General features: G+C 43.1%; 1 protein-coding gene across 2 annotated transcripts; it reads right to left on the reverse strand.

Annotated features, from left to right (window-relative positions):
- Positions 1-12,745: 12,745 nt before the first annotated feature.
- UBAC1 (UBA domain containing 1) lies at positions 12,746-38,064 on the reverse strand. 2 transcript variants are annotated; one of them, XM_067541806.1, is made up of 10 exons: positions 37,758-38,064; positions 28,955-29,075; positions 26,445-26,518; positions 25,080-25,187; positions 23,173-23,275; positions 21,525-21,633; positions 19,644-19,875; positions 16,470-16,556; positions 15,477-15,615; positions 12,746-12,948 (listed from the first exon to the last, which is right to left on the reverse strand). In XM_067541806.1, the coding sequence occupies exons 1-10, from the start codon at positions 37,893-37,895 to the stop codon at positions 12,833-12,835; spliced, it is 1,227 nt and encodes a 408-aa protein (XP_067397907.1). In that variant the 5' UTR covers positions 37,896-38,064; the 3' UTR covers positions 12,746-12,832. The 2 variants fall into 2 exon arrangements, with proteins under 2 accessions (XP_067397907.1, XP_067397908.1); XM_067541807.1 differs by lacking the exon at positions 15,477-15,615 and having other exon boundaries at positions 12,775-12,948.
- Positions 38,065-72,089: the final 34,025 nt, after the last annotated feature.

A 72,089-nucleotide genomic window follows, 5' to 3' on the forward strand; every position in this document is an offset into this window, starting at 1 on the left:
TGTATGAGAGGGACAAGGAGCTGCCATGTTATAATCTAAGCATACGGAGATGTAATAATTTTATGAACACTGTATGTGAGTTGGTCAGTGATGTGAAGTTATTGTATAGTAGGTAACAAGGCTTGCCCGTATGAATGCACTGATCTAGCTTACTAGATGGCTCTGGGAAGAACAAACAGGAAGGCAAGGAAATGGCTCCCCAGATGAGAACCACCCCAACACACACACTTGAAAGATAATGGCCCAATTCCAGGCTCCAGGCCAAAGTGACACAGCTGTTTTGCCAGCCTGGGAGACTGGAGATCAAAAGAACATGGAAGAGTTAAAAAGCCCTTCTCCGGACAAGTGGGGTCAATTGTCAGGGGCTGCCCAGGGAGAGACCAGCTGACACGGAGAGACTCTGGAGGAGTGGGAAAGCATTGGATCTTTCCCTAGAACTAGGGAATAGGAAGCTTTAGGGAAAGGCAGTCATGCAGGCAGCCTGGTTGATGGTTTTAAGGTCGGTTTTCTCTGAAATGCTTTAGTTCAAATAAATACTTTGCTCTAAGGTGTCTGTTTGGTGGTTACTGGATACCACTCTCACTGCTCCAGAGGGAGCAAAACTGCAGGGTCTGAACCAAAGTCAGACCTGCTGAAATAATCGCAGTTGATACACAGGGGCCTGCAACCCAGGGGCCATTCTGAGCATGAGAGGCTTGCATGATTCCACTGACTGCTAAAGGCCCAAGACCTGAGAGGGGTGTGTTTGAAGGGACCAGGAGCAGTCAGAGGTATAGTTAGTGCCGTAACCGGGACATATACGGTGGCAGCGGTGAGATGGGGACAGTGGTGATGTGACAATACTGAAAGGAAATACTGCAGAAGAAAAAAAGCCAAAGAGAAAAACAGCTCTATATTCTTTTCCAAGAAGAAAATAGAGAAAAGATGGACATGAAAGATGAATTATGAGCAACTTAAGTCAGCGGGTAGAGGTATGCAGACAGGCAGCTAAACTCTCAAGAGCTGACCAAGGCAGTGTCAGTTAATCTGCTGTACTCAGACAGTCAGGAAAAGAACCAACAACCAGCACTGGGTTAAGGTGGGAAGGACACAGACCAGAGATCTGAGGTGTTATAGCTTCCAGGGGTCAGGACACAACTGGGCCAAGTGCCCAAGGCTCAGGCAATGGCATGGAGCCATGGCAGGTGAGCATATTGCCAGCCAGGCCAGAGGAGGGCTGGGATGCTGGCCCTCCTGATTAGCCTGTGTCACTGGGAGGACATAGCCCCAGAGTGGTTGTACAATGTATGTGCAACTGAATTCGCACTTCAGCAGTCTGTGCACACACCTTGCTGTACCTGAGAGTAAAACACAGCCAGATCCCCAGTGGAAGCGGGAGGTGAGACTCCGTGGGTAGTCGTTTGCGGGGTGGCAGGGTGCTGGCACTGCTCACAGCCTAGTCAAACCCCATAAGGTGTATATGCAGCAGGTGCTGGTAGGTAAGCAGATGTGGACTCCACAGCCTCCATGGGAGGGGCAAACCCAAGGGGGTCAAGGGGCTAGTTCACTGCCTCCCCTCACGAGGGATCTGGGGTGTTGCCAAAGGGGACCCCAACCCTAAGCTGACTCAGGGAAGGGCAAAGGATGGAATTCAGCTCAAGAGAAGGTTTGAGGGTTCACACCTAGCAACAATTGGGGACCCCTTGTTTACAAATGGCATTGCTTAGCTGAGGCCTGTTCTGCAGGGGGACAAACCCCTCATGGCTGCCCCAACTGATCAGAAATACTGGAGTGACAAGAGCATATGGGGGGCACCCAAAGAGGAAGGGGACCTGGGGTGCAGTTAACCCTGTAACCATGACAGAATCATTTACTACCCTTGTATTATTTTCATTTTCCTTATGCAGCTTAATCAGCACCCAATCCCCTATCTTGTCCTGTTGATATCAGTACCTTGTATTAAGTGGCATTGTTACAGGACTACTTCCCCAGACACTTCATTAAATCCTTTATTTCATTGGCAAATCTGGGCTACTTTAAGGACTGGGTTTTTAAGGGCTTTGTTTTAAAATACCTAACAGAACCATTGTCATAGCACTGCTCGTTTTTCAGCCTGTGTACACAGAGAAACACATGCATGAAGGGATGCATTTGTTATGAGCTAGGGCTGAGGAATTAAATTCTATCATTTAATTCAGACCATTAGACATTTATACAGTCGAAAGACATTTGTCCTCTCTCGCTCCTGTTGGATTAGAGTAAACTTCCCTGTCCTCATGCATTTTGGATGATCACCCTGGCTAACTATGCATCACTTCCTAACCTCACTGCTCACCTTTGTTCCATTCATTGCCTAGCTCTCATTTCCTCTGCCAGCATTTAGCAGCCGGTCACTAGGCAGTATGTGTTATTTTGCCCTTGCAATGCTTTGCTTTCTTCTATCACATCTCCCCCTTCTGGGCAAATGCTATCAAGACACACCCAGTGTTTACATTTATTATCAAGATACATCCGGCTTTAAAGAGGACCTGCAAGAAGGAAGGGAAATTGGGTTTACATCCCTTGCTTATGCTGCTTTCGGACAGCTAAAGCACCCCACCCAATGGGATTTTTGTGAGAAATTCAGGTTTCATCAATCCTGAATGTCACGAATGAACGACAGTGAAACAAGGACATCACAAAAGCTAAGAGAAAGAGCACAAGGGCCGTGTAGTCAGACTGTTTAACACACTGGTTTGCTAATTTTTGTTCATGCTGGTTTTACTTCTAAAACCAACTTTTTGGAGAAAATACCTGTTAAAGAGGAAGCAGCCCCACCCCTCGGACATGCAAGAGCTCTTTGGATAGAAGCACTCTCTCTCTCGCTACCACGCCCCTCCCCAGGACAGCCTCCTGCAAAACAAGGGAAGAGCAGCCCTGAGCTGCCAGATATTTCTAAATCTACATCTACAAGAGGTTGGGGTGTGATGCCCCTGCTCCCATACTCGCACTCATGGAGCAAGCACAGATATAAATAGCATCGTAGCTGCCAGCAGCAGAGGCACAGGTTTCAGGTAGGTTTGTCCTTGATACAGCTCAGCCACGGCTCCAGTGCTGCTAGTTGTGCTACCATGGCTTCACTGCTATTTATACTCAGGCTAGTTGAATAAGAGCTAGCGCGAGTGTGCATACATGAGTAGGGGAATCACACCCCTGGTGCGGAGTGTCGACGTAGCCTGAAAGTATAAAAAACACCAAAAAATGTCCTCCCCTAAACAATACCGTCAAGCCTTTTTCAGACATCACCAAATACAAGGGCCCAGGCTCTATTTTTAAAAATCCTGGGCACGTCCCCTTTTAAAAAATAAGATTTACTCCTTGCTTAGGAAAGATGCCACATGCACCCGAAGCCTTGTCTTTGTCCCTGAAATACATACACTAGAGGGACCAGCAGACCACGTTCCCGCCCTGCCCCAGTCTGATCTGTGCTCTGGAGAGAGGAGGAAGAAGTTCAGTGTCCAGAGCATCTTTGCCAGTGCTCATTAGGATGGGGAAGTTATTTGTGATACCCTGCCTGCTAGCACCTGAAGTTAGACCACTCACTTGTTCCATGCAGGACGATGGACTAGTCAACAGATGGTTGCATCTTTTGGTCAGAGCTTAACAAAAAAAGTATCCTGGAAATGCAGACGTGGCCCAATGTTCCAGCACTTACGACTGCCACGTGCTTAGGGTGATTATATATCCATCGCTGGTTGGTTAAAGTGTGGCACCGGGAGCAGGACTCTCATGCTTCCGCTTCAGCTCCATCACTGACTCCTTGTCTGACCTTTGACAAACAACTGAATCCGTGCCTCACTTTAACCATCGAGGTACTTCACCGGCCTTACTGTGAAACCACATAAGGTACTTGAGCCCCAATCCTGAAGTCTGCTCTGCGGAGGTAGGAATCTTGCTCATGCAGGGTCCAGCTGCATGGACAAACTGGTAAGATCAGTTCCTAAGTTTGGAAACCCTAAGATCCTTGGCTAAAAGATGCTAGAGAACTATACACTCACACACACCTGCGACTCTAAAGCAAACATAGGAGCTCGCTTTACATTCACAAAGATTTTCAAAGTATCTGATGCAGTTCAAATAGATTTTGCTCATAGCAATGCTGTGAGTGCATTTCTTCTATAAGATCAGATAAACAAAACCAGAAATACTGAAGCTTCATTATCCGCAGGTCACAGGCTGTGTTTATTTGATCTCCTAGCCAGAGATGACAGCAATAAATATTTTTAGTAAGTAAAAATTCTGTACTAGGCTCCGCATGCAACGTAAAGCAATGGTAGGAAATTAGTTAGATACAGAGAAACTGACTTCCCCACCTAATCTAGAAATGAAGAAATATTGTAATTTCAACTGCTTTTATTTCTGAGAGCGCCATTTGCATGAGGAGTTACACACATGAATGACTTGTCCCTACAGCCTACATACATGGCTCCCCACTTCTCTGGTGGTTTTCCCTATGTACCTTTTCTTATGAAGCCAGGGGTCATGGAACAGAACACTGTTCAAGTACCATAAGCTTTTATTTTTAGAAAGGGAAGCTATATATAGACACAGTAGTAACTGATGGAAACCTGATAGACATATTAGCTCAGGAAATTTAATATTGATGAATGCAAGAGTTATAAAGGATCTCACTCTTGGGCCATTTCACCCAAGCCAGGGAGCATGGGAAGCAAAACTTTATACTTGATCCTGCTGAACAGAAGCACATGAGTCCAACAGCATGGAGGTAATTGTGAATCAGGACTTAAAATGACCTTCCGCTGTGTACTTCACTGGGCCTGCTTGCCTGCCTGCCTTCCTCCGTCCCCAAATATATGGGTGACCAGTTATTAAAAAAAACATCAACTAACTTTACTGGCATTTAGATGAGCTAAGATAATTCCAGTTATGTTCCCAGGTCTCAACTCCTCCTCCCTCTTATCCTTTGTCAGCCACTGTAGTGGGACACAGTTGGGAAGAAAAGCAACCTCCAGGACCAAGATGCTACAGTGTTTTCCATCACTTATGGTTTTCTACTGTAGTTTTAGAGCTCTGAACAGATACAGGACTGTATGGATAGCAGACTTCATAGAGCATTTTGCCCTTCTTGGGTGCTTGGTTGGTCGTTTGGGTTTCCTTCCTCCCAAAATGAGTTCAGAGTCCATACAGTTTTGTGATTTACAGAGCTAAATATGTTTGTAGATTATTTAAGAGAGAAGAGACCCTCGTTAAAACCCAGCAGTCACCAGGAGCAACCTAGCAACAAGCTTGTGTGTAGAAACTGATGTAACATGGCTGTTGTAAAGAAGAGTTGGCAACATGGAGCTTGGCAGTGTCCTTTTAAGGAGCAGGTCTGAACTAAGAAAATATTTCCCTTTTCTTCTGGGCATCTCAGCTAAATACCACATTTCCACACAAGGGCTGCATGGAGTTCAGTCCCATGGTTGTGAATTAGCAGCGAGCATTTTCTGGCTACCGCAATCTTAAAGCTGCCCCTTTCTGTATGGAGTAAGGGAATGCACAGAAAGGGGAGAAAAATAAAAACATCATGTAACCAAAGAATCCAGAAATTATGTCCTAATCTCTGCCCTTCCCCCCACCACATACACACACACGGCCTTTGGCAGAGCAAAAACAGGAGACCAAGTAAGTTCCACACTGGCATTATTCAGGTTAGTCAACTAATTAAAATAGCCTTTTCAGAAATGGTGCTATCCGCAATAAATAATTCACTACAAAAACCTGTGTGGGGTGGTGGCAAAGAGGAGCATATGAGACTTAAACCAAAACACTCTCAGAGGGAAGACACAAGTGCTTCACTCTTACTATGCACTTTTAAAATCCACAGTTCAGACATAACTCCATGGATTATGGCAATCACCTCGCGCATAGCAGAAGGAAATCTCTGATGAAATAACTTACTTTGGGACTAATCCAGCAGCCGCACTTGGATATTTACAGCAGAGATTTAAAGCTAAATACACACATTTAATGCAATTTAAATAGCATTTGCCAAGAATAAATCTTAAGTATGATCTGGGCATATGTTGGTTTCAGCAGTGCACACAGGCTGGCAAGTGATCAGAAGTGCAACCAGTTAAGCAAGCTCACAGCTTGACGTCCATGACTTTTTCAGACTAAATGAGAGTGAGCCCTTTGTGCAATCACTGATGTCATCTTCAGATTATTCAACTAGGTCTAATAAAACAGGTTAGAGAACTGGAATGCTTTGTCTAATCACAGCAGTGCTGCAGAGACAATTGAATAACTGATCTGGTTAACACTGTACCTGATTAACAATGCACATGACCAGGGCCTAATCCAGACTGCACAGAATCACAGGCCAACAATTGCAAAACTCAACTGCCTGAAGTTAAGCACCCTGTTCCATAATGAGGCATTGAAATAAGCAGCCAGGTTTGCCAGAGCGGACTACCCACAACTCCGGGATATCCATGGGAGCTGTGGGTGCACAGCACCTTTGAACATTAGGCCACTTAATTAGGCATCCACGTCTATTTTAGGCATCAAAGTTTAGAAGCTCAGGTTTGAAAACATTAGCCACCCGCCCCACATTCATGCGTATTCTGGTAGAGTACCATCTGGTCCTTTCCATGTCAAATAACAATTGCCTCTGGCCTGCTTATATAAAATGGCACAGGATTGTTAGTGGTACTAGATATGCAAGGGTTCGGCCAACTGGAGGCCATTCTCAGGTCTCACGGTACTTATTTGGCACTCCTTCCACCAGCTGAAAGCCACTTTCCAGGGCAAAGATATTTGAGCTACGGCCATGTTCAATCACGTTTAGAATCCTTCCGACATAGACTGCTCAAGAACCTGGATTTGTCAGCCCCATCAGACTTTTTGAAAGGTTCAGAAACAGCTTGTAATAAATCAAAAAAACTTTATTATTTGAAGATATGTTATAAATATACAACACACATTACCAGATCGTTATCAGAGTGCGCGTGTGTAGGTTCAAAGACTCAGCGTTCATTCTAGTCACGCTCATGGGTCCAACTCAGCCATACTATGGTAGGTAACAGTTACTAGCAAAAGCCACACCAAGCAAACATTCGTGATAGCCTCTCAGAATACATTTCTGCAGATAAAACACTGGCTGTTTAAAAGGAATCAGATTAGTAACAATGCTGAGTTGATTTTCTTTTGGTCGGACCTTTGTATTATAGCAAAAATGGGTGACAAATGTGTAGCATTAGCACAGTCATTGCTCAATCTTCCTGCAGATGTGTTGTAGATCACTGACCCATGCTAGCAAGTTTTAGAATGAACCCTGAATTCTATAGGTTTGTTGATATCCACCCAAGTTAAACTTCATAAAAGTAACATTACATCTTAAAAACAACTGTGCATGCCACACATCAGTGTCAATTCCATATAAAAACTAGGTACGGTACCTAATTATTTTATACACAGATGAAATGAAAAATGTTAAGTCAGAGTACCTTACAGTATAACTTCACTAGTGCTACTTCATGGTCAGTGCTGTATAGCAAATCACATTTTTGTACAGTTCATGAAACTATAACAAAAATAAACTTGCAAATTAAAAAAGGTCTACACGCCTTTTACCTGCTGCAACAAGACAATACGCATTTCATTTGGTAGGTTTTTAGTTTAAAATGTTAGCACAATTTTCCCCCCATCCAGAACATGATGTATTAAAAAAAACCCAAAAAAACCCTATAACCAAATTCAGTAAGAATTTAATGCCTTTACATTTATTAAAATTTGTATGCTTCCAACAGGAATTTGTATGTAAGTTCTTTAAGCCTACGGCAAAAGGTACACCACATGTTAAACACATGCCTTCTGTGCTGATAAAAGGTCAGGATGCAAATGAACATGAATTTTTAAACCATGTATTTGTAAACTTAATATGCACTGCTTGCTTTTCTTCCATAGGATTTGCCATCTTAGTGGCGGTGCTAGTCTGCCATCTAGTCTCACAATGGCCAGCACCAAATGCTTCAGAGGAATAATCTCCCCATAAATGAAGAGGATTTACATTCCTTTTAAATTATCTTATCTAATGTACCTGTGGATGTGAATATCCAGGTGTGGATGCAGTTATTCCATCAGCTCTTTATAAAAAGTCCTAGGAATAAATATCATCAACTGATAAAAATGCCACTCTAATTAACAGAAAAATGAGGTATTTCCTTTGGACAACACTCTCACTGTCCTGTACATACTACTTTGGAAACCCACCATTTGAAACTCGGACTACTGGGAACAACTGGCTGCTCGATAGGCAAGCTGAGCTGACGGTCACAGAATACAGTCATCGTTTGGTTTGTGTCGATTTGAACAGTTGCTTCCAATGCACTAATTCAAAGATTCTCAACCCATGGAGCACGATGCCAGAAGATTGCAACTCTGCTCCAACTAAAAAGCATTTGAATAAATACAACCATTTCTCAGATACCGAGGGCCACCCCCAGAAGTCAAGTTTGGCTCCATGCAAACAGAGTCAAAGGTTCTGGGGAACATCTGTGACAGGCTGCAAGTGGCCAAATGTGGGGCGATTGTCTGGAAACTTAAGAGCTCTTGCAGCAGTGTGTTCTTGCACTCATAGCAGAGTGCAGGTGCATTGGCTACTGTACTAGAATCTGCGTGAATTAGCTTTCCACTTCCAACAATGCACACAAAACAGAAGTGTCCTTGGAACTGTGTAAAGGTCAACAATGTGCAAAGCTGCTGTGTATTCTTGTGTGACCATTTCCACCATCGTCAACAGACCGAAGAGGGAAAAATGCTGAATTCTTTGGACCTGCCTATTATGGTAGGCTCATCGGAGTCTCATGCTAGCTCGGTCTCACAGGTAAAGACCAACCAATGTCTAAGATGCAAAGTGGCAACTGGCTTCCCCCCCCAAAATACATCCCTTTAAATGCATCGCCCTATAAAGATAGTATAAATATGAAGCCCTGAGAACAAACTTTTATATAGAACATTTCTATTAAAAATATCAAAGCTTTGTGATGACAAAATTATAAATTATATATATATATTTAAATAAATAGCTAGCTAGCTTTCAAGAGTCATACATTATATCAAAAGGTAAGAGATTGTCTATGTCAACTGATGGGGCAGGTATAGACCTAGCATAAGAACAATGATAAGCAGTCAATATTGCAGTACGTAATCCACCTACCTAGCCCAATTCCTCATTTTTCCTTGGTTTTAATCTATCTTCCACTTTTTCCCTTGATCTAGTTGTGATGATGCAAGGAGACACTGCAATGAAGCCAGCACCACCGCTAATCTCTTTGCTAGCTTTAATCAGGACTTTAGAGATGCAACCATACGGCTCAAACCTGCAAATTCTTATTCACACATGTAGTTCTTAGTCACACAAGTAAAACTCACTCGTGGGGTTGCATGTTGGATCCTGCAGTCCTTTCATCCTGATAGTACCTGGAGACTAGCCCCTACAAATGCTGAGTCCCAGCCTAACGGTCAATGCAGGGATTTTTAGGCTTTCAGAGTCCTAGCAAGCACAGGAGAATTGCCACGCTGCAACCACAATGGATTTAAAAAGCAATAGTAACCTTGTTGGAATAGCAACCCATCCAGCTCATAGCATGTGCCCCTGGACTTCCAGCTCCACAGTCACGGACAGCACACTGCATGTATTAGTGTCAGACATGCATATCAATGAGCTGAATCAATTGATTCCTTAAGTGGCATTCTAAGTTAAATTTGAATTGACATAGTTAAGTACATCTTTATTCACTCCTAAATCTTGCTGAAAAACATTAAATCCGTATAACCTTATACTAATCCCAGATATTGGCCACTGGAAACGTATGTTCTCAAAAGACAAGCAGCATTTAAAAAAAAATGCCATAGGACACTTTAATATGATAACCAGCCTCTCTCCTCCTACACAGACTGTACAAGTGTAAAGCTCTGAAATAACAGAGTCTAAAACTGCACATTCTCAAACTTTTTAGGTCTTTTAAAGATGCAGTATTCCTTTAATCATAAGGTTTTTAGTTGCCATATTTGTTTTATTATTAAAGCAGATAAGCAGGGCATTCCTGTCTGCATTTATTACACTAGTGCAGTCTCTCTACTGCAAGTATAGTCAAAGCTATTTTCAAAGATACATTGAACCTGTTCTGACATGCCAAGGGGTGCAGTTTTGATTTACTTGTGTCAACTAGATAAATCTGACAGAAATTAATACACCCTGTTCAGTAACAGACAGTGATGAAACTACACAATCTAACTCAAGTCCATTGCCATGGGGATAAGGCAGAGGTATACAGGCAGCAGACCTTACACCGTCTAAAAGTGACCCATTCTGCTCCTTGAAAGAGCAGACTGAAGCATGAAGGATATGTAGATAAAACCAGTACTATTACCTCTGTGTGGGATCTCTATTTATAAATTACTTTGAAGTGTCTGATCTTACAGCATAGAAGTCAGTGGGAGCTTGGACATGACTTAATGGGAACACGATCAGGCCTTATGTTCTTGCAGGACATGCTGCTGTCTCAACTTGTGTCCAATAAATTTAGAACTACAGCCTGGAACAATTCTTGTTCAGTAAAGAAATCAGAATAATCACATGATGGTGGTTCTGCCCAAAATTGTCCTCTAAAACCAAGCACAGAATATTTACAAGAACTCCGGTGGGAGAGAGACCACCACATATATCTGCCTCAAATGCTTAGAACTTCAAGTAATAGCATCCTCAGGTAGTATTTCAAGGAAACCATTGCAAAAGAAAAAGACTCTGATAGACCAAACAACTGAAATCCTTAAGGATCAGGAAACTTGTTTAAACATTATATTAGCTGAGTAGTTGCACTGAAATCAAAGAGGATTAATTTGAGTAATTATTGAGTTGAAGGATCCGGCTCCTAGTTTGTAAGACCAAAACTGCAATTAAGTTTAGATGATGCCAAAAACAGGTTGAAAGAAAAACAAGCCTCCTGAAAATGGTTACTTTTCAATTTGGAAATCTAAGCTCCTGATAGAAATCTGTTTAAGTGCAATAGACTGTTAATGGGATATTGCAAAAGCCAAAAATGAAACTGGGATAGTAAATAAAGATAAAATCTGAGTGACTGACTTCCCCACCCATGACATTAATTATGTGAAATTGGCAACTTCTGTCTCAGCTGCATAACATTACAGTTCAGATGCCAAGATCAGGCCAAAACTTGTTGTGTGGTTTAGGTCTGAATCTAGCTGCCCCCAGTAAGATCACTTTAAAAGGTGACCTGCAAAGTTATGCAGAATATCCTCCCATAAAACACATATTACACACCATAAAGGTGTGTAATGAAGGCTTAAAAGTTTATTTTCTCAGTATGCATTTTACATTAGAAATCCAGGTCCTGTCTTTCCTGGAAGACTCTATAGACTAGTGGAGGACTTGTTTATTACACTGCAGATACCAAGTGAAACTTGATTGAAAAGGGAAGTGATTTTTAGTCAGACTACTTAAAAAATTTGTAAATACCCGTTTAACTCAATTGCAACATGAACGGTTGGAAGAAGAGATCTGTGTGCGAGATCCAGCCCTTCAAACTCCTTTAGTTATCAGGCTGATAAATCTCACAATGCACATCCGAGATCTCCAACAAGGCTTCCAGTTAAAATGAGGGAAGACAAGATTTGACATTCCTGATATTTCTAAGATAAAAAACAAGCAGGGGAAAATTCCGTATCTGGAAGAGGATCATCATTTCAAGTGTATTTTATACAATATAAACAAGGACACAAACCTAAATATTTTTGTATGGATGTTTGTTTCATTTGCAGGCAACCTTTCAATTAAAACCCAGGCAAATTAGTAGCATTTGGCTTTGCAAGCAGAGTTTGAAAAGGAAGAGGCCTGCAACACAGAACTCCTCCTTTCCTAAAACATATGGAAATGGAAAACATATCACCTTTCAAACTAAGATACAGTAAAACAGGACAAACCTATGAAGGGTAGCACTTGAGAATCAAAGTGCTTGAATGGCAAGTTACATTTTTGCAAAAAGAGATACTGCATCTTTAATCTAGTTGAGTGACATCTCCTGCAAACACATGAGCCGTGCAGGACTGGAACAACACTAATGCAAAAAATAAATAGGAAAAAGTGATGCTATTTATTAAAGAAATTCCATCTATGAATTATTCTGTTTAAATTATAATGCAAGACAGACAAGTCTGGATAAAAACCATGTTCTCTCAACATTTGGACTTATTTTAAAAAACTAATTCCTAAGTGTCAATTTAAAAAGCATTTTATATTTTGCTATAGACATAAGTTAACACTGTCTAGAGATGAACAGTATGATTACTATCCTAGGAGAGTGGTCAGTGACCTTTTGTAAACACTAACCAGATGCTATAACCACTGGTTAGTAAAACTATTGTCACAGGCCTTTTGAGCAAGAAGATTGAAACGTGAGGCAATGTCATCATATTACTTTCTCCGCCAATCAGATGCTTAGTTGTTTTCACAAAACCTTTTCCTGCATTTGGATACACCTTTTATTTTCAACCTAACACCTGAAATAAAAAAAAAACCCAGAACAAGTCTTCAAACCTCTTCCACTAACACTAAATCCACAAGGCTATTAACTTCAGGATGCCCATACGACACACGCTCTTATTTGACAGGTGCCTATCCAAACAACAAAAAGCTATTTTGCTTCCTCTGCTCCCTTCTTCCCACAGTCCCCCTTTTTTTCCTCCACCCCCCCGTTCCCTCCCCCTCCCAAAAAAAATCTACATTCCCTCTTGTTCAGGAAACGTGAAGCTAGAGACAGCAAGAAGTGGCACAGTGGATCGGCATTCCCTTCTACGTGCGGTTCAGCGTCTGGAAGATTCGAGAGATCTGTAGCATGACAGGTCCCGTCTCTGGATCATTCATCCACTGAGTGCTGTTTAAGGGGTTTTCAAGCATATCTTCAAAGGCTGCCAAGAGAAAAAGATGGCAAAACTCAGCAATGATGTTTTATTTGACAAATATTGAGTATTTTGGATGTTTTACAAAATAAAAACGTTAGTTTACATTACAGTAGAAATTATGACTTGCTTTGATCACCACAACTCGGTCAGGACAGAGGGATCTCGGAAGGCCAGAACCACCCATGCAGAAACCTCCATCTCCCCTCACAAGTTCCCTGTCAACACAGTTGTAGTGGAGCAGCACTGCCAGCGACACTTCCTGGCCGTCGCTATTGGTGGTGATGGGAATGAGGTAGTATAAAAGCCAGCTGTGCTATGTCCTGTCTCGGTACTCCTATGGCACCCATCACCACAGTAACTCAACGCCACCAGCAATGAGTTCTCTCTCCCAACGCCCCGTGAAGGAAATCATCATCCCCATTTTACAGGTGGTGAAGCTAAGGACCAGAGGCATGCCCCTGCAGCGCCCAGGGAGCCTGCGGCAGAGCCAGGAAGTGAATTAGAATCTGCTGAGTCCCAGTTAAGTGCCTTGGCCACAAGACTATCATTCCTTCCTGGAAAAATTCTCTGGGGCTAAAAGGAAAATAACATGTTCTTCCACCAGTCAATGAGCTTCCTTCCTCCACCAGCCTCATTGCTGCCCTCTCACCCTAGACAGAAGTCAAGGGCATGCATACTGCCATGGAGACAGCAGACCCCAATTCCACGGTGTGTGTGCGCATGCGCGTAGGGGGAACGGTCCCCTACATTTGCAGATTTTGAAACGATGACCTAGGCCCAAATGCCTAAAAATAGTTCTCCTTCCCTGTGTCAGCAACCCTTCCATCCAAAGATTATTCCACTCATTTACTTGGGACTGTTTATGCTTGTTTATTTATTTTGCATTTCACTCAGCTTGGTTGATCAATGGACAAGTCAGTGCCACCATATGGTTCTCATGCACTAGCACATAGCTGCAAGATTTGGGTTGCAAACACGGCAGGAAACAAGAACATCCAATCCAGTAGTTTACAGATGCTCGGGACAGGGTGCCTGACAGACACTGAGTTTGACTCCTGAAATTTGGAACACTCACTCATCATGGGCCACACACACAAACCACAAGTCTGACCTTTTCAGAAGTCCCCCTAAAGGGCAGTGTAACCATTTACATAAGAGCCTGGCAAACTCTGGCATAGAGGTAAATGGTCCAATTTTCCAATGGCAATAAGCACCCACAGCTCCCAATAAAGTCAATGAGAGCTGTAGGTACTCAATCCCTTTCAAAGGCAGACTATAAATAATTCACCAAGGTCACCCAGCAGCTCCCTGGCAGAACTGAGAATAAAATATAGCTCTCATGCTTTCACTGCTTGACCATGCTTCCTCCTCTTTTGGGGAGGAGTGAGAGATTAAAAACTAAAGGAGGACGTTTGATCATATTTTTAATAACTAGGTATTTCTAATTAAATACAAATATTCATGTTAAAACACATGGCACTAGCAATAAGCAGCGGTCTCATCAGCAACAGTACGTGCTCTGATGGTCATCCAAGCTTTATACGTGTGTACAATGACATTTCATTTTCTATTTTTATACCCTGGGCTGCAGCATGGAACCCTCCCCTCTGAAACGAAGATGCCACCTGTTTAGAAAGGAGGGTGGGCGGATTCTGCTCCTGCATTATTTAAAACCCTCCAAACTTCACAGTAAGTGTACAAGTGTTCAAAAGATCCACTGTAAAGGAACTGGCATGCAATCTACTAAGCATGCCTTTAAATAAACCATCCAGGTACCATTGAGGCCAAAGATTAAGCACATTTATAAATTGCAGAAAGACCAAATTTTTACCACCACCTCCCTCCCTCTGTGGAGTTTCCTCAAAGTAACGCATCAACCACAGATTTACATTTCAGTCTCTTTCCGGCTCGTTAGTGGGGTGGCTTTCCCAGCCACAGATGCTTTTTGACCGAGAAAAAACAGATGCTCTACAGGGCAAAACTCCAAAAAGGGTGAAGCATGTGTCCATAGCTGTTACTTCAGCCTTGGCAGGACAGGCACAGAAGTCCTTAACTGGCAGCTTTCAGTTCAGTTAAACTCAGCCAGCCACTACCCACTGAGTAGATCTCCATCTACAGTGAGCTGTCCGGCAGCATGCATTCTCTTCCACACTTTCTGCAGCTAAGGACCCCCAGGATACCAAGCACAGATTTACATTTTCCCTGCCAAACTCTGGCCAAGTTGGGTGTGAAGCATCGCCTAGAGCCCTATGGAGACTCTAGCCAGCCAGCAGCCATTACATTCCAGGTTGGAATCATTGCCCTAGAGATTGTCATAACTACGATAGTCCCATGATTGTTCCAAAACCCATACTGCCCATATAGCATCATACACAGTATTAGAAAACAAGCCATCAGGTTGGCTAAAGAGGAAAACAAGGTGAAGAGCTGCACCCGCCCCATTTATTCACTTGGCTTTATTTAAATAGAGTATTTTCTGTTTGTCAGCAACTGTGGAGCAATGCTTATTCGTCAGAAGCCAGTACAGTACTTACCTAACAGCGTTTTGGGATTCGTTAGCCCTAACTGTACCACTGGGTTTTCTAGGATGGCTTGGAAGAGAGGGCTAGTGGTGTCAATTCCCTTATCTAAATCCTCTGGAGATGGCTTCCTGTCTCCCAGCAGCCATTCACACTGTAAAAGTCAGCAGGCATGACAAGTTTATAATTAGTTCCATTAAAACGCAAGCTTGTAAGAGACTTCCATCCCTCATACAAATAAGGCATGAGATAGAACATCCCAGACAAAGTTTATCATCCCTGTGTGGAATCTGACAGACTAAACTATAGATCTATTAACACAGTAACGGCTATTCACTTCGGTCCTGCTCCCAGGGAAGTTAACTGCCAGGCTCCCATTACTCGAGTGGGAGCTGGACTAGAGCTGCAGCCGATTTCTGGCTTTCAAACCCACAAGGGGACATCCTCTAGATCAAGCTCCAGGGCTGTCAAATTCCGCAGGATTCCCAAATCCAAAGCTAGAGGGGAGGTTTATCAATCTAACTCCCAGGAGCTCAAAATCCCAGCCAGGTCAGCTCAGCCCTTCTTCCCTCAGGAGAGGATAAACTGGGCATTCCTGCAGCTTGCTGTGCATGGAGGGGGGAAGAGGAGGTGTCCTTCAAATGAGAGCCTCAAAACCTGATACCGGTGTCCCTGGCCAAAGATCTCCATCTCAACATTTCCCCTCTGGAAGCAGTTTTCTCAACATTGTCCAGGGTGCTGGTTGAGGGCCACTCTCCAGCCCAGAAGTGACTGCTTTCCAATGGTGTACATTTCTAGTTTCAAAAATGCACAGTATTTAATCATGTTTGCGTCAACTCCAATAGCTGGGATGCCAAGAGCTGGGATGCCAAGAGCAAGGCAGTGTAACATGGGGCAAGTTTGAATTAAAAATCTGACCAAGCGCCATTCAGTTCAGTGATCACGAATTCTCGATTGAGCAAATGATCATCATAGTCATTAGGAATAAAAATAACAGCGCATACTCACAGCTGCATTTTGCTGGTTGTTGTTTACTCTGAGTGCATCAATCACCTCTTTTTCATCAAATCCCATCTCCATCAAGGCAATGACAGCCTAAATCAGAAATGCACAGCTTATTACAAGCAGCATTTTGCTTGGTACATGGCAGCTACAACAAACGCAAGAAATGAATCTTGTCCCTTCTCCTTCTATGCAGAAACTTTTCCTTCTCTACATACAGCAAGGAGGCAGAAGGCAACTGTCACTGTTTTAAGAGTCCCCACCAGATTTATTGTCAGATTCTCCTCAGTAGAGGACTCAATGGGATTTTCTGTGCAATGGAGGAGACTATAGCATGCTCCCTTTCAATTATTTTTCTAAAAGGCTTTTTATTGGATGCAAACTTTTGGCTAGCAGAGATTCAAGAGATTTTAAAGGTCTACCAGCAGGCCACAAGTAGCCTGTTTGCAATTATTTATATGGAAATGCATCCCCTGCATGCAAGAGGTGAACTTCTCCATACCTAGTTCCTACACATCAAAAAAGTACTGGAAGAACTCCTAGTTCTTTTCCCTTTTCTTGCTCCTCTCTGGTCACACACCCTAATTGCTTGTGTAAGGATGTGTTAAAATCAGAATGCCTTATTTTTAATGAGGTTTTATAGTATTAGGAGTTCAATTATAGTACATGTACCATTTGCAGGCTGTGACACTAATTTTAGATTAGGGATTGTGATATTTAGGAGAGGATTGTGACCGGTATGAAGCCAGGATAGAGTCTTTTAAGAAGTAGGTTAGAGTTTAAACTGCATGTCAAATGGGACCGTTTGCTTTAACTTTGACATCCAGTTTTGAAACTAACTTGTTTTGTACTGAAGGACAGAAGTTACTTGCTTTGAATCAACTTACTTCCACTCCTCTTTTACCATTATGCATTTGTAGGGATAGATATTGCTCTGTTACACAGGATCAAACCAGGTTGCAACTGTGTAACTAAGCAGCATTTGGCTGTAGCCTGCAGTTTCCTTCAGGTTCAACACAAGCCCTGGAATTAGGAAAAGGATGGCTGCTGTTTCCATCAGTCCTTTCTAATATCCCTTCGTACCCCTCTTCAGCTATTTTGGTGTTCATTTCTCTGTTTCGAGAGGTGAGATAGTTGCATACAAATAGGAAACAGGAATAAAACTAAGAAAAGTAGAAAGGTACTTACATCTATTGGGAATAGTTCTCTTAGGAAACCCAGCCACAATGTAGTCTGCCCAGGGCAAAAGGAACGTGGGATTCTATCCTAAGGGTAAAAACTTGGCTCCATTAAAGTCAATGGAAAAACTGCCATTACTTCAGTGGGGCCAGGATTTCACTCCTGTGTTTAAGGGGCTTTATTAACTGTTCTCACAAATCCAAATACTCCAGATATTTACGGTACTACACAAACAGTGATTTCTAAACATTAAACTGGAACTAGTCCACTTTCCATCACTACAATGTAGGCAAGTTGAGATTTCATATGTAGGTGACTTCCTCACAGCACAGAAAGAAAACAGTTTACAAACAGACAAACTGGAGCTGAGTTATTCAGTGATTAGGACACTAAATGGTGGACACAGTTGAAATATAGATTGGCAAGAATGCAGCAAACAAGGTATTTAAGCTTGGTCTTTTCAAGAAGGTTAATTGCCTGTAATAATCATGATTTAGATTAGACTACTAATAGCAGAATGAAAAAAGGTAAGAAAAGAGCAAGCAGAATCTTAAATGTGTTGTGAAATATTAGAAAGGAGGCAAGACCCAAGGGAACAATTGCAGACTTAAAAGAAAAAGAAAGCAGAGTCTGTAAGCCAAATTCTGTTCTTAACTACACTGCTATATGTCTAGAGGTCACTGGAGTTACTCTGGATTTCCACTAGTGCAAAACAGTAGAATTCAGTGCTGGATTCCCAACCCATGCAAATTATGAGAACATAGCTATGATCTGGTATATAGCCGATAACTGGGATGCTGGGGATGGGAGACTGGGTTTTACAACTTGAACTTACATTCCATATCCAAGGCTTGTGGTTATCTGGCAATAAAACACATGCTGTCACCTGCATTTGCTAGTTCTAGTAATTCAATTTACTCCTGGTGCACATTAAATATTTAGAACTGTGTATCTGAATATGTTAAAAGGTCTTTTTCAGTCATAAGTAATTTTATCCTGTCTTAACATTAGCTGTTGATGAATCTTGTCAGTCTCAGGAAGCCTTTAGTGGTAAAAGTAGATGCATCTTGAATTCTAAACAGCACCTCCTGGTGAGTTTAAGGGGAAATAATCATACGGGTCTGCTTTTTGATCTACTGCAATAAGGGATCAACTTTCTGTACAGGGTATTTATAACATCTCATCTGCCTTTGATAAATAGTTTGAAAAGATGTTTCACTGTCACTTCTGCAAACTCCTCAAGATTCAGCTTAAATGTTATTTTGTATCTTTCTTCAGTAGGAGTCCTTGGGGCACAATAATATGCTATGGCCCTTCTTCACCAATACACAACTGCATTATTTTCTTTGGCATTAGTGGCAGCAGCAAGTCATGATTACAAAAAGCTACGTCAAGAGTTTAGCTGCAAAACCGGGGCAGACCTAACAGTATTAATAATTCAGGCCTGGTCTACACTGCCAGCGGCCGGCAACAGGAGATACGCAAGCTACATACCGTAGCTTACGTATCTCCCGTCAACTTACTAACGTTCCCTTACTGTGGCATCTCCACTGCACTGCATCGATGGGAAACGCCCTCTGGTCAACACAGCCTTACTCTTTGTGGGAGGGAGAGGAAGGGTGGATTTACTTTCTTGACTGGAGAGCACTTCCGCAATCGATTGTGCCGGTCTCCATCGGCCATTCAATCGATCCTGCTGCATGGATCTGTGCAGCCCAACGCAACCCCCAGCAGTGCAGACATACCCTTAGATGCCTGTGTATTAGAGGCTGTAGCGTATAGGTACTGGATAGTATGGCTTTAAATATTTTGAGAGTCCTCTAATAGACCTCCATGGTTTTGGTGTTTCAGACGCCTCCAGAGCCCACCCAGAACAGGAGTGGATATCGATATTCAGGCTTGCATGTTGCACATAGTTAGTAAACACAGTTACTTGGAGCCCACTGTGTCACCTTCATATTACTTTTGCTGTGTAAAGAGTAAAAGACAGACAAGACGTACTCGTGGGTCAGGACGAAATTCTCTTTTCCTGCGGATCTTCTTGAATATTTCCGTCAGCTCATCCTTGGCCTCTTCCCCACCAGCTTCCAAACTAGGACCAGCAACTGCTTCAGTAGAGGACGCACCCGCTTCAGAAGCAGCTTCTAACGAGGCTTGACCTGGAAGAGGTGCGTCAACTGCGGGGTCGTCCGCATGTTCTATCAACCACTCCATGGCCTGTGTCACTGACATACTGAGACACAAAGTTAATGGAAATCATTACGGGGCGTCAGCGAAGCTTAACGGGTACGCCTACTCTGCTGCTAAGAACGAGCCTCCCAGCCCAGCTAGACAGACTCCCACTGGCTTAACAGTGTGGACACTGTGGCTCCAGCAAAGATGCTGCCTAGCCAACTGAGCTCAGACCAGTGGGGTCAGGTGGGCTTGAGAGCTCAAGCTGCAACGTCTACACTCAAGCCAATGGAGTCTGGGGGGTTTACTCCCAGCTGCAGGGTAGACAGAGCCGACACGTAAAATGTTATTCCCTGTATGTTTGTCCTAGGGCTTTCAGCATCACTAGCTAGCTTACATCTGAGGGGTCACAAAATACAAATTTGCTTCCTTTATGCTTTCCTTGTGTTTGGTTACAGAATAACTTTGGTGCAACATCTCAGACTCAACCTTCCAATACCACGGACACCACAAACCAATTTCACCTGAGCTGATAGGTGAAAGGAGTAGAGAGGGGGAGACAGAGGAAAGCCAGGGTTCAAATTGGGCTGACACAGCAACCTAGTACTTTTAAATATGTTTTTGAGGGTGTCATCTTGCTCTCCGGAACCTCAGGTTCATTTCAACATAGAAAGTCACTCTCTTCCCCTTCTAGTGGTGAAGAAACTCTCTCTTCACAATTTTACAGTGATGTCTGCCCAAGTTTGCACAGAACCTGCAACAATAGCCCAGAGAGGCGAACTGCCCCTGTTCATCTCTCTGGAGCGTTAATTCAGAGAACCAGTGACTATCATTTAAATGTCAACATTGGTAACTGTTTCACTGCCAATCAAAGCATGTAAGGAAGGAGAGGGCCGAGCATATCACACTTACACAATTTACTGTGAGTGACTGCTCATTTTGGTATCAGGAGTGGATGGTACTTGGGTGAACATCATCCCTTCTTTTCCCCACACTTATCCCTGGAGCCCAAAACAGTATGTGAGCCCCAACAAACAGAGTCTATGAACGTTTGAACTCCACTGAAAAGGAACCAAGCCCAAGGAGATCACTGTGATCATATTTTGAATATCTGCACAATCTGATGTGGCTCATCTCTCAGTTTGGTATCTGAAGTCGGTGAAGCTTCAGATAGTAGCAGCGTATCCCTCCCCCATTTGTGCCCTGGGGAAAGCAGAGAAAGGGAAAACCCAAAGATGGGACTGGCACAAGTAATTTTATAACCAAAGAAGAAAAGTACAGCCCTTCATACCACTATCTGGGTGTGGGGACAGAAATGAATAATTTAAAATCATTTTAGAAGTCAGCGTGAAACGTTTCTTTTGCTATTTAAGGGTTGGGTCTGTTTTTTCTTTTTTAAAAGTAGAGTGTAGATGAATTTAATACTCATGAATGATGCCAAATATACAGGTTGCAGGTCACAGATCTCCATTTAATCTCAGAACAAGGCCAGCACAGACAGCAGAAGAGTAATGTTCCCTCATCTGACCCCACGTATGGACCTCAGCCCTGAGCAGGGCTGTGCCCTCTGCTAGTGCTGTGTCTAGTTTTGGGTTAGGTGGCCCAAGAGAAGAGGCTGCTTACAACAAATACATTATCATCCAAATAATAATGTGCACCAGCAATCTCAGTAATTAGCAGTCCCATACGCTGAGTGCTGCATATACTCACTGGTTTAACCGAAGGGCTTTGACAGCCCGGTTCTCTGGAAACCCCATTTCTGTAAGTTGTCGCAGGGCTATTTCATCCACTCGGTCTTCCTCGTCCTCGTCCAACATGGCTACCAACAAAAAACAGATTCAGGTGATGACTTCAAGACAAAATAAATCCCTGCTCCATCTGGAAAGATATCTGTTAAGTTTGAATCCTTAGTCTTTCCTTCCCCACCCTAGCAAATCAGAGGTCATGAGAAAAACCTATTAGTCTTTTAGTTCGACCTCCCTAACTCAGCTGATGCTGGATTGTTCCTACAGTATGTTTGCCAGGGCTTTGTCAAGAACAGTGCTCAATGTCTCAAATGATGGGCAGAGGGTTTCCTAGCTACCCTTGGCGGTCTATTCCACTAAGGACTGAGCCTTCAAGCCTTTAGACATGAACAGTTCTTACTCAAACAAGCAGTGCAGCTGACTTTTATGAGACTATTTACATGTTAAAGAATTGTTTGAGAGTAAAAATCTGGTGGGAACAGGCCCTAATAAATCCCAGAGTCAGGAAGTTTTCCATTACATTCAGCCTACATTCTCCCTTTTCTCCATTTAATCTTAACTCAGGGTAAATCTACATCAGAAATAAAGTATGTTCTTAATTAAACAGCCTGAAGACAAGGCAACTTAGCTTTTAACTCAGGTTAGCAGTTTCAGTTCAACGTCACGGTCCTCTATAGTCTTACCTTGAGCTGCTCACCCAAGTTAAAAGACAAGTTGCCAAGTCTTCACTGCTATTTTAACCCCAGTAAGCTAATGCAGGTTAGCCAGATGAAGTTAAGAACATACTTTTGTTTTTGTTTTTGTGCAGGGTAGACAAACCCTGTAGTGCCCCTATACCCCCTTAAATCATTCCTCACCATCCCTAGAGCTGCAGTTTGAGTGCAGGTTTCCAGGAGTTATACTGGGAATGATTTGACATTTACATGATACCTCTCATCCCAAAGCGCTTTACAAACAAAAACTAACACACCAACTATACACAAGGGGTGAAATCCTGCCCAATTCAATTGGATGAGCATTCTGCTATTGACTTCAATGGGATTCTGGGCTGAACCCCAGATCGCTTCCCCTGACACTGAAGTGTACAACCTGGAGTGGAAGTCAACAGCTTTTTTATAGCCCACAGCAACATCACACAATAGATGTTGAATACTGTGCGCAACTGAAACTAAATAGGGAGTATTTAGGAGGCCAAATACGATTTAAGCAGGAATCTTAAATGGCTATGACCCTCGTTCTTGTGAAAAATGACAACTCAGTCACTAGAGACCCTGTGGCAAGACCCTGGTTCTGGTTATGTCTCATCAAAAAGATGCCACCTCCTGCAGCCATGTGTCCCTTGGAGTATGAGATTGGCGTCATCAAATGGAGACTGGTTAGTCATAGGGAAGAGTGTCACCTACTGACTATCCAACAGCACTTCCTTCCTTTGCACTTGTCCCACTGATGTATTGGCCCATCCCACCTCTGCGTAGCTTGGAAGATACGAAGGAATCACAGCACAAGGTGGGTATGGCTACCGGCCTAATAGGATGAACAAACATTTTTGGGTACTTCTTAACAAAACTAGTCGAACCATGGCTCCATAAAACACATTAGGGACACATTCTTACCATTTGCCTTCTTAAATAATTCAACGGCATCTGGGTTTAATGCCAGCAATTTCTGCGCAACTTCTATAAGTGAAACTAAGATCTTCCGGAGCTCTGTCTGGAACTGCAAGAAAGGAAACTGTCAAAACATTTAGATAGGAAGTTCCCAATAGCCCTCTTCACTTAATACATCTATTGTTAGAGTCTGTACGCTATGCCCTTGCCCCCTGTAGAGAAAGTTGCTTTATTATTGCTTTGCTTTCACTGTGTAGCCTATCAGACATATGTTGGCATGCTTCCTGTGGAGTGCTACACAGAGCAAGAATTGCCATGCAGGAAGTGTTGTTTATTTCTTCCATTAAAAAAATGACACTAGCTGAGAAAGCTTATTTCTTAATGGAAACAGTGGCCAATCCAGTAAGGAGTTTTGTGTGGGCAGACAGCAGTCAGTGGGCAAAAGTTGAGGACTGGGAACCACTGTTTCTATTAAGGGATGAGCTTTCTTAGCTAGTGTCATTTTCTTCCTAATATCGGCAGTCTAATCAAGACCAGCTTCTTCTGAGACTTGTCATGCCAATGTGTCATGGCTTCCCTTCCTCCATCTGGAAACATTTTTGGTGTATCCCATATACAACAGAGCAAACTGGTCTCTAAACATATTAAGTATTCCATGCTTCATTTAATTAACAGGAAGCGGTAAAGACATACGTTTGACTTTTCTTTAAAAAAAAAGTTTCAATATTTTATTTATTGACTATTTAACAGCAGGTACCATGCAGGCATGCTTTTGCTACTTCATGCACATGGCAGTCTCAGACATGAAGAAGCAAGTCACACTGTGTCTGCTGAACACACATTTGACATATACTCGCAAGGTATCTCAGTATTTTGAAAGCTGCACAATGCTGGGGCATTTTTAAACTTTGAAAATAGAGTTAAGAGGAAAACTAACTGCCTCAAACTCCATGTATAATCAAAATTTTATGCAGACAAACAAAATGCAGGCGCACTTTATGTTAAGGTTCCATTTATAAATAGTTTATAAAGGGTAATCAATGATCAATAGGTGTTGTAAGAATGTTATAAACATGAGCAATATATGTTAGATGGTTTGAAGCATGTCAGCATGAAGCATTATAAATGTCTATAAGCAACCCACTGACCTGTTAGACTAATATTTGATTAACCATTTATTAAAACTTCTATTACATTATTATAAACGGAACCTTAATATCAAGTGTAACCCAAAATGAAGTAGAAACTTGGAATTTAAAAAGTTTATTTTCTGTAGTTTGTAATCACACTGGTCTTTCAATTAAGATCTTTATTAGAACCACGTAGGCAGCCACTAAGACTAAAGATTAGGTACTTTAAAAAAAAAAAATTCCTTTGGGGGAAAACATAGAACAAGATGGGTAAATATTTTATACAGGACAGTTTCAGTATCACCATGTATGAGAGAATGCCCTAAAACAAGGGAATGAAGATCACACTTCTCTGAAAAAAACAACCCCAAAACAAAAACATCCCCCTGCAATATTTCAGCCAAATTTTGCAATGCTGTGCTGGTGCATTAGAACCTGAAAGTGACTAGCCTTTTTCATTCACATTGAGAAATGCAAGAAGTAAAACACAGCATAAACTGGGAAAAACTTAATTTGATTCTTAAAGTTCAGTTTTAAATTTCCTAAACTACTGGTATATTAGGTACTATTTTCCCCCCCAATATATTATTTTTAACTTGAGACATGGACCATACATTTTCACTTATTTCAAAAAAAAAAAAAAAAAGTGACAGGGGCCCAAGTTTCAGTGAAGTCTTCAAGTCAAGATGAACTAACCTATGCATACAGCAGAGAAGGGTTAAATCAGGGAGGAAATCTAGATTTAGCATGTAAATTAAATGAGATAAAAAGCACCATACTTACATCCCTCATGTTGTGGTGGGCAACAGTGCGATCTACATTGCGAGAGGGCAGATTTGCTGTTGCTTTGAGAATAGCATCTTTATCGGGAGCTTTCTGTTCCTGTTTCCTCTACACAAAAAAAGAAGCATGATCAGATTGTGTAATTCGTCATCCACAGGTATACAGTAATAAAAAAATATAGTACATCTGACTAATTTCATATTCTCTTGTAGGGAATCAAGTGATGTATAGTAACTTGTGACTAGAGAAACAGCAGATTAGCAGTGCAATTTCTTAACAGCACTAATACTTTGCAATCATAGGGCCAAATCAGATCTGCTGTGTCATGCATATTTTTCATAAAAATAAATCAGTTTTCCACATTCTCCATGGGCTCATATAGTGCTTTTCATGTAACTATCCCCATTTTACAGATGGGGAAATTGAGACACTGGGAGGGGGAACTGAGTCATCAAAAGTGGCAGGGAATAGAACCCCGGCTTCTCCACTCCCGGTCCCCCGCTCTAACCACTGTGTATGCTCCTTTCCTGCAGAGAACCGTAGGACACCCTCTTCAAATGTATCTGTGTTCTGAACAGAATTAGTAGGGAGATTTAGGGTGGGCAGAACAACCCACTGTTATCTCAGTTGGAGATAAAGTTGAAGTTCTAGCAAGGCCAATGCTCGTGTCCCAGGGCATGTCTACACTGGAGCTGGGAGACAGCCTCCCAGCTTGGGTAGACAGACTTGTGTTGGGGGTGCTTGCTCTAATGTGCTGAAAAGAGCTGTGTGGATGTTGCAGAACCAGGAGGGCTCAGGCTAGCCCACTCTACCCCCCAGGTCTGAGCTCCCTGCCGGTGCTGCAACATCCACACAGCTATTTTGGTCATGCTACAGCAAGTCTCACTAGCATGTCTGTCTACCCAGGCTGGGCAGCTCGCTCCCAGCTCCAGTGTAGACATGCCCTTAGAGACCTGGTGAGAGGCCCAGAGACCAGCAATAGCTAATAATAGAAATTAGACAGAGCAACTTGACACAGCTTTCTAAAGGGCGGATCTGTTTGAAGGTGCAACATGGCACAACCTGAAATAATAGATTTTTTTCTGTTCTTAGACACTCAAAGATCAACCTTACGGCATTTCCATGGAGTGTATCTAAACTGTTTGAGGCAAACATTGTTAATTTACACTTCTAACGCTTATTGTATTCTCTGGGAAGTTTGAAAGGAACATGAATTCTCCTGAAATTAATTTATTTCACCTTTAATTAAATGGATGCATTTGCCTCCATAAATAAATAGTGCACACCCATGGCTATGCTTCTCCAAGTTGTCAATAAAAGGGGGAAAATGCAGACTAAAAAACCACACAAATCTTCCGAACTCACTTTTTCCTCTGCGGATACTTCTGCCATTTTGGGAGGGGGAGGGGGAGCTCGCTTCTTTATCAACAACAAGACATCTAGAAAGAGAAGATACTGGAATATGTTAGAAGTAACATGCAAAGGACCATTGCCAGGCAGTTTAGAACCCAAAATTTAACTGTAAAATGAAGGATGTCACAGTGTCAGGGTAACTGCTCCTGTATCCTCCCCTCCATTGTCCCTCGAGGCCACCCACTTAGAGCTTCCGGCTCCCAGACGCACCTTTCTTGGGCAGAGAACTGCATCTCTTCCTTCCTGACTGGGGTTTTAAAGCTGCATAGCCCACCACTACCCATGGTGATACCCCAGCAAGCCCGTCTGCCTCAAGGCCAGCAGCCCCTGTGTGCGCCTCTCTCTCCCCAAGGGCCAGGAACAGCACAATGGCAGCAGTTACAAGTTACTGCTCCGCTCTTTCTGAGCAAGCACTTTTCATTCTTATGAGGCAGACATTTTTCCAACCTTTCCAAAAGGGTTGGAGCCCATGGACAGAAGGTCCTGTCCATCTGCTGGATCAGAAAGAAGGCCCGAGCCAGTTTAAACGTAGCTTTTTTATACCAAAAACTCTCTCTCCATTGGTCTCTGGAAAATCCAGTTTGCACCAGTATATACAAGGTTTTAACAGAAATGGGATTTTGTTTGCATTCTTTGCACAATTTCAAGGATTTTCCCGATTTAAACATTTTCGGATCTAAACATTCCCCTTCACTGTTTGCAACTCATTCACTCCAGCATTACGCTAATGCAAGCAATCCACGTGCTGCACCTTTGTACAAGGGCATAAAAGTAAAAAAAAATTAAACCGACTACAAAGCATTTGACAAAGTTAAATTGCCTGTTCTAGGGGTCAGGGTGAGCGACATGCAAAGAGTAAATAAAATGATTAAAACAGAAAGGATTTTTCAAATCTAACTTTTCAGCATCTGAGATGTTGCTGGGAGAGGGGTTATTTTAATATGTTCACATCAAAAGTCAGACCTTTGCAGCCAGATTCTGACATCAGTTAAACAATGAAGTTATCCCCGATTTACAGTTCTAATAGACTTCAGAACATGGCTTATCACTAGTTACAACTCATCTACACATTAAATCTAATAATCCCCAGTTTCGCCCTCTTCTCCCCCAGGAAAGGAGCAACTTGTGGGCACCAAGTCCCCTCAAATGGATTCTGCTGTTTGTGAACATGACGATAATTGCCAATCTGTTCCCTGTCAAACCAGCACCTATGGTGTTCTCTACACTGGGGATTTGCCATACTTACAGCCATGCCAGCCACCTGCGTAGCTACACCAGTGCAAACCACTAGCATACACATGCCAACCTGCTAACTGCAGTGGTGGACCTTACCCCTAACTTAAACCGGGGAACAAATGGCAGCTTAGAGCAGTTCATTTCGACTACATTAGGAATCTGCACTGGTGACTGCACACTAATGGCTATAACTGGAGCAAACCTTCTGGGCAGACAAGGCCTAAGTCTGAAAGATCTCAGGCCACATCACATACTTTTCCTTTAGGCTTTTCATACTAATATTTTGCACTTACAAACCACTTTTCTTCCAAAGATCTTGAAGCACTTTACAACCATTGGCTTAATTAAGTCCCCAGTACCTCTGTGATGTAGGTCATTAATATATCAATTTACAGGAGGGGGATAGAGACACAGGGAGGTTGAGGCTTAAATTAACAGGCATTTCTGAAAATGTAAGTGCCCAATATGAACAGAAACCAGTTATCTGACTGTTCTAACCTTTAGACCTTCATTTGTTTCACAGTAAGGCTTTTTACATTTTTATTCCACAGGCCAAATATACACTTAGCGCAATTCCATTGGCAACAGTGAGTTATAACAGGGATCCATTCTGACCTACATCCACAAAGCACAGCGTAAGTGCACAGCGCTATAAAACTCAATGAAATAAATTTCAGAAAGCAACATAACCCCACTATTTGACTTGGAGATATGATCTGATAAATGGTGGCTTATTTTTTCTTTTAGAATCTTTTATTTTTACTTAAAGCCAAACATCCAAAAATCCAATCCAAAATAAAAGTTTGCATGGGTGGCATTCATAATGAAGAGGTCTATTTAATACCATCCTGTAAAGGGTAAGAGCTGTGCACTGTATGAATCTATTAGAGTCATCAGATTACCACTGCAGTTCCTTTTTTTTTGTTTATGTTAAAACAGACTTACAAAATAAAGATATCATTTCATCCAGTGGCTCCAACTACTGTGTGTATAATTCAAGTTTTTATTTCTTTTAAAAAACCATGAATGTTGCAGAAAGTAGACTATCGTGTGTTTTTTAAACATTTCTATCTCCTGTACCTTTTAGCCATTTTATCAGTGTCCTTGTCTCAGAACAGTAAGAAGGTCACAGTTTGGCAGGCACCTCATAATTAAATACAGTCTCATGTTTCTAGGCTTACAGGCTATGATCGCATGAATGAGGTTTAATCATAAAGTTCTCCTACCTTTATCCTGAATGTTTTCCTCCGAGACTGTTTTTGTATCTGTCAGCACCTTCTCTGAAGTAGCATGGATCAATTTATGATGCGTTATGCTTTTTGGATCTTCTAAGCTCCCAGGTACACACTAGAGAAAATGATAAATACTGAGCATCACAGGACAAGGAATAATAAGCCTACTGCATGAATCACTGCACCTCGTATTGAAAGGAGTCTCCACATTTGAACTGTGCCAGCATTTACCAGTCTCTTAATAGCTTAAGTAATAGGACAATATGCTGGAGGCTAATGTACAGAGTAGAATATACACTAAAGCAACTGAGATTTGAGTCATGCTGTAACAGTACTCACAAAGCGTGGTAGCAAACAGGCAAGTGGGTATCTTTCCACATAACCAAGTGCCCTGGCGGAGAGGCAGATTATAGTGATCATTTTAAAATTAACAGCTGGTAAAAATGCAGTATCTAGGTTCCTGCTGACTGATGCGCTAAACAGCTTTTTGAAACAGCTAACTTCAAAGACCAAATCCTGCAGCCCTTTAAAATATGGATGGGCCTTTGGAAGTCAGTAGGCTACTCATGTAATAGCTAGATGATCATGCCTCAAAAAACAGAGAAATGTCAGGTAGAGATATTTGGTAAGATATGATATTTTATTATGAGAATGTATTTAATCTGGCGATTCGGAAACCATAATAATGAAGGACCATTCTTTTACCATTATCAGAGAGGGTTAATTTTGTTCCTACCTCTTTAAAAAATGACAAATTAGTCCAAAAACCCTTAAGACTTTTCATATGAAATATATACGGCCAATGCTGAAATACTGCTTTAAAGTGGTAGGCCTCCCACCTGGAATTGCTAGCAGTCCATTAGCAGCCACTGCCTTCCTAATGTACATCCTCAGAGCGTCTATGGATTTTTAAATAATATGTACTATTGAGAAATAACGTTTTGAGCTGTACGTAATGTCCTATGTTCATTTTAGTATAAGCACCCCAGGAGCAGTCACGGTTCGAGAGCAAACCGCACTGTTTGCTACTGGACATGGGCTGAGGTGACGCAGATGGTATGTAATTTTTCTATCACTAATAAAAGCAAACATTTCCTACCCCCATAGATAGAGTTTGTGAAGAAAATTGCTTTAAGGCCAAACAAACAATTTCACTATTAGTAGGTGACTTTTGAGCAGCTGCCTCCAGAAGAACCTAAGGTGAGGACAGAAGAAGTTAATGAAGATCTGCATTCGGTGAGCCAGCTTCAGATCTTAAGCATACCAGTATAACTCCGTGCAGACTGGATTTACAATGGTGTAAGAGCAGATTCTATCCCACTGTGCTCAGGGGTGAAATCTCTGGGCACTAGGGCCAATACACAGACAAAAGGGAGACTTGGGGAAAAGCTCATAGGGTAGCAATTTGGCCTTCAAGTTAAAAGGCTGAAGAAAACTAACTGAGCTTTTAAAACGTTCTCACAATACTGAAGGCTGCAACACTGCTAGTAGCTGTCTCCTTCACAAGGAGCGTTAAATGCACGAGTCTTCTGCCTAACCTAGCAATCTCTATTTGCTCGAACACTGTCATATGCAGTGATACTTTGCACTTCTATTGCACCTTTCAGAGGAGCTCACAGCACCTGCAAATACTCCTTGTTGTACAGAGGAACACACAAATGTAGGAGGAGTTTGTGTCTTGCCTCGGGTCATTTAATGGAATCAATAACAGAGTTAGCCTCAAGTCTTCCTTTTGTCTGTAAACCACTAAACCGCACAATGTTTTCTGTAGCTTTTCTTCTTGCTCTGAGAAATATTCACAGTACCTCTAGTTTTTCTCCTAGTAGTCTGTGTCTAGAAATGCACCAACTGTTAAAAACAGAAGTAGGGTACTAGATCATTTGAAGATATTTTTGCAGAATTTGTTATTGCATTCTCATTCCGAAACCGAGAGAAACGCTGTCAGCAGTTTGATTATAACAATGTCCAGCAATGCCAGTGTATTTACAAACCCTGACACGAAACTAGGGATTCTCCTCTTTCTTCAAAGAAAATGTAATTAGAATATGGAAGACCATTCCCTAGCACCACGTATATAAGCTAAGACTATGTGTCATGTCCACAGCTAGTGTAAATTGGCAAAGTTCCACGGAAGTCAATGGAGCTATGCTGATCTACACCAATGGAGGATCTGGCCTTTTTTGTCTGGGTATCAAAGAAAGACTGCACAGGATTAAGCTTTTGGTAAGCTCAACAATTTTAAGTATCTAGCTTCTGAATATACATACCCCACTGGAGCTTTACAAGGGAACTTGGAATTTAACCCTGTTTGGCTATTTTAGCATTGCCATACAAAATACCAACCCATCCACAGCTTGAACTGACTCACCTTCATGCACGAATGGTTCACTGTCCCACAGTGATAGACTCCCAGAATGACATTACATCAGTTCATCTAGAGGCTTCTCATTTGTTCAAGGGGAAATAGAAAATGTAACAGCTGAAGCCATGAAGGGAGAAACTAAAATCACTGAAGCCACGAACGAGATTGATGAAGTCACTCATCTCACCTGGGCAGCTCACTGAGACCAAGTAAAACATTTAATAATGGTACTTTGTAAACATTCGTATTAACCTAACTGAGGGTTTTTAGGGTGCTTTTAGAATCCATGATCTCGCTATATGCCCTGCCTCCACCTTGGTCACTAGAGAGCTCAACTGTTTGTTCCTTTACTTTAACATCAAAATGCACCAGTTTTCATCACAAGTCTTCAGCTCCTGATTTAAATGATTTCTGAACACATCTAACACAGCAACAGTCCTGTAGTGAAATAGTTTTAGCTCTGCTTTGCATACCAGTGACTTAAGAGTCCTTCAGCACGTTAACTGCTGATCTAAAGCCAAAGACTGCATTAGAATCTAGGATCAATCAGAAGCTTCTAAAATTGATCTAACAAGTTATCCAAAATGCATGAGAACAGTCCATCAGTGGTGCACTGACCACTGGACACCATAAGGATGCTACTTTTCCAAATCATTAGATTAAGGCTCTCAGTGAAAGAACATGGAACTGATAACTGTAGGGGAAATAGCTTAAACTGTAGAGCTTTGCAACGTTTCGTGTCCTACTGACTTCTTGCTTGGAATCTAAGGGTTGCATTTAATCTTTAAATTTTTGTTTAGAGCATGCAAAATAGTGCGTATACAACCTTAATATTTGCCTGCTATCTTCCTTGGTAGATCAGAAGATATTGCTGGGAATCTAATGCCGGAATCACCAATAACCTAGAGCTTTATACAGGGGTTCTCAAACTTTTCCTTTGTGTGGACCACATCTAACCAGAAAGAACGTCTTGTGGACACCCCCCTTCCTTTCTGGTACTGCAGACAACTTCCATTTCCCTTTGCAGTCATACAGCATCCTGTGACAACTACAGCAATTCCTTACGTGGAAAGGTAGCATTTAATGTCTTTTTAGCTTCTTATAATGTGCCACAGGAAATAAGGACAGACAGCTTCTTATGATCTAGCTAGCTCTCCACAGGGCCTCCCCCCGCCAACCCTCTCAAGCAAACAGCTTTATGGACCACTAGGTGGCCAACTGATCACATCATGAAACCTCCACTTCAGAAGAGTTCATTAAATGTGAAAACCCTACATTTCAGACTGGTTTAAAGTTCAACCAAAGGAAGGAAAGGAAAATATTTTCCTTTTTCTGGACAGGAAGAGTGCTGGCAAACAACAAGAAGGAGGGTGGGGTACCCTAAGTGGCAGAAAGGAACAGCCACACCCAAGTTAAGAGAAGCACAAAGACAGGGCTGGACTCTGCTGCCTAGTGGGTATGACTCAGCACTGCCATATGGGGGATATTTGGATTGATTGCGGCTGCTCCTCAGATCAGCAAGGACTGGGAGTGCTGTGGAAGAAGCACAATCAGCGCCTGTATTGGAAAGATAGTAACTGATGAAATACAGGGAAAGGGGAGGTCTGAGTGGGCCAAGCCATAGCTGCTCATGCTCATTTGCATAATTACATACAAGGAATATGTTGGGAGGGGAAGTTGTTCCATATTATTTTATTGTTCCAATTCCAGCATAAAGGGTTGAATTTATTTTTAATACTGGAATTTGCAGAGAGGCTGCTTTGTAATGTAGATCGATTATAAAGCATCATTCATAGATGTCTAATTGGCTCTGAACATACAAGTAAACTAAATGGCATCTCCAGAACTTGGAATCCAGACAAGCCAGAGAATATTTTTTTGTTTTCCTACAATGAGAGATTTTTGTTTTGTTTTGATTAATGAAGCCATTTTAAAACAGCAGTGACACCCCAGGGTCTGCAGATGCTTTCTCTATTGCTACACTCAGAGTGGGTTAAAAGATCTTCATGCCTCACAAAGAATCCCAAGGTGTGGTGGGGGAAACCCCTCCCCATCCTCTTGTTGATGCTCTGATGGTACCTTGCACTTCCACAGAGCCTTTTGCCTGAGCTGCTCAAAGAACTTTACAAGTATCACTTAAGTCTCACGACGCCCCTGTAACATGGATAAATATTGTTGTAGCCATTTCACATGGGTAAAGAGAGGCACAGAGGTTAAAAGCCTTGCCTAAGATTGCACAGTGAGTCAAAGGTAGAATTTAAATACATAACACACATTACTCATCCTTTGGTCCCTTAAATCCTCACCCACAGCCCAAGTCAAATTTCCAACTAAACCCATAATTTGTTCCAGCCATTATGTTCCATCTAGAGGCAGTAAATCTATCAGTTAAAGCACAATGCATCAGAAGACTTGTTTTCTATTCCCAGCTCTGTCATTGAGTTAGTATATGATCTTATGCAAGTTACCCAAGCCACAATTTTGAGAAGCAATTTCTGTCTTGGGGAGCCCAGCTTCAGACAAGTAGGGTATGACATTAAGAAGCACTGAGCACCCAATAATCCAACTGCAGTCCGTGGGAGCTGACAAGGTGCAGCATCTCTGAGAAACAAGCCTAAGATGTTTCAAGTTGGGTACCCAAAATCAGGGAACACTTCTGAAAGTTTGGCCTTTAATCTCTGTGTTTTAGTTTCTCCATGTGTAAAATAGGGAAAACAATCCTTGTTCACGTATAATGCTTCTAGATCTGTCAATGAAAAGCACTGCGTAAGTTTTAGGTAAGTAGAGGGTGAGGTCTGTGTGTTCTACTTTCAATAAATTTTTCTTTGAAATTCCATTGCTTAGCTTTTCTAGTTACAGCAACTGAGTGTGGGTTGTTAAAATTTGCACTTCACACCTACAAACTGACGCCAGGGCTATCTAGTCGTCATTGTCTTTTCTTATCATGCCACTGAACATATGGTTGACATAGACTGAACATCCAGCCAGACCACCTTTTGGGATCTGTCATGATGATGAGAATATTGTATTTTGTGTAGAGTCACCTCTTCAGAGTGACAAATCCTCTATGCTGGACTCAAGTACTCAACTGTTTGCTTAACATCTGCTCAGAAGAATTATTCCAAAATGTCCGCAACAATTGTAGTGTCATGTCCTTAACTGCCAACTTACTAACTGCTAAAGTCAATGTAAGTATGTCCACTTGTGTGTGGCTGAACAGACTTTTCATAAAGTCTCTTTAAAAAAAACAAAACAATCTCGCCGGTTTCAGAACCAGAACTGAGCAAATTCGGGTCCTGATCTTGGAAGCTGTCATGTGCAAGTCCAGCATGGCACGAACCCACACTGAAGTCAGTGGGGCTCCACATAGGGGCGGGTGTCTTCCCATTCAGAGCAGCTTATAGGACTGGGGCCTTCGTTCATAGAGAACAGGGGGAAAAGGCTCGATCAGCTGCAATACTTCCGTTTTGTAGGCAAAGACAAACAATTGCTACAGAAACCCCTCCAAGAGGAAAGATCATTAGGGATAAAGCGCTGGCCACTGGATCAGAGTGCAGAGTTGGTTAAGGAAAGACATCAGAATACTTAACGACACTTTGGAGCTCAGTGACCTTTTGGAAGCTACCAGGGAGGGAAGGGGGAGGGAATGGTATGTCTCCTTTCCTTATCCAAAGTAGAACCATCTAATGAATGTTACTTTCTACTACTCACTGAAATAGTGATTGTAGGGGCTTTGGGGAACATATTCATTAGCATCACATTAAAGGTGGCTGCATCAGTTATCTGAAGGTGCTACTAAGATTCATTACAATATGCTTGTGATCACTAGTCATGATTTTTCCATTTCCATTTTTCCTCTTCATAAGGTTATATATTATCCATAATGGTTATGCAAATCCACACCATTACCACTAAGAAGCAGACAGAAAGAGATCAAACAGCTCTGCCAAGTTATCAATTGTCTTCTGCCCTGACTCACATTACATGCGAACACTTCTTCAATTAGGCTCCTTGAAAATTAAAGGTTCTTCAGATCTGCACATATGCATGCAATCTTTGTACTACCCTGCCTTGACAATCCTCACACCATTCTTGTGCTCAATCACTCAGTTGAGCTGAATAAGGTCAGAAACATGATAATTCTCCATGGAGAATTATCAAGACACAGCAATCCCACACCTATTTTATAATGCAGAGGCATCCTAAATTTGCCCAACCAAAGACGGCATTTGGTACCTTACCTAGGGCCTTGCCTACCTTGGATAAAATGAAGCTCTTTGTTCCTCAAATATAGGTGTGGCTGTGGAGACTACAGGTCCTAGCATGCTAAAAGCTGAGGAGATGACCCTTTGGATCAAGTTGGAATATTGCATGCTGAGACCTGCAGCTTCCAAGGGTTCCGTATTTAAAAATAAACAGCGAAGGGACACACAATAAGATTTCTGTGTATTGCATTTAGCCCACTGGCCACCCTTACTGGAATGGAATCCCTACACACCTAAGAGAGAAAATCTTTTACATTGCTTACACTTTACTTAAAATTATGTAAGCATTCTTATAGGTTTCTGGTATAACTGCTTGCTCTCTTAACTATACTATTACTAAAGAGACTCAAAGCTTCACATTTCTATAATGCTTTGAAGATAAGAACTACTTTGCAAGACAATATTTTTTACTCCCTTGAGTGATGGGCCAGGACTGGCAACCCTCAATTAATTATAAGTTACACAACCATTGTCAGAGCCAAGATTAGAACTCAGGAGGTCCTGGTACAGACCATTAGAACATGCGGTCTTGGCCCAGGAATTGCATCTTCTGTGGCAAATCATGGCCACATTCTCAGGTACTGAAATCCTACAGGTATTTGTCATGTTTTACTGAAAAATAGAAGTCATTACAACCTTTAAATTTCAGTCCAGTAGACCCTCATACAAACGGACCCATTTATCTGGTGAACAACAGATCCAGAGCCTGCCACCAACAAGGTATGCATGATAAATAAGCAAACAAGAATAAAGAAACCCTCTGTGTTTCAGTCAAATTTCCACAATGGTACCTTTACACATTCTCTCTTCTGTGCACTCAGTTTCCTAAAGGGCAAAGGACTGTGAGACATGCGAAAGTCTTAATGGATTGAGGGTAGGGAGAACATAAGGAGTGTTCTCTTTCCCCAAACGAAACCCACATTATTGCACCAATTCAGGAGTAATGGCGTAGTAAGTAAAGTAATCTTCCAACAGAGAAATGCCCCACTGCTGACTTCATAGACTCTAAGGACAGAAAGAACCCACATGATCATCTAGTCTGACCTCCAGCACAATGAAGGCCACAGAACCTCACCCACCCATTCCTGTAATAAACCTCTAACCTATGACTGAGTTATTAAAGTCCTCAAATCATGTTTAAAGACTTTAAGGTACAGAGAATCCACCAGCAAGTGAGCCGTGCCCCATGCTACAGAGAAAGGTGAAAAATCCTTGTAGTTGTTACTCTTGTTCTTTATATTTGTTCTGGAAATATAGAAAACACAGAAACAAAAACAAAAAAACAACCAAATATTACAATCGCTATAGGGAATCATCTGACACCTCTTTGGCAATTTCTCACAAGGTACAGTTGCCAACCCATATAATACCGTGTGTATAAGAGCTAAAAATACATAGTATGTATGGGGTCCCATGAATCCTAACTTGTATAGTTAAAAGGCTACAGAACAATTTCCACATTAACCTTATTGCCCTCCCCCCCCCAGGAACTCAAAACTGTCTGAAATAGGTTCTTGTACACAGAAATGCACCACACCTCAAATTTTCGGGGGACAGTTACCGAAGTAGCCAAGTAGGGAGCTGGAATAGAAAACCATTCTAAATGTACAGGAGGTGAAGGGGACAACACGGAAATCTGAAATATTTACTACACCCCACAATATTTCCCTAGGCCAGCAAGCTCAGAGGCCAAATAGTGCATTAAGCCTCAAGATTTCAATGGCACCCACTATGCACGTAATTATTACACCCCACCCAGGGCCGGGAACAATTAAATACAGTCCAAGTGTATGTAAGGCAGGGCCCCTTCCCCAGGCCTCCCCCCCCCCCCACTAAATACAGCCGAGGGAGCTTTTCTTTGGGGGTGGGGAAGGCAGTAAAGGGCACTGCCATGATGACCCCGCATCGCTGACTACAGACAGTCGGGTGGGGGGGGGGGTGACGGTAACCACGGAGGCTCCCCTCCCCCACTGCACACTTAGTGCCTATTGCCGGTGCTCTGCAGACCCCCCCCCCACCCCAGCAGCGGCGGCGGCGGCAGTGGGGGGATGGGGGGGACCTGCAGAGTGGAGGTAAATACCCAGCAGGCCCCGGCGGCCCCTGACAGGGGGGTGGGGGAGGGGGAGAGCGGCCCGGGGTGGGGGAGGGTGGGGGAGGGGGATTCCCTTACGTGCTTTAAGCATCGCTCCTTGAGCTTCTCCACCGTCGTGTCCTCGGCCACCTCCTCCAGCCACTCCGCCCCCTCCATGGAGCAGACATGGAGCCGCAGCACCTTCCCGGCAAAGATCTTCTCCTCCTGCACGAACATCGCCCCCCCGCCCGCCTTCACCAGGCCGAGGGCATCGCTCCTGCCGCTGCCGCTGCCCGGGGAAGGGAGCAGGGCCCGGGCCTGGCTCCTCGCTCTGCAGCCCCCGCTCCTCACACACGCCCTGGGCAGCTCCTGTCACCGCCGTGCCTTGCAGTCTCCCGACTCCCGGCCCCTCCACACAGCACCGGAAGCGAGGGGAGGCCGCACTGCATTCTGGGAGTTGTAGTTTTTTTCCCCCACCTCACTCGCTTCCGGCGGGAGGTCCACACAGCCGTGGGGGGGGGGAAGAGGGGGCCGCGCTGTATTCTGGGAGTTGTCGTTTCCATACCGCGCCGAAAGTGGGCGCACACGGCCTTCTGGGACTTGTAGTTTTCTCCTCCCCAGTCGTTGCTGTCTGTGGCGTTTCACATAACCCAGGAAGTGGGGACCCAGGTGCCTTTCCGAGCGGTAGGTTCCCCCACTACCTCCCTCTCCAGACTAGGGCCGCCAACCCTCCAAGAATTAAAGATTAATCTTTAGTTACAGAATATGTCATGTGATGAAACCTCCGGGAATACATCCAATGAAAATTGGCAACCCTCCTGACAGGGCCCCAGTGCATTCTGGGAACTGTAGTTTTTCAACTGGAGGGGGGGAGGGGTTGAAGCTTCCCAGTGTCTGTTGGAAGTTGAAGTCCCCAGGGGGCAAGTAACTGTATTGCAATACATTGCAGGCCCAGGGCATTGTGGGAGTCATAGTACCTCATACAAAGTGCATTGTAGGAATTGCTCTCTCCTCTCTGAATACCAGGGGCTTCCTTCCAAGGGAATTGCAAGTGCCTGGTGGGAGTTATAGTCCTGGTTAGGAAATAAACTCTTCATGCCTTGTGGGATTTGTAGTCCCTGCCAGGAAATTAAGCAGCCCAAGTGCATTTTGGGAGTAGTAGTCCCTGCTAGATAATAAACCCCCAAGTGCATTGTGGGAGTTTGTAGTTTTGCCCTCTCAATTTCACCAGCTGTCTGAGTGGCAGCAGCTCTTTCAAGCAGCTGGAGACAAACCCTGGGTGGGAAATGCTGATCAGGCCAGGAGATTCGCCTAGGCCCCCCTCCCCAGTTCTTGTAGCCAACAGCTATGTCTGTGAGGAGCAGGAGGGCTAGATAGAGGTGCAGACAGGGAGACTTGGGAGGGCTGGCTGTTGGGGTGCCATGGTGTCCATGCTGCTTCTCAAGGTGATTCCATGCCCAATAGGGCCTCATCTTTCAGCCCCAGTCCACGGCATGCCTGATAAACAGGAGCTGCTGTGACCCATCATTAAATGCTTCCACTGAGGCAAGGGGCTAGAGCTCTGCAGGCTGGAAGGGGACTGGGATAAAAGACCCCCTGGTATGGGCACTCAGAACTTAGCACTAACATTCTGATTCTTGTAGTGACCTTAATAATGTGTTGCAGTCATTCTGATTGCCTCTTAGACTTTTGTATGTGAGCTAACAGACCCAACGTCCTCCCTGATGAAAATCCACTCATGAAACAAAGGTGGGAAAATAGTAGTCACTTATTTACACCAGAGGAGAAGGGGGCTCAATGTTTGCAGTGTGGGGGATTTGTCTTAACTTTTTCATTTCCCAATTTATTTATTTAGGCACATTTATAAATACAGTTTTCTTTATCTAACCCACTGTAATCTGTCTATTCTCTCTCTCAGATATTTCTCTCTCACAAGACAAAATCCCACAGGCATCCATCCTGCCACTAATGGGCTGGGTTCAAAGCAGGGACCTAGGTGTGAGTGACTCCCTAACACTCAGCTCTTCTAATCTCCCTCTTGTTGCTGTATGATAAAAGAGATGGTGTCTTTTTAGGAGAATTCCACCTGACCATGTTCTGTAATGAAGATGGTAAAAGAGCCTAAGTAATTTCACCTGTTTATGCCTCCATTTTCCCATCTGTAGAATGGCCAGACAGAGAGGAAGCTTAGTTCAGTGATAAGGGTGCTCACCAAGGACTTTGGAGAGTGGAGTTCAATTCCCTGCTCCAGCATGGATTTTGTGTGTGATGTACGCAGCTCGTTTAGTCTCTCTGTACTTCTGTCCCCACCTGTAAAATATAACAATACTTCCAAGCCCCACAGATTTGTTGCAAAAAAAAAGAGAGACATTTTTTTCAAAATTTGAGGCACTAAGATATTACAGTAATTGGCACTGTATATGTATTTTAGATAAATATTATATCTTCCTTTCTAAAGGATGGAGGATGTTGTGATTGTGGATTCTGTATAGCAGCTAGATATTATAAATGTAAAAACATCACCCTTTCTTTTTTTACTCAATTGCCATATATTTTCTGAAGTTTTGGTTCTTACAGACTCCAGGACAAAATAATCTGTCCTTAGGTAATCAGATACTATGGTGATGAGCTCAGTAAAAATGCCTGGAGAGGCAGAAAGATGATGGATTAGATAAACAAAAAATAACATTTTCTAGATGATGAAAAAAATTATGCTAAACTGAGCTAAATTATGTTCTAAATACATCTAAACAGTTTAAGGGAAATACATGGCTAAATACCTCCTTGCTTGAAAAAGTGTTACCTTAAATCAATTGACATCAGAGTAATTTAAGAAGAAAAGACAATTAAAAATACATGTAGGCTATTAAATGAAAAGAATAAAAAGACGATGAGACAAATATAGGAAAAGTACAGTCAATTATTTCCTTTTGAAATTATTATTGATTATACCTTACATTTGTAGTGTCACATTCCCAGAGATGGGCAACAGACTGAAAAAAAGAAGCTTTGAAACACTGTGCAATAATTCATATTATTTTTATGTTCTCCCATTTCTGTAAGCACATAGATTTTCTGTTTTAAAAAACATTGATGTATAGATAACTAGATCTTCTATCATCATTTGGGAGCCTACTTCTACAAACCCACTGGAAGTTGTGGAACTTTACAGGAAGTTTTCAATTTGACCATTGGGGGGAGACAATAAACTGTATTTAGAATTTTTTTAAAAAAGCAAGGATTACCGGAATGTAATGTGTGGTTGAAAGGCAGATGAAGCTCTCTGGAAAAAATATATTCAAACAAAGATCAGGGACAAAAGTCCTAGGGGCTTGGTGGCTTTGTGCACTGAACATTTATTTCTCAAGGTAAGGGGTCTGGTCAAAACTTGCCAATGATTTTGAAAGACTCATCATATCTCCCCAGTTGTATATATGCATGTGGCTACTAGCTGTGGTTGGTGCACACCATTCCTAATTGCACACCAAACCCGTATTCGTTCTTTCAGCTCAACTGATGAAATGCACCATTTAAGAGCTAGTGATTTTATTACTATTAATTATTCTTATCTCTTTTGAAGACAATTTTACTACAAACAGCATGCCTCATCATATCCCTGAAAGTCATAATATATGCATGGTGGGGTGAGGGTGAAGGTAGCAAAAATCAGAATAATAAACAACTGGTGTACATTTAGGAGGATATGGTCTTATCTTGAAAAGATTATGGCCAAATCAGTCCTTACACCATTTTTGTTCTATCTGCACTCTGGCCTGACTCCCATCTCAGGCTCATCCTCATAAATAAATACAGTATTAAAAAAATAAATAATACATATTGCACTTACGTAGTACCTTTTTCACTGTAGAATCTTGAAGTGTCTAATGTAAAGTAGCACAGTGCAATGTATGCACTCTACCTACTGTAATTTGGAAATGTTCAATTTTATGAACTTTCACATTTTAGGAACTCCTCAGTCCCCAAGTACTTCATAAAAAAGGGGTTCTACTGTATTATATATCACATGAATAATGAAAATATGTGGGTGAATGTGTAGAAATTAAAACAAAATTGATTGCAATCAAAACTAACTAGTTGTTCCCATTACCATCATGTCCCTCAGGACAATACATTTCCACCCAGCCATTAACCCAAGTCAGAAAGTCAGATTAAATAAATGTATCTTGCCCACCATCCTAAAGGTTCTGAGATGTCGGGTTTAACAGCCCACAGGAGGGAGCAAATATCAATTTAAATGACCCCGTGCCACCTACCATCAACTCTGGGGAGAGTCTGCAAGAGCCATTCTGCTGATGACTGGATCACCTTCCCATATGAAAGACCATTGCTGTACCCCATCAGATATTTGAATGTGCTGCTTAGTTTTCCCTTCACATCAATATGCAGGGCTCCCCTCCATTATTAATGGAAAAACAAAATAAATATAAAATCAGAAGAAAGAAAGGGATGTGACATTGCAGGATTATATCCCCCTTTCCCATACCCAGGCTAAGCACCCTTCACTCACAATGCCCTTGGCTGACAGTGCCAGAAATCCTTTCTCATTAGAGATTGTCTCAGTTAGTCGATAAAAGTCAAACAACCAAATAATAATAGATACAAAAGCACTTTGTGGTTTTGCTTGTGGTTCAGCCTGGTGCTTTTGACTGGGCAGATCTTAGCAGAAGGGGCTCATTTATATTTTCTTTTTAGGGGTGTGAGGAGGGGGGGGGAGGATTGAAGTTGGGTGTACAGCTCACTGCCCCTCTCCATGGTGCTGAAACACCCTCACCCCCTTAGCAATTTACTTGGCACACACCTTGTTCAACATGGGTCACTGGGTCAGTAGTACAGCCTTGGACCTGTCTAAGATTCCTCTCAAGATGCTTTCCTGTGGCTATCAGGTGATTCTGTCTGCTTTTCCAACTCTATTTCATGGACCCTGCAGGTCTCATCAGAACCCCGCTGATTTAATATGCCTCTGACTTCTAGTTTTAAAAAACACTAACCTTTTATTTAACCAGATTAAATGTAACATAAACATAACAATAGCAGCCAGTGACCCATCTACTTCCTTCTCCCAGAGGGAAAGCCTAATGTTTTAAAAGCCCGGCAGTGCTTCCGCTTCTGACCACAGTCTAGCTGGGATCTTGCTCTTTCTCTGCCCTGCAGCCGGCTGACCACCCTTTACATTCAACTCCCCAAAGTTCCCAACAAAAACTGGGATGGAGCTTGCATCTAGGACTCTGAGCCTCTGTGTCTCTGGCACCCAGCAGCATATGTTCTTCTAGGCTTCAGCCAACAACATCATACAATTTCACTTAACATTTATCCTAAAACCGCATTTCATATCAAACAACTTCATGTGAACGCAGCCCCTTCTCCCCAGGGGCTAAGGTGCTTTTGGAGAGGAGTGTGGAACTGCAGCAGAGAAAATTCTTTTTTCTGGCCATTTTTTGCCCATGAACAGCATTTGTCAGACTGAAACTGAATGGTTTATTTTTCATGCTTTGAGTGCAGCCCCTGTTTGCTTGATAAAATGTGCCCATAAAGTTGCAAATACAAGGCAATTTGGCTACTGATGGATAAGGCATCATAAAGGCTAAAGAACTGCAAGCATTTAAAAATAGTTCACTTAAAGGAGGGACATTACCTGCTTTACTATTCTGTAGCAGAACAAATAAACAATATATGGTTATTCTGTTAATATCAGCCAAAGCCAAACAGTGTGCAGTGGGTTACCTGCTTTTTATGACTGATACGCCGTGCTTGAAGAGCAAATGGGTGAATGAGTAAAGGTGGAAACCAAAGTCTCTTTTCCTTTGAGAACCCCCATCTGCTGTTTTATGTCTCTGGCTCAATTATTTTAGGTGATTGCTTCCAGCAGCAAGAATCTCCTTGAGTACTGAGACTGAGCCAAATGCTAGTCTCACCAAGGAAAGTTGCAAAGTTCCCATTGATTTAATGGGACTAGGATTTGGCCTGGAGGCTGCTCTAAATTACATCAAGGGATCAGACATGTACGGAGGCGAGTGCAAGGACCACTCATCTTTGCAAGTCACTCAAGCTATGCCATGTGCTTCTCAATGGGTATCCAGGCCCTAATTTCTACACATATCTTGGGACAGATTCTCCAATGTTACCTTATAATGATCACAACAGAGAGGAGGGGAGCTGTAAGGGAGTTAGTTATGCCTCCCTTATTCTCTTCATGGCCCCAGATGCAAGTTAGAGCAGCGTCAGGGCTGCTGTAACATCTGCAAGCTATTTATGGCCCCTAGAGCTCACACACTGGCTGAGGATATCTAGAGTGTATTTTACTATGGCCACTCCCTTCCCCCAACATACCCTCTGTTCCAGGTGCTCCACGAAGAGCACTGCAGGAACCAGCTAGGGACCCTCACGTGAAAGGCATTCTCATCAAGGGAGTTACAATGTGTCTGTGCTCCTTTTCTGTGGTTAGCGTGAGTGGGTGAGAATTGGCCCCCTTCTTGTGCCCTCTCTGATTATGCACACACACGCACTGTGATGGTTCTCAGGGTACCCAGGACTGTGAGTCACCTGATTACCCACCCACCCCACCTCCAGCTAGAGGCTTGTGGTAACTCAGCATCAGCTCCCTGATGCTGCCAGCCCTTCAAGCACTCAAGCACTGAGCCTTTCCTCTGCCTTGCAGGTTAACAACAGGTGCAGCCTAATCCCTGAATCCCTTTGAATCATTGCCCTGGAATACCCAGCCCCTATCACTTGCTACTCACAGAATTTCCAGATCCTGCATCCCCAAAGGTGCAGCCTGCCCCAATTTACCAGTTTTACTGTAAGCCCCCGCTCCTGTGAGCCACATCTCATGGGTAAGCACCTAAGATAAAGCAAAAGTAGGTTTATTTCAGAAAGAAATAACTAGAAAGAAGAGAGAATGGTGGAAACACGTGGCTAGAAGGAAAAACAAAACATAAAACGTGAATTTGGGTCTACACTCATCAGTGGTTCCTTTCCTATCTAATACACTTGATTTTCCCTTGATAATTCAGTCTTTTGCAGAGTTGGCTCATTTCAGACAGCCCAGGATCCATGCATCCATGAATGCCTCCTCCCACCTCTGCACCCCAAGGGGTTTCCTCAGTGAATGGATCCAGAGCATCCTTCCCCTCACACTGTGATACTGAAACAGTCTGTTGTTTCTATTCACAGACAGAGTGGACCCTGTCTTGCTGCAAAGTTTCTGTTTTACCTTTAAATGCTTTCGACTCTTTGTCATGGCCTCTGGTGGTTTCCCATTCAAAGTCTTAGGTTAAGCAATTGAGCCTTGCATTGCATCATGGACCAGACAGGGTGGGGTGACAACTCTCCATGGCCTGAGTGGGCCATCACTGAGACATCCTGGTGACTAATCTGTACTTTTTACTCCAAGTCCAGAAAACATACCTTGAAATATAAACACAATGTTCTTTAAATACTACCTGTCCATACATCTCACAATGATTATGTGTCTTGACAAGTTATGAGCTTTCTGTAGATACCTCACATGATAGCCCTTATGGATAAATACCCTGCAAGATATGTGTTTAGTGTAATGAGTTTGGCTGGTCTGAGGTGAAAAAGTTGTTTGCAAATAACAGAGGACCCATAGCCAAGGGGTCTCTGTGGCATATAGACCTACTACAGGAAGATCATCATTTATTTTAGGGCTTCAGCATTGAGTATCTTTCCTGACGGCTTTGAGAGAAGAAATATGCTAGCGGTAAGGATAATGATGCAGACACGTCTTCCTCCAATCAAACAGATTCGCTCCTCAGATGGGATAAAAGGGTAAAGAACTTTCCCTTCACAATATTTTTCTCCGTAATATGTTTTGACAATTTAATTTAGAAGTCATAGAGTAGCGATGACACAGTCACCTGGGGGGTGGACATCGGAGAGTTCAGTTGCCTTTGTGATGAATTGGTGATAGTACAGAAATGACAAAATAACACAGGGGGACACAGAGGAGGTTGGCAGTTTAGCTGGCAGCATGTATAGGATAAATTGAACTCTACACTTCATTCAGAGCTCCTCAAGAGTCCTGGGCATCCCAATATAATTTATGAATTGCAATTAGCATTTTATTATGGATAGTGCTCGAACTGCTTCTGTATCGCTTCATTTCAGATTTTGCAGCAGCTGCAGAGTAAAGTTTTTGTAAATATAAAATACCTATTTATTGAAATTAAAGCAATAAATATGCTTTGGACAGTGATCTCTTGCAATTACTTTACACAGAGTATGAATTCCTTGCAGAAGTAGCTCCTCAGGGCATGGAGAGTTGCTCTGACTACGCTGTTTTGAATACATTGGATCTGAGCACATCTTTGTATGCTGCTGTCATGTAGTCACAGTCTCTTAAATGACTTCTCAGTGACCCTGTGTTGTAACACTAGATAGGGAACCAGAGAGAACCATGGGATCTGCCTGGGTCCAGCATCCTCAAGAAGGAATCTACTCTGTATTCATCACTGCCGAGTCCTATATGCTCCCTATCATAAAGGAGACTCTGCCCACTTTCAAGTAACAGCAGCCTCCATTGGTTGGTTGTGAACTTTATTTATACCCCATACCTGTCCTGAGTCTTGAAGGAACCCTCTCATTTGGCTGTGGGGTTACTAGTTAAAGACACATGAGTGAGTGGAAGGTGCCCAGATTATTTCCTCCATTTTTGAGTTACATTCAAACTGTCTGGAAAAATCTGTCTTTTTGTCTTCTTCGTCATCTAAAACAAGGGGAAGGGAGATGAATTTAATTTGCTTTTAACTTTACAGCTCAACTTGGGAAGCAGGGCCTGTTTCCATTAGTGGCTGATCTCCTTCATTTGGTAATATCAAGAGGGTGGCTTCACCGATTCATTCTGTCTATGTGATTTTCAGCCCTAGAAATCCTTGACTTTTGCATCCCTCTGTCTTCTGCTCTCATACATGCTAAAGAATAAATTCCTCTGCCCTACCTCTGTCCATCCTCTCTTGCTCCCCTCCTTCCTCTGCTTTTCTACTCCACCTGCCAGTAGAGCAGCAGACTGAAACTTACACACACACAAAAATCATGTTCATTTCAGTCTGTGGCTCTGTTTGCACATGAAGGCAGGGAGCCCCCCAGGCAGAAAAGAATCCACCAGGTGTCTTACTGGCTTGACGTGGAAATCACTGGGCAAGATTCTCTTACCTGTGTTATGTAGTAGGTTGGACTAGATGATCAGAATGGTTCCTTCTGGGAGATTCTGGTGGACCAGATCCTCAGCTGGTATAAAGCCTCCACTTAGGATCTAGCTCCTGTGTGTCTGAGATATCATTACATATGCTGTGACTAGAGCTGGTCAAAACTTGAAATTTCTGTCTCCTGGGAAATCCCAACAGTTCAAAATTTGTTTCCATTCCAAATTAGAACAAAAATCAAAACCAAAACAAAATAAAAATTTCTCACAAAAGAAGATCTTTGAAAAAAATCTCATTTTGGGTCAAGCGAGACATTCCATTTAAACAAAATCAAAACATTTTGTTCCAGTTTGGACTTTTTAAAACAACATAATAATAAGTAATAATATAAAAATACATTTCAAAACAAAAAGTCATTTGACAATGCGAATTCAAAGTATTCCATTTAACTAAGGTCGAAGTGTTCTGCTTTGACCTTATCAAAACACTTCTTATTTCAAAATGAAATTTCACTGAAAATCCCATGGAAAATTTTGGTTTCGATGAAACAGCATTTTCCCATGGAAAAACATTCCATCAGAAAATTTTCCATCAGCTCACTTTGTCTAGTGCCCCGCACAGTAGGGTCACTGATGACCTCTGTGTGCTAGCATAATAGAAATAAAGAATCCCCATGATTATTATACAATTCTTTTCACGTGCCATTGTCTCCAAACCCTTTTCTAAATGCCTTCATGGTGCTCTACCCGACGAAGTTTGCCATCTCCTCTTCTGAAAAATCAACAGGGGGATGTAGCACTCTAGACTACAGCCTCACTTTTATGAAGAGCCCCCAGGGAAAGCTGGCTTTATGGCTGATTCTAAAGTGATGTAAAACGTATTTGTGCAGTGATATTTAAGTCCCAGAATCATTCTGAAAGCCCTCTGACTGTGTTCCAAACCATTTTGCAGGTTGTTATAAATATACTAAGCCTTTTGTGGAGATATTCATGAAATTCACTCTCAGCTTACCGTGCTTGGTAATGGCGTTGTTTATATAGGGTCTCTATACCTTGATTCCAAACACAATTCTGTTATCTTGTTTAACTCTTCTATCAGTATAGTACTTAACATACGCTGCTTTCCAGCATAGCTCTTTAATGGGCAAGGAAGGTATTAGATACCGCAGTTTGTGTGTATTCATAGAATGTTCACATCTCATGATGTCTTTATTTTAAAATTCATGGAATTTCTAAGTACCAACTTTTGAACAGTGACCAAATAGTAATTTCTTTTTTAAACAAGCTTTTTATGTTTTTTCTTTCCCCAGCTGGTTTTATCTAGTCAGAATTCCAGTTCATACAGATCATTTTATACCAATTTCTGCCCCTCTTATCTGAGAGAATCTCCTTTCAGTAGTGTCCCTTAGTACCTTAGGAAGAGATTATTTAAAGAACAGCTGGCATCTGTTTAAAAACATGCAAGGAGAATCCGGTAGCCTTTGCAAGCCTGTGCCTTTGAGTCCTGGCCCTCTGTAACACTCCATGTCCCATACCTACACCCTTTCTTTTGTGCTTGGAGTAGGCTTCCTTCACTGCAATCAGCAGAAGCATTGGGCTATGTGATTACAACTGGGTTTAGTATGCAGGTGCTGAGTGGTTTTGGGAGCCTATGCTACATAGAAGGTCAGATTAAATGATCTGGTGGTCCCTTGTGGCTATGACTCTATGAATCTTGCTGATTGCCATGGAATTACTCCTGCCTTGCAAGTGAGATCAGATTCAGACCCCAGACATTTCAGGCTTGAAAGGGGAAATATAAAGTGCTGGAGTGTACTGCTTGAACTCCATTCCTTCCACCACAGACCGATTGTTGCATGTGAAAACCCAGGGGTTAGAAAGGAGTCTGGATAGCACAGGGGACTGCGACGGCAGATGGGCACTTTCCCTTCTATCTCACCAGCTGCCATCTAGTAGAGGATGGTTGGGACCAAAAGTTATTTCTGCATGGTGGCTGCTTAGTGACATGGGTTTTTGTTGTTTTCAGACATTGTCTGGAGACGTGTCCACATCACCATGGCTCCACCAGCAGAATTGCTTCAGCAGAGAGGCCATGGAGTCAATGTCTCGCAGAGATGCAACACCCCTCTCACCTACTTAGAGGTTCCCTCCATCCAGGCCAGGATTGAGACCATGCAAGATAGCACAGAAAACTTGCACTGCTGCTTATACTGTATCTTGTCTTTGTCTAAAGAAGAATTCTCACTCCAGAGCTGCCAATCTATTATTTTTCACCAGCATCGAATTCACCTGAAAGAGAAAGAAAAACCCCCAAATGGGTTAATAACCCTAGCTCACAGGAACTTGAGGTGTGGGGGCTGGTAGGACAAATCAGAAATCAATGAGCTACTCATGGAGTAAGCACCTACTCTAGGTGAGGAAGGGTGGCAGAACCAAGTCCTCAGTGTTTGTACAGCAATGTGACATACTAGCTAAGTCAGAAGGGTTACTTTAATGTTTTGCTTTTAAAGTTCAAGAGAAAATACTTTTTGGGCCAGAGTCTCACCTGGTATAAATGAGCCTAGCTCCACGGCCTTCAGTGGCGCTATGCTGATTTCCACCACCTGAGGATCTGGTGCAATGATTTCTACCTGGGGGAAAAAAAAGAAAAGAAAAAGAAAAAGAAAAAGCTTACAATCTTTATGTAGAGACTTCCCTCTCTGCCCCCATCTCCATCATCTTACCTAATCCAGTCAATTCCAGTTTGTACAATGACCATCACCATAGCATCTAGGCTCCACAAGGGAGGTTGATTATTGGCATTCTCTCAGCTGGTAAAGGAGGTGGTCTTGGTTCCTCATAAAGTTTGGCAAAATGTCACAATTTAATTGTTGGAAACAAGAGCGTGAAATATGAACAGCCCCAGCACAATAGGATTTTAATTTGGCTTCGGGATAGAAATGGGTTTCTAGCAGAGCGCCAGACTCCAGGGGAGCCTGTGGTTTGCCTAATAGTTTGCACAACTGGGCATATTCAGTAGGGATGTCAGGGACTTAATTGGGTTTAGGCTTAAACTTTCCCATAATGGGAGGCAAACTGCATGCTCTAAGCATTATTATTAAACAGCCCATTACACTTTTTAATGAGCATCCTTGGAATCACCGTAACAGTGATCAGCGAGCTTACTGCAAGCAGCGGACAAGTAAACCTCTGTAAAAACGAGCTGTCTGTCCTAGGCATTGACACAGCACAAACTGCCAAAGGGCAGAGACCCTGGACAAGGAGATCAGTCAGATTACACGAAAAGCCTCTGCTCAGGCAAAACTCCCATTTGCCCAATCGTAAAGGGTGCAGAGCCCTCTCGCCTTCCCAGTGTGAGGCATACGGGAACTCTGCAGCAGCCTACCTGAGGCTGGGCTGACCAGAATAGACGGGAGTCCACACAGCTGCTGTTCAGAGATGCTTACGGAAGCAGGGAAGCTCATGCAATAAGATCTCCATCCCATCCTGACCAGGCCACTCTCCCAGTACTGCCAGGGGGGATGCTAGCTCGCCTAGGGAGAAGAGATGAGAAGGGGGGAGTAAACATTGTCCCTTGTTTGGAGGAGTTTGGAGCGGGGGGTGGGGGTGCTGTGAGGACAGGCCTGCACCACACTGGGTTCTGGATTTGGCCCCTAGACTTCAAGGAGAGAGCGGTCTGATTAAGTGTTTCAGCTGGCCACCTGCAGTGTCAGAAAGGGATCTCTCCCCCCCCCCCCCACACACATGTATTCTGGGAGGGATTTTCTAGCTCCTTCCTCTGACACTTCAGGGATGCCCACAGCTGGAAATGAGAGCTTGGACGAGAGGCTAGGGCTCTAAGATGGCCCCGAGCAGTCTCTCGCTCAGGCGCTAGGCTGCCTGGCTCTTGCTCACATGCTCAAGGTCTAACTGGTCGCCCTCAGTGCGGTCAAGAAAGAATTCCCCCCAGGTCAGACTGGTCTATCTCACTTCATCATTTCCCTGCCATTGCTGGGGTCTCAGGCACTGGTGCACCTCAATCCCGCCTATTGTCTGCCTGCGGCACATTATAGTCCAGTCTCCTGTGGGCTGTAATACTTTGGTGTGATTTTGGTTGTTGGGGTTAGCGTGCGGATGCTGGCGATGACCTGTGGTATGCAGGACGTCAGCCTCGCTGGCCTTAAACTCTCCGGCTCTGTGACCTCAGGAACTAGGCTGTAGTTCTGAAAGCTGCAGCATAAGCTGTGCAGGGGTTCCCAAACTGGGGGTCAGGCGCCCTCAAGGGGTTGTGAGATTATTATGGGGGAGTCGTGAGCTGTCAGCCCCCGTGCATGCCGGGACTGCGGCGGTCAGTCCCGCACACGGCTGACAGCCAGAGCCCTTCAGAGCTGGGTGGCTGGAGAGCAGCGGCTACTAGCCCGGTGCTGTGAAGACAGTGCCACCCCCAGCAGCAGCACAGAAGTGAGGGTGGCATGGCATGGAGGGGTGGCATGGTACGGTACAGGGTGGGGGCTGTCACTTTGGGGGGGGGGGGGGTCGTCACAGCCTGAAATATTTTCAAAGGGGGTCCCAGGAAAAAAAAAGTTTGAGAACCCCTGCGTTAGAGCAAGGCGTGGTCTTTGCAATGCCCAACAGGTGCTCGAACCAGCTCTGGGGGCAGCACTGATCAAATCAAAACAGACCCCACTGGCTTCACTGTCGATTGCAGGCTACGAGAAGGGCAGCCCCACACCGGCTATGGGGATGAGGTGAGCAAAGCCTGTGTTTTGACGGAGGCTTGTGCACACTCAGCCCTGGCTCTCCACTACTCCAGTAGCCTCTCTGCATATAAATCCAGCTCCACTCAACTGGAACGCCCTGTACAGCTGATGCTGTGCCAAGCTGTTGACCTGCGGCAGATCACTGGGAGGTTGTTCTCTCTCTCTCTTTTTAGCTGACAGCAACTTGAGATACTTAGCACCCTTCCCCCACCTCAGTGCTGCAGTCTCCTCTCAGGCTGTCAGTCACCAGGCAGGGTTAGCTGTCAAACGCATGGAAGATCTATGATGTGTGGGCAGAGCGGGTCTTTATTAGGCAGCCTCGTCTATAGGCTGTCGTTTGTGGTAGCACCAAGGAAGCCCAGTCAAGGATCAGGGCCCTGTCGTGTTTGGTGCAGTACAGTCATGTCACACAGAAGACAGTCCCGGCTGCAGAGAGCTCACCCTCTTCATGACAGACGGGAGGACAAATCAGACAAACCAGGTGGGAAGGGTGGTAGGGCAAAGCAACAGAAATAACAGAGCTGAACAGAAAAGCAGCAGCCCCAGCTCATCACGTGCCTCACCGGCGCCAGACAGGAGTGACCTGCGGGCACGGGCAAAGACAGGTTTGGAAGAGGGCCCTAGACAAGCATCACGTGGCAAGTTTACGAGCATCGACAAGGATTTTCTTCCATGCATGAGAGCGGGAAGGGGCAGCATGGGAGAGAGTGCAGAGGGGCTGGAGGGAGAAGCAGATGAGCAGTTGATCTGAACCCCAAAGTGGATGAGGCCATTGGCAGAGTGGAGGCAGGAGTCAGAGCCTTGATAGACTAGTAGAACTGAGAGCAGACCGCCTTCCCTCCCACTGGTGACTGCATGCCACCCCTGTGGTCGGTGCAGCCATTGCTCTCGTGGAAAAGCAGTGCTGGGGGAGTATTTCGCATGTTTTTAGCTGCCCATCAGTACAATTTGGCAGCTGGAAGCAAGGAAGAGAGTCAGTGCTATGTGACCAGCTCTCTGCAGACCACCAGGGAGATATCCTGGGAGCGCAGTTTGAGAACAGCTGATTTAGAGACCCTTGTATAGCACCTCCCGCCCACTGGACTGGGGAGTGAAACCACAAGGTCGCCACTTGAATCCAGATCTCCCCTTTGGCAGTGCACACCAAGGGCTCCATTACCTGGATTGTCACTCAGCAACGGCCCTGAGCCCCACTAGACACTGAACAGCTCCTGCAAGATTCTGAGCAGCCTCAACTTTCCATTGACTTCAATGGGAACTGAGGACATTCATGGCTTTGCAGGGGAGACATGGAGCACCTCACAGCTTTGGATCCACTGTGGCTTTTCCTTCACTGAATCAGCCTGCTGAACAGTCTCCCTAGCCTCTCACTTGACTCATACACAGCATTAGGAACAGACCGGGCTAAATCCCCACCTAGCATAAACAAACCTGGTACCATGGATGTGAGCAGAGCTTCTCCTGCTTTTGGGAATCATCCTTTGCTGGCCAAGAAAATTACCCAATAGGCCTTCTCTAGCTGTGATTTCTGATGAACTTCTATGAGATCCATTTCAAGAGACCAATTCAACAATTTAAAGTCAGAGCTCACTTGGGAACTGGGAACATCAGGTCTTGTGAGTCTTTTAAAGTCCTCAAAACCATTTACCTCTGGGACATTAATCTCCATCCAAAATGCCATCAGTTTGTGCATGGAAGGGGGTGTGTCACTGTCTTCCTTGACATCAGGTTAAAATATGGGGCATCACTAAATTATTCAGTTTGTGAGAGGGGCTCTCAGGATGGTGTGTTGCTCTTCTGCAGTGTAATTAATAGTCTGCAGATTAAATATGAAATCGTTCCTAGCCATTAATAATTTAGCCGCAGTGTGGCGATCTTTAGAGAGCAGCAGCATTTCATATTCTTCTCAAGTACGTTGCTGGAAATGCTTTGGGGGAAGTCAGATGCCTTTTCATCCGTCTCAATTACAATCGCTAGCTGCCGATTTTCTTGAGTGTTATTTTGCAAACGTACAAAATGCTTTTGGTTCTTTTCTTTTCACGCAGGTGTTTAGAAGCATTTTTGTGTCCTGAGAAAGGAACGGATGGCACTTTACACCAATAACAATTTGCCTTAACACAGCATCTTTCATCCACACATGAAGCGGGCTAGATTATTTCATGGGTCTATCCCAGCTGTAGCAAGTAGTCCTTACAGCCACTGGGAGAGGGCTGAAGGAAGAATTGTATCTGAAAGCAGCTGCCATCTCCCTTGTGCAGCACTGACCAGACAAGAACAGCAATGACTGGGAAGAGGGGGAAGAATGTGCTGTCTGAGTATCTCGCCAGAGCCACACCTGCCAGTGGAAATTATCCCCTAGAGAGATGGACAAAAGTTTCTCTATTTGATGGGTGGAAACCCAGTGGGTTGCACAGCCTGCCCTCCATTGGAGTGTGGTGCACACCACCTCACCAGCACAGGAGTGTAACTTACTTTAGAAAACTAGGGGCTGATTTTCAGGAGGGAGTGAGCCCCTATAGCTCCCGCTGAAGTCAGTGGGAGCTGTGGCTCCTCAGCACGTGTGCAAATCAGACTCTCAGTGTCTAACGCTGAGTATCCAAGAGTTGAGGCACCAAAGTTAGAGAGAAATTTGGAAAATCTGAGCCTTAATTTCATTGTGCCTCAGTTTTCCCATCTGTAAAATGGGGATAATGATACTCTCCCCTCCCCACCTTCCTATGGGGAGGTGAATCTCCGTTGATTAATGTTTGCAGAGCGCTTTGAGACCTTGGAATGAAAGGGACTGTAAACCTATCTCTAGGCTGGAGGAGGCCATGCTTACCTCTGATGTACAGAAACATCAGGCTTAGGGTGACCATATTTCCCAAAAGGAAAATGGGACACTGTGTGAGGCTTGCCCGAGCCCTCCCCCGCCCCTGTGTGGGGCTGGTCTGAGCTGCTCGCCTGAGCTGCCCTCGCATGGGACTGGCCCCAACCCTTCCCCGTGTGGGACTGGTGTCATTGCTCACTTGAGCCCTGCCTCCCCCCATCCCCCCATGCGGGGCTTGCATCATCGCTCGCCCCCTCATGCCCGTTCCTCTGCACCTCACTTTTTTGGCATTTGTCCCATTTGCCAAAAATGTCGGGATGGCTGGGACAGGGCTTAAAAAAGGGACTGTCCCGGCCAAAATGGGACCCTATGGTTACCCTAATCATGCTGCTCAGTTCATCCAATTAAGAGTATTCAAGGATGGGTTACAATGTTGCCGTGGGAAAAAATCCAATATAAACAATGCTCACATTGCCACAGCTGACATACCTATTGCCATACAATGGATGGGAATTCATTACTCACCGTACAAATACAGGTACCAATGCTTCCAGTAGACAAAGTAGCATTCTACAACTGTGTGGCTAATAACATTTTTTCTCCCAGGACTTCAAAAATATGATCCAACTCTCCTCCTTATGTTTCACTCTCTTGGGTCTCACCAACCAATAAAGCAGAACCATTGGCTGCCAGGCTTTTGAGGGAGAAGACGGAGATGAACATTTGTGTTAATGCTGACAAGCATCATAATTTAGCTTTATGCCAGTACTAAAACTAGAGAAAAACTAATGAGCTGGGACAGCTGTGGTTTTATGGTGGTAGAATGTATATTTATTTGCTGGCCTATCAGTTGTCTCCCCAATGCTAAACCCTCCTCTCACAACAGAGCATAGCACTGTTTCCTTTCTGTAGCAAACCCAGTGATTTTCAACTGATGGTTCTTGATCTTGTCCTGCCTGTGGCCTCTTAGTACCTTCCTCCAGGCAGAAGTCAATGGGACCAGTCATGGAGCAAGGTGCTACTCGATGTGACTGTCATCAGAATATGGCCGCACGTCTAGTTTGGGGGCTGTCTCGCCAAACTAGATCCAGCAGGAGTCAGTTCAAACTCCTGTCACATCTACACACCTGTCATTGAAACTGGAAGATGTTGTTTTTGACCCTCAGCTGATGTGAGATGAGCAAAACTCTAATGTAGTCAATGGAAGGTTGCCAGTTTAGATCAGCTATGGAGCTAGCCTGTAAGCTTTAGCATCTGAACGCTTTCTGTTATATATTCACCTTTATTTTAGGTGAAGAGGAGTCCTCTGTAAGAGGCTGCACCAGGTGTGACTCCTCTATAGTAGGTGGCATCTGAACACGATATTATTATTCGTTTGTATTGTGGAAGCGCCTAGGAGCACCAGTCATGGACCAGGACCCCACTGCGCTAGGTGCTGTACAAAAGCAGATCAGCTTTCTGCAGACAGTAGAAATGTAAAGGTGAAGTGAACAGAAACAGAGTCATACGGCTAACTCCACCATAAAAGCTGTCCTCTTCTATATGGAGAGGCATGAAGTTCTAGGTGCTAAATTATGTTGGGTAATTTCAGGGTCATTGAAAAAGGTCCCATGCAGTGTAAGTGACATGGTGCATTTCTGGGGTCTTGGACTGGCTGAGTGGATTGCACTTGATGAGATGCAATGCCAGTTGCAGTCAAAAGTTCCCTGAGGAATGTTGTCTTTAGCTGAACTCTGCAATTCTTGTTTTCAAAAAGCAAACAACTGTTAGTCAGTTGAGCTCAAATCCCCTTGGTGGAACTGAGCAAAAGCTCTGGTGAGGAGTCAAGCTGCAGAGATCATGTAAATCCTCATGAGTCAGAGAGGAGCAAAAAATGCATTATACCCTTTCTGAAGCGAAACCAATAAGTTCTGTGCCTTTCTGACATGGATGTCAATATGGCAGTTGCCTTGGGGGAAAAACAGCAAGTGAAAAGAAACCAGTCAGATTAGTTGTTTGTGTAAACGTTAAGAGAGCCAGAATCCAAAATGCCAGGTCTCCCAAGGAGTTTAAATAACACCACTTCTACAGTAACTTTCATTTAGTCCATTTGATTCATGTATTGACAGTTACTTGTTTACACACCTGGCTGCATTTTAAATAGGTTTAATTGCTTTGTGACTCCCTGCAGCTTTATTCGATGACTAATGACTCATCAGCTGTTAAAGGCTGGGTGCTGCCCAGTTAAACTTTCATTGGAAGAACTCCCTAGTAGAGCTGAGTGAATAACCCATTTTTCAGTTCTGCTGCTGAACCGAAAAAAATTCATTTTGGGTCGAACAAAATGCTTCATTTGACACAAAACTATTTTTTTAGTTTGTTTTCAGATGTTTGCTTGTCCTTTTTTGTTTTTATTTTAAAGTAAATCTGGCTCAATTTTGAAATGAAACGTCATTTCAATATGAAAAGTCAAAACATTTTTAAAAAGTTTTGAATATTTTTCCCCAATTTTTTCAGCTGAAATTTGACACAGATTCACGAATAGTTTTGGTTGACCTGCAACAGCATTTTTCAGTGAATAAAATATTCATCCCAAAAATTTTACCCAGCTCTCCTCCCTTGTCAGCCTTGTAACCCAGGAGACAACTTGGAGAAATACGGTGGCCTTATGAGATGGGTGTGGCTGGTGAGAACAAGCAAAGGCAGAGAGCAATGTGAAAGGGAAGGGGCATCAGATCAATGGAGCCTTAAACTTCCACCAGTGCAGATTCTTCATCTGCAAACTACTGCACTCACTGTCCAGCGTATACACAGCAGGAGAGAACACAACACTGCCTAGGTGGATGGATTAGATGAGCCAATGAATTTTCCCATCTCCACTGCATATGATTCTATGGCAACACACTGCACCTATTCACCCACCCTGTGTCAACCAACATCTCTGAATCCTGCACAAAAGCTTTGGATCATCTCTAATAATATACCTGTGTGCTATATGCCCAGAGGCAGGGCTACAGAGAGAGGACTGGCAGACTGAAGAAAACATCCATCTAGATGGTGAGGGACCCTTTATTAGCTGCCTTTCTGCTTATGACATATACAGTTGAGTGCAACACGGCCCATGAAATGGGGCTCTGGTCTCCCCTGGAATGGCTCCAGCATTAACATGTCCCTGAAGGGCCGTTTCAGTGCTGACTTACACCCCTTTGCCAACCTACGAAAGTCAACTGGGTAGCGAGGGGGGTGAAAATCAGTGCAGGATATGACCCGGCATTACTTTAAGTTCTTTTGCAGCACAACTACGAACACTAGACTGGCTTTGATCCTCAGTCTGAAGACAAAGGTTTTTCAAACCCATCAGTATTCGGGATTGCTGCATTGAAAGAAAAAGCAATATTTCCAGCCATGAAAGCTCATAAAAAGCAACTGCATTCTCAAAGTAAGGGCTGTTTGAATATCTGTATAGTAATTCCTAATTAAATTGGACACACAATCAGGGAGGGATTATAGAACAGATTACCACGATCTATATTATTTTGGAGAACAACTATCTCGTTAGCGCTAGCCCTTCTTTACAGTACACAGGAATATAAAAATAAGAACATAGGGGAGCATATTAATGAATATGGAAGCCTTCTTTTCTGGTATTGCGCACTCATAAATGAATCCTCTTTATAGAGCCATAGCAGAGGATAAATGCCTTCGAAGCCTGATTTATCTGTTCAAATGCTTTGTAGTACTTCAGATTAAAAAAAATTTAATAAAGAATCAAGATGGTTTGTCTGTAATGCAAAGAGAATCACATCCCCTGTATTTTTATTACCGAAAAATTGGAAGCCGGAAGAAATAATGATATAAACTACTGTATAAATGACAAAAATACCCATTTTAGTTATATGCATTGCTGTACAATCTTTTTCTACCCTATAAACATAATATATTCTTATGCCTATTTCAACTGATTCAGTAGTCATATACTGCATTGTGCAGTTTAATAGCATCGCATCCTCAACAGCTCAGGCAAGTGATTAAATAAGAAATAAATTTTGCTGTCATTGCATTTAAAATCAAATCAAGGATCATTTGTTACCCCAAACGAACCAGTTATCTTTCTCTGCTTGTAAGTAGGTTGCTGTTTGCTGAAGCATTTAGAAATGTATATATAGTAAACTCTTTGCATAATGGCTTGCACTATAATATGATCTTTATGAGCCCGCCGCTCCAGAGACACTTGGAAGAACCAATAAACAGTACATTGCTTTTTTAATTTAAAGTTATAGGTAGGAGACATTTCATACTCTCCTTATATTCATCTGAATCTCGTTGGCTGCGGCACAGATTTGGGACTGAGAAGTTAGGTTCAATGTCTGCTGTTAGTGTTCTAGAGTGGGGGCATGTGATCTCTGAGTCTCCAGGCCAGATTCTGTTGTCATTCCTACTCCTTTGTGAATCTGGAGTAACTCATTTGACACCCATGGAGTTACTCAGGATTTACATGAGTGTGAGCAAATGCAGAATTTGGCTGGCCATCCCTGAGTTCAACTCTTTCATTTACAAGCTTCCTAAGGATGAAAAAAAACAAATGAAATGTAGCTACCAAATAAAGCCACCAGCGCTCATTTTGTGACAGTGATCGGACAGGTTCCGGGTGGGGCTCTCTCAAATGGAACAATCACATTCTCGACTATACTGAGGGACACCAGGGGTCCAGCTGGAAGCCATCATCACACACCTGTCATCCATCCTCTTTGAATCCTTGTTGAATTTTCTTTGGCTATGTGACCCTTCCATGCCCAGGGTAACCACCTGAAAATGCCAAGGTCAGGGCAGGCTGCAAAAGGAGAGCAGATTCTCCCAGCACTGGTGGGTGACACTGAAGTCAGACTTCCCAACCAGCCACAAACTGTGCTTCTGATTCCCCACACTGGTTATCAAGAAGCCAATATACAAATACACACAGCCCCCTTTACTGCATTTCAGTCTCTGGCTCCCAATCAGCCACTAGGTCCAGTAAAGAGACCAGTTATTTAAAACTCTATGCTCTTTACCCAAAAGGTTTCTCCTGACCCCAAAGGGCCAGCCACAGTACCAGATCAACATAAGTTTAGATCTTACCCAAAATACCACGCTGCCAGCCAATCCTTTAGTAACTAAAACTAAAGGTTTATTATAAAAGGAAAGGAACAAACAATAAGAGACATGTTAAAGGATTAAAGCAATCAGATACATGCAAATGATTTGAAAGTCCATCTATATCAGGTTTCTACAAGAATTGTGGAGTTTGCAGGCTTGTATAATCCCTCTGATATACATCCAGTACCTAGATGGGTCTCAGTCCTTTGTTTCACAGCTTCAGTTCACTTGTAGATGAATTGGTCCAGAGGCAGGCTGAATGACTGAAAGACAGACTGAAGACAAAATGGATCCCAGGCCTCTGCCTTTTATGTCCTCTGGCCCTTGCCATGCTGCTTGTGGAATTTCACAGGAACCAAAATGGAGTCCAGAGTCACATGAGCAAGTCCTGGTGACTCATCAGGTACATCCCTGGCTTCTCCCCTTGGGTCTCTTGCACTTGTGAATGTCTTAATGGGCCATTAAGCAGGCCATCCATGCAGCCATCCTGTCTGGGGCGTTACCCAGACACAGCACAATTTGAAATACTGATATACCAACCATATCCATAACTTCCATTACACACACCACACATGAACATAAACATCATCATCTTACTGAGCACATTATAGCCTTTCTAACAGTACCTGGCATGGCATATCTCACATGAATTATTATGATTTTGACATACTGATGCCAAACAATATACTAAATCCCCTCCCCCCCCTCCCAATCCAGCCAGCGTGACAGGCTAGGAGGCAAAACTCTTTCCCTGCCACTCAGTGTGAGAACTACAATGTGGCACGAGGCAAAGAGAGATCTTTCATTCTCTTGGAAAAGCAGCTGTGAGAAATTTCAGTGCATTGGCTTCCACGCTATTCCATTTGTGTGTGATTATACTTGTTTCTATGGCACTCAAAGCACTGGCGTCACCCCTTCCCTTTGGTTGACAGAGTCCACCTCATCTTACAGGTTTGTAAGCACTAGTTCAACAAATGTTTGTAGAGCAATTGGCCAACATGTCCCCTCTGCAATGGCTGATCAGAAAATGATTGGCAAATCAGGGGCTCCCATTGTTCTCTGGAGTTCTGTGCTGAGTCTGCAGAGGAAGATTATTATGGCCATAGATGCATTCAATTCCAGGGAAAATTACCCACATCTGGAATGGAGAACAACAGCTAACTGGAACATTGTGTCCTGCACAACCCTGTGGGAAAGGGGACATAGCAGAGCAAGGTACAGCTCTTAGGAAAAGTGCCTTGGGATCTGGAAAGTCTACACAGAGCAGACAGGGATGATGGTTTTGAGTTCTCTCCTGAAATAGCCACACATCAGCCAGATTCCGACACCCTTACTCCACCAGTCGCCCCAGTAACTTCCGCCTGTCTAAGGAGTTCAGGATCTAGCTCCTAGTACGTTGCATGGAACTCAGGGAAACGGCTTGAGGAAGGAAGAAAGGTTGAGCTGATCCTGGAGGGATTTAAATCCCTGGGGGCAGGGAGTTTAGTTTTCCAAACTGGTCCATAGACAGGTGAGCCCTCCCCTCCAGGACTCACCATGCCCCCATCCTCTCTACATGTGAACCACACCACCCGCCTGGTCCAGGGGCCTCCCTGGATGTCTTTGAAGCCTTTTCCTTTCTACTTGCATAGCCAACAGCTTCCATCTCTCCTTCCCTTCCCCACATCCGACCTGAAATTGAGATCCCTGCTATAGTCAGTCAGTGAACCCTGTGACTCTCCTCCGGATACGGACTGACTTTCAGCAGGTTGTGTTCTGTCACTTTCCTGGAGGGAAAACCCACACGATTCTCATTACCAGCTGCTTTATCTTTGTGTAACTATATATTCCCTTAAGAGGGTCTGAATTATGTTGATGCTCCACTTTCAGACGTCCTCTGTTATCTTTTCCCTAAGAGCCTTGCATAGCTGTGTGTTTAGCAATCTCTCCCTCACTCCCCCACACCATCTCGCACTATTACAGTGTCATATAATTTCATTAAATATTTGTCTTTTCCATAATCCTGCTTTGCTTCCTTCAGTACTCTGCTCACCAGCCATTGATCTACTCGAGACCAGCCCTCTGGTCTGCATTTCAAAGGACTTTCCAAGTTATCTTTTATCTCATGGACGCGATGGGTGGTTTTGCATCTCAGATTTTAGTTTGACTGGATCCTGCATGCCACCTTCCCTGGTTCCCACACAGAGCTGAACTAACTGATCAGTGAACCTCCGTATTCAATGCAGCAAAAGTTGTCTGCAGCCATCACTCAAACAAGAGACCAGGGGAGAAAAATGTCTTGACTGGTTGAGTTGGTGTTTAATTAATGATTAATGTTTAATTAATGATCAGACATTGGGGCGCATATGGAGCATTTTAGGGTGCTGTATTTAAAGCAGGGGGTTGCTTAATGGAGGCAGTTTCTAGCACAGGTGGCAGAATAAGTAGCAGCAGTCGGAAAGATATTAGTATTATTACAACGTTAAATCATCTGCATCTCTTTGTTCTGCTTTCTGTCTTCTTGCAGGAGGTTACCTTTGGTCCTCCTGCTCCCATTGATCATCCCCCTGTTCTAACAGGCCCACTCACAACCACATATCTTTTGTTCTTGTGTGCTTCAGCCTTGAAGTCTCATAATGCGACTTGAGTCTTGTCTTCACCAAGAAAAAAGCTGTGTTCTTACCTCATATTAGTTTACACATGGTAACTAACACAACATAAAATCCTAGTGAAGACAAGGCAGTTGTAGTTTAACATTAGTTAGCAGACTGAAGTAAATCCAGGTTCCCCTGTAGTCTTTAATTCTATCTGCTAACCCATGTGAAAGCTACAAACTGCCTTGTCATGACTAGGATTTTGCCTTGTGTTTGTTACCATGTGTTAGCTAACAGGAGGTGAGAACTCATCTTTTTCCCATTAGTAAAGGCACATCCGCGGAGAGTGCAATATTTCAGTGGGATGTCTTTGTATTGCTTACTTTCCTCTCCTTGGATGGCTCTCCAATGATGCAATCAGCCCACTGCTCCACCTTCTATTTTTTATGGTGACTGGGAATTCTCATCCATTTGATGATATTTTAACAATTTCCCACACTTGCAATGACTGTTTGTGGATGATTAATATCATCCCTACAAAGTTATGTTCACCTGTCCCTCAAACATAGAATAATGGCCATTACTCCTCATTGACATGATGAGATATACCTCTGTTATTATTCCCCCTATCTGCCACCTGGGAATACACTCAATAGGGAGAGACACACTGTCTAATTTTCCAAGTACATTAAATTTAACATCACTGCCTTGTTAATGGCCCCTTGTGTTTTAATGTGTAATATAAACCTAAAAATTAATTGCATCACCTTCTAAAGCTTCTTTAACTGCTTATCAAATGAAACACTGCTAATAGCCATGATTTTAAAGTCCATTCTTGTTGGAAGATTGTGTCTGACCAAATTTATTTTGTTAGCTCATTATTTTAATTTCCCCCTCCCCTAGAGATTTGCCAAGTTTAAAGTATCTACATATCATCTTTTGGGAATTTATTTAAGAGTAATTGTCACTTCTTATGAGCATTCCTAGTCTACTGATAACTCTACAAAGTGTCGGTTCGTGAGCAATTGATCTCATGCTCTTCATGTGTGAAAAGTCCTTTTATGGAATCTCTTTTCTTAGAGATGATATATAAAATAAATACATTTTTTTAAAAATTATAATTATAATCTCAAGAAAAGTGAGGTCTTCATCAAATATTGGAAGTGACTTCTGGTTACTTTTCTTTTAACACTTCATCAAAGATGCCATAGGGTAACTTGAAAGATACAAAACAAAATCTTCAGGCCTTGCTTCATATTCATAGTGATTTATTGATGGATTCATTTAAACTGGCATAAATCAGGAGTAACTGGAAGTCAAGTAAGATTACACACTTGTATTGCAGGAAAAGTTGGGCCCAATATGTGAAATTTCTCCAAACTTTGAAACATACATGATAGTTTTCTTAAACCATTCTGCTTAACTGTGGCCTTTTTAAAAGTTCTCTTGCTAAGTTTTTCTTTGCTTACTCAGGAGTTTGATGCTGGAAACCATTATCTGGTCTTTGCTCTAGGCATCTCAGTGCTGTTCAATGACTGTGCCTAAGGCACATTGCTCCGCTGGTTAATTTTTGCCATTTTGATCAGTGTGCTAGGTTTCCATTCCTAAAGCTGTCTTCCTGGCTGAAATGTCAAACACAATGCAGAATTCACGATGCATTCAAATGGAAATTAGACATTGGCTGGTTGCAGGACTGCTTGCAAAAATCATCAAGAAAGAGACGTGAACAGCAGCACTGATGGCTCTAAGAACCATCAGCTACCTAACTTAAGCAAAAGATCACCCCCTGTAACTGAGACATACCACAGTTTAACAATATGTTGTTTGACTATGCATCTCTATGGAGGCTGTGATGAGATGAGGATATAGGTTCTACTGGGGCGAATGGCAGTGATCCTATATTTAGATGCCTTACACTTTACAGTATAATAATCCTTCCAATACTTTGTTGAAGAGCACTGGCACCTTCATTGTTTGCACAGGACTTTGAAAATTGGCAGAGGGATAATCCATGAATTAAGGAGGTGCCTTTTGCTGGCTCTGTGAAAGCCCATGCTGATTGAGACCGAGCCATAAGTGGGACAAATTCATCCTCAGAGTGACTCCGTCAAAATCAGAGAGTTACATCAGGGACAAAAATTAGATTTTTGGTGGTGAAGTATAAAAATTGTCTCCTGTTCTTAGAATGCTGTGCATGAATGAAGAGTAACCACAGAACCCTAATGTGGGTCGCATTATTTCACTAGCCTTATTTAGTTCAATCATATCCAGGCAAAGTGATTCAGGAGTGCTAATTTAATCTCCCCTTCCTTCTAATTGCTTCATGCTATGAAAAGCTAGGAACTCTTAAATCCAGCATAACGCTTCTCTCTCCTGGTGCACAGGAGAACTACAGTAGAGTTCTCAGTATAAGGATGTTAGTGTGATAAACAGAATGCTGAAGGCCTTCCCACCCTTTGGACGATTTACTCCATGATTTTACACTTTCAAATCTTCATTACAGACACATTTCTCCTCTCCGGTTCACAGCGCTGATTCCTATGCATATTCCATGCTCACTCCACTCAAGGAGATCCTCTTGACCTCAATGAAAATACCTCACGGAGAACATGCAACAGGGCTCTGCAGTGTGGAGTGGAGGCTTTTCACCCTCTAGAAGGTAGTTAAGCAAGTTTAAACACTTTCTAGATCAAAGGCACCAAATTCATCTCTGCTGTAACTCTGTTGAACTTGATGGAGTTACAGCAAGGATAAATTCATCCATGAAGTCCATCTGTCTTAGGTATTTATATAGTCCCCATCACTGCAGTACTTGAGCAACTCTCAGTCTTCAATGTATTTATTCTCACAACACCTCTGGGAGGTGGGTAGTGCTATTAGTCACAGTTTACAGGTGGGAAACTGAGGCACAGAGACTAAGTGGCCTGCTCAAGGTCACACAAAAGGTTTGTAGCAGAGCAGGGAATAAAACCAGGGTATCCCAAGACCCTGGCTTGCGCCCTAACCACTGGACAATCCTTCCTCTCTCTCAAGCCTCAGTTTGACTATCTGGGGATTAATGGTTAAAATAATAATAATAATTAGCACTTACACAGGGGTGGATTGTGAGACCATTGTTCCTGGTGATTAGCACCTTAGTTCACCAGTTGTCCCACTGAAATAAATGGATCTGCTTGGAGAGTAAAGTGCTTCTCATTGTAAGGGTATCAGGATCTGACCGATAGCACTTTTAATCTGCAAAGCACTTTTTAAACATTAACTGAAAACAATAAAAGTTACTCAAGCCCCCAGCGAGTGGAAAGTGCTGTGTTTTGCATAGCTCTAATTGCTTTTCAGTCTCCAGCTAGTGCAGCGTATTTTGGTTGCCCTTTGAAACGTATGGTGCTAATTATAGGTGAAATGGTTGGAGAGGTCATTCATGTTGATACCAGCAGCAAATAACATGCAAGCACGAGTGGGCATGAAGATTGAAACACACTGTCTTGGGGAATGATAATAGACGTGCAGGCGATCCATCCTTATTGTCTATTTGTTAACACTGCAGTAATCTTTATAGATAGAGGCTTAGCTGTATGGGGCCTGATACAACAACAGATCCATGCATGCAGACCTTTACCCCCACATGGAGTCCCACTGATCCACAGGGACTGATCCAAAGATCACTGAAGTCCATAGTAATCTTTCCATTGTTTCAATGAGTTTTGGATTAGGCCAGTGTTTCTCAACCTGGGGGTCGTGGGACAGGTTTAGGAGGGGTCAAAAATGAAGGTAAGAAAAAACATTTGTGTGCAAGATCAAAGTTTATTTTTACGGAGAAACAAACTATAAGTTCACTTTTTACAAATTACAAGTCTTACAGAGGCCTTCAGTGAGACACCTGTGCTTGTTTTGTACCAGCTAATTTTTTTATGTTGGGTTGAATTGAAGAAACACTCAACAGCAGGTCATTCTCCACAGATAAGGTTTTTTGTGGCTTTGTTTTTATTGCAACTATTGATGAGAATCCCAATTCACATAAGTCTGACGCGAACGAGATTAAAACTTTTAAAGCTTCAGTTACAAGTTCGAGATACTCATGCTGCTGTGCCATCCAAAACGTGCACGTCCCCTGAAAGAAATGAATGTTGAAGCATTTTAGCAGATGAAAGTTTGATCAATTTATCTTGTAGGTGTCCTGTAAATTTAGCAGACTTGACCACTCTTTTGTTGAACAGATTAATTATCCACCTCTTGCCAAGGTCTTCATCGTCAGGCAGGAAGTAAAACTGGAGCTGCTTTTCCCGTTCAAGTATATGTTCAATCATAATGTTTTTTTAATTGTTTCACACTCTTGTCATTGGCAATCAATTTCATGAACTCGCAACTCAGAGGAAATGAAATTTCCACTCTGAAGTTGAGCAGACCAGGCTCCAAGCTTCTTTCACTTTGTCTCCCAACACACTTATGTTTTCATCCTTGAAAACTCATATTCAACTCATTCAGATGACTGAAGACGTCTGCTAAGTAAGCCAACTGGAGAAGCCATGATGGGTCACTGAACGATTTAGCATAAGGAAACCCTTGATCCTGGAGGAACATACGTACTTCAGCTTGCAGTTCAAACAGTCTGCTTAACACATTTCCCCATGACAGCCATCTCACCCCAGTGTGCAAAAGAAGACTTTTATGAAGTGCACAATTTCATCACATAAAGCTGCAAACATGTGAGCTGATAGAAGCTGGCTTTTTATGAAATTCACTTCTACAGACCCATCAAGCACCTGATACAACTCAGAAGGCATTCCTTTTGCAGCAAGTCCTTGCTGATGTACGAAGCAATGGGTCCAAATTGCATGCGGCATAATTGTTTTTAATCTTGCAACAAGCCCACTGTCCTTGCCAGTCATTGCTTTGGCACCGTCACTGCATATAGCAATACATTTTTCCCCAATCGATTTCAAAATATTCAGTAGCTTCGACAAACATGTTAAATAGACATTCACCAGTTGTGTGGCTAGGCAGTGCTTTACAGAAGAGCATGTTTTTCTCAACAGTAGCATCTGAATTATATCGAATGAAAGCTAAGAACTGTGCTGAGCCTGGAACATCTGTTGATTCATTAACTGAACAGCTAGGAATTCACACCGTTTTAACTTTTCTTTCAACTGTTCATGAACGTCAACAGCCATTTCATTGGTACACCTCTAAACTGTATCCCTTGATAAAGGAATAGCTTTAAGCTTATTTGCCAATTCATGGCCAAGCATGCTTGTAACCATGTCTAATGCCACAGGAAGTATGAGATGCTCAGTTATTATATGTGCCTTATATGTTTGGGCAATACAAAATGACACGAGCATGCTTTCTGACATTGCTTGTGTTCAACATCAGTGTTTGCTGGCTGTTCAATTTTCTCTTAAAGAACTCAAGAGGCTTGGTCTTTAACTGTGGAAGTTTACTTTCCAAATGCGGAATTCATTTAGAAGGTTTCATGCTTTCAGCACTTAGCACTTCACCACACTCAACCCAGTGAGGTTTATTTTCGATTGCTGTAAAACTGTACATTAAATAGCTGCAGTCGTATTTTCTGCACTTCGCCTTCTTTGCTCCTTCATTCTAAGTACTTAGTTGAGCTCTCTTTAAAAATTTATCCATTGCACAAGAAGACCTCGCTGAAAAGTGTGCATACACTCTTTGCTAGCTGCAAAGAATGACACCACTGTCCAGGCAGGAAGCAGCAGTGAGCTCACGTGGTTGCGTGAAGTCATGTGGTTGCGTGAATCCCACTACTATTAATGACACAGCGTATTGTTTGGGATAAGAGAGCTGTCTGCTAACATAAAGAAGTATAGGAACTGAAATTACTCAATATATTTGTGTAGGTTTGAAACATTAGTTTATTAACGCTACTGGGCCAATATTATTCATAATTTACTTAATGATATTTAAGATAGAGGGTCGTAATTTTTTCAAGTCTTAGTATGGGAGGGTTGGGGTCACCGTTTTGTTTGTTTGTTTGTTTTTAAGTCCAAAGGGGTTCTCTAGCACAAAAAGGTTGGGAAACACTGGATTAGGCCAATAGGTCCCCTACGCAGCAATACATTTCAGCAGCATGTGCCTACACCTCACTGTCTTCAAGCTTAAAGTTAAGCATGTGCTTAAGTGCTTTGCTGAATCAGAGGCTATCCTTTGTAAAGGACTTTGGATGAAAATCTGTACGGACGAAAGGTGCTATATCAATCCAAGGTCACTGTCAGATTTTGAATGGTTCTTCTCCAAACATAAATGCAAGCACAGTTGTTAAGAAATATGACTTTGTTCCTAAATATTGACACTGATATGCAGGTGTTATTAGCTGTTCTACTTCCTGCCTCCATTAGATTAGAACCAGTGCTTGCAGTTTACCTCCTTCATCCAATCAGCCTGTTATAGTAAAACCAGCACACTGCAACTTTGTTTAACAAACTTCCTATTTGTTAGGAAAGGAAAAACACCTTTAATAATAATTCCACAGGTTAATTATGTGTTGTGTAAAAAAAAAATACAGAATAGCTAGATATACAGAAGTAATGGACAAGAGCAACTGATAGCAATCTAGGGGTCTGGTCCAACATCTATTAAAGTCAATGGGGATCTTCCCTTGACTTCAATGGAAGTCAGGCCCAAAGAGGGACATGTTATGTAGTGATGTTCCATATTTTGCAATGTGGAGCTGTTGAACCAGCATCCAGCACGCCCGTCATTGAGCTCTTGCATCTCAATCTGGTTCCTGGTCTGGTCCTGGAGAAGGACAATGCATGACCCCTTATGCAGGGCTTATGGATAAGCCCCAGTTTTGCCCTAAGTAACTTTAAAAAAAAAAAGCCAAAGCCAATGGATAAATTATTTGTTGCAAATTATTTGCTCAGCTCTAATTATCAAGTTCTGGCACCCATTAGTTAAACCGGTTAATTTTATTACAGAAAAAACAACAAATCACAAGGCTGACGATAATGAGGATGAACAGGCATTTAATTATCCTTGTTCTAGACAGAACGATTATTAATTTTAAACTGCAAAAAACTCATTTGAAAAGTTTGGAGTCTGGAGAATTATCATAGCAAGTTGAATATCACTGCAGGAGATCTATGGTCAGACGCTTCATTAATATCACTAAATCAAGCAAATCAATTCCTACCCCCTCTTCTCCTACCCCCCTATAAAATACAGAATTAAAACTAATAAATCTAAAGCCAGAAACTTTGAGTTGGATCTTTTTAGACACTGTGTTTATAGCTGAAAAACACCTGTATAAACAAATTACTGAGTGACTTGGAAACTCATTAATCAATGCATAACAGGTAAATACAATAGGGACCTTTCAAGAATGAGTGTGATCTTAGTTTAGTTTTAGCGTGACGGCTGGATAAGGGAACTTGGGGAAGGGTAATTTAAAAAAAAAATCTGCAGTCACACAAAGGGATTTGTTTTAAAATAAGCACTAACATGATATTTAGGTAGTAGCATCATGTTAATCATGTGCACCATCCTTGTATCATGCACTAGGAAAAGCAATATGGTATTTTCAAATTCAGCACACTAACGGCTTGTGCAATATGTGGAAGACTGACACTTGCCTGCAGTCTCATGCTTGTCTGGGTTTTCCAGCTGAGTCCATGATTCTTATTTTTGATTGTCGTATTAAATAACTGCCCACCTAGGATAACAAAAAGAGTTAAGAGCCTGCAGATACTGACCCACTGAGGAAAGGCTGAACGTACATTGCTTGGCTAAGTGACAGCTAAGAGTGGATATGGTAACAATCTGCAACTAAAGAGCGTCTCGAGTATGAAAGAAGCAGAGCTGTAGATTGTAGAAGATAATGTGATAGCTGGAGCAAAGGGGACTTGCCACTGAACATGTGGGACGGTAGTTGGGGCACTGGAACGAGACTCAGGACAGCTGTGATCTCATTCCGGCCCTGCCATTGAGCTATCATGTGACCATGGGCAAGTCATGCCACTGTGTGCCTCAGTTTTCCCACCTGTGAAGAGCGTACCCATCTCGGTACAGTGCTTTGAATTCTTTGGATGTAAGAGTCGAGTACTCTCATACAGTCATTCAGACCATGGAATATTCTCACAAAGCAGAAGCAGTCTCTCTCTTGCTGGAGTTATTCAAACCTAGGCCCTTGAAATGTTCTGAAGGGACCAGTCCCACCTTTTCCTGTGGAACTGCATTGGGTGAAATCCTGGGCCTACTAAAGTCAATGGGAGTTGTGCTAGTGAGTTCAATAGGGCCAGGATTTCATCCATTGACTCTAGGATCTTTAGGGATAGCAGCAAGATGTCCGCAGGTTTTCAGTAGTTTTACAGAACAAATGCATGGTGCAACATGGGTCTAATAAAATCCCAGGATCAACTCTACCATGGGGATGCTGCTTTGCTCAGAAAAACAAAAGAACAACCCCATAGATAAATACACTGACCTCCAATCCTAGTATGTATGCCCTTCTCAGTTGGTTAGTATCTGGAAGCAAGTCTGATGGATTGACACACGTCAGAGCGGCTGTATGGGCACATTCTAGCAGGGGGTGCTATAAACGCAGCTGGACGCACGTATGCAGATGCCACGCACAGGGGTGCTTTCAAAAGTGCCCTTAAATAATGCGCACATACGTCATTAAGGCAAGTTGCAGTCGCCCATCTGACATGCTGACTTAGAACCTCCACTGTGCTGTGCAGCTGCTGTACTTTAACGTGGCTTCCTGGGTTATGCTCTAAACATCCCGTTAGGTTACTATGACGTATGGTATATTTTGAGCCTCTCCTTGTGAAGAACTATTATCGCATTAAAGTCAGACACCCTCAGCTCCTTGAAAAATTGGCCCAGATGGTTATAACTATACAGTAAAATGCGACCTTTCATTCCATTGTGATAGCCATGGGGGCGCCGGATACGGAGCGTCACATTGCCTCGGACCTATAATGAATTTAGTGATGCAGCCGGAGAGGTTTTCATTACTCCTGGTGAGTGGCACAAGCCGTAACCTGCCAGAGAGATATCGGCCAGCGCGGCAAATGTGGTGAGTGATTTACACTGCCTGGTGCATGACGGTAAATTTACTTTAATTGTATTGTGTAAGCTACTCTGCAGCTGGGCAGCACAAGCAATCCTGGCCTGGGAGTGGGTGGGGCCAGGCTGGAGATGAGCTGTGTTTTAGAGGGCAGCCCCCACCAGCAGGACGCTGATGGCGCTTGAAGCAGATTTTAAACCTGGTGGCACCTAGAAGTGATGATCTTGCTGATGCAGCTTTTCCTGTGGGTACCAAGAGATGCAAATCGCCCCACCAACGTCAGCAGGGTGGATCTGGCCCGTTGTGTGCAGTAGAATTGTGGGACCAATAAATGCTATCAGGACTGGGCACTCCAGGGTAAAGACAGAGCCGACACTAGCCCGCTGGCAGTTTCTGACACTTCATATATGGAGCCTGCAACTGGAGACAAATGCCTTTTAGAAATAGCCAGCGGGTGAGCTTAGACACAGCAACCCACCGCCTAGGGAGATGCACTGAAAGGGCTGCTGTCCTCGCACCAGGGTTTCGTGAGCACTCACTGACAGCCCAGTTCCAAAGCTCGCTCCCAACACAGGCCGGCTGCGTCTCCGTGTTACACGTACCCAGACAGAAATGAGGAGAAAAACAGAGCAGATGGGGGTGGGCGACTGAGCTGGAGTGTTGGATGGAAGTAGGGAGAGGTGGAAGGGAAAGCGCTTAGCCCCAGGCCAGCTGGTTTGATGCTGGCCATGGGAGCAAGAAGCACACACAGCAAAGGGCTGGGAGGCTCGCACAGCCTCGAGTTATTGACCTTCAGAGAACTAACTCCACTGTGCCACGATGCACCGTGACTTCTGTGGGCTTCTTCCTTCTTAAGCCAAGTGAACTAATGGTTGAGCAGCAATGGGCAGCCTGGCACCTGCCCAGAGTCTGCCTCCTTGCTCATTCCTGGGACATGCAGCTTCTTTCTGTTCTGCCCAGGTTAGCAAGTGACCCAGTCCCAG

Source organism: Emydura macquarii, unplaced genomic scaffold (genome assembly GCF_026122565.2).
Source record: "Emydura macquarii macquarii isolate MOO-44397 ecotype Brisbane River unplaced genomic scaffold, CSIRO-AGI_Emac_v2 contig_691, whole genome shotgun sequence".
In the NCBI taxonomy this organism is placed as follows: Eukaryota; Metazoa; Chordata; order Testudines; family Chelidae; genus Emydura; species Emydura macquarii.

Coding starts and splice junctions, on each gene's coding strand:
- UBAC1 (XM_067541806.1), bottom strand. CDS start 37,895: ATGTTCGTGCAGGAGGAGAAGATCTTTGCCGGGAAGGTGCTGCGGCTC. Junction 23,276..25,079: donor CCCACCACAACATGAGGGAT/GTAAGTATGGTG, acceptor CCTTTCTTGCAG/TTCCAGACAGAGCTCCGGAA. Junction 15,616..16,469: donor ACAACCAGCAAAATGCAGCT/GTGAGTATGCGC, acceptor TGACTTTTACAG/TGTGAATGGCTGCTGGGAGA.